The sequence below is a fragment of the Triticum aestivum genome, chromosome 3D (assembly GCF_018294505.1).
Source record: "Triticum aestivum cultivar Chinese Spring chromosome 3D, IWGSC CS RefSeq v2.1, whole genome shotgun sequence".
NCBI lineage: Eukaryota > Viridiplantae > Streptophyta > Magnoliopsida > Poales > Poaceae > Triticum > Triticum aestivum.
In genome coordinates this window covers 453,339,396-453,411,484 of record NC_057802.1, presented here as the reverse complement: position 1 = coordinate 453,411,484, position 72,089 = coordinate 453,339,396, and positions in this window count along the sequence as shown.

Below are 72,089 nucleotides of genomic sequence, written 5' to 3'. Positions count from 1 at the left end.
TGCCGCCTCTCCCTCTTCTCCATTGCAAAACCACCTCCTCTCCTCTCCATCATCTCCATTCCAAAACCACCGTCTCGCCTCTCCCTCTTCTTTATTGCAAGACCACCGTCTCTCCTCCCATCTTCCAAAGCTAGCACCAGACCACTCAGAAGGACATTTATGGAGAGGATGCAACAGCGAATCAGGAAGATCGCCGGCGGCGACCAGGAAAAGTTAGCCAGGTTGAAGGAGATCCTTACTTGTTTTGACAATGAGTGGGAGACTTCGAAGACGGTGAGGGCCATGTGGCAATGTATGCAAAAGAGCGAGACGACGGCGATGAGGGCGGCGATGTACATGCACTCCTCGGCGGCAGTCACGCCGCAGTCCTTCGAGTTCATCGAGTATCTCCTCTGGGCGATGGAGCAGACAGATTCGCCCGAGGTGAAAGTCAGGCGGAGGTGGTGGGCGTACAGGTCGAAGGTCGAGCACCCAGAGGATAACGAATCGATCGAGTACGGTGTGCCGTTCATGAGGGTGCAGAGCCAGCCGGAGCCACAGGAGTATTCGTTCTCCCACCGCAAGAGGAGGCCGGATGGCGCGACGTCGCTTCCCCGCCGTTCTCCACGGTTCCCTCGACGCTCGCCTCGTTTCAACGGCGGCGGTAGGGTTTAAGGTAAGCTTCGCACTAACCTAATCTTCCACCTGCTCATGCTTACAATCAGTGTGACAGCTAATGAAAATCATGCTTACAATCAGTCTCCGAGTACTACGCCAATCACCCTTAAATAGCTCTGGACCTTTGGGTCAAAGTTGTGACACTGTGTACAAATAAAGAAAAATAGATTGGTGCTTCTTTCAGAAAAGAGTACTCCCTAGAAAACTGCCAATATAAGCTACTAGTATTTGGTTAGAGGATTTGCTGCCGAGAAAGATCCGTCCACAGAGAGCGCCACACATCCCACTGGTGGTGGTGGATGCCAATGCGTGCATGGAGCATGGTTGGTGTCGGTAATTTTTACTTGGCACACCTCGCACTCTGCATATATGCCGGTTCCATCCGTACATTTGTGCAGTTCCACCAAAATGCAGCTGAATAACCCTGTTTGCACAGATAATGAAAAAGCATGATTACATTATAGTGGCACTAGTTGATGAAACACGCAAAATAAATAGAAGAAAATATTGCGATAGTATCATAGTATGCCATGCTGCGAGGGCGAGATGGGCCCTGCGACGCCTCATACGGTACGCCACGCCTCATACTGGAAATCGTCCCAAGTCTCCCCGATACACCTTCTGCCAGTGATGAACATCAGTGTACAACGGTAGTACAAGGAGGGGCCTTGAGACATTCAAATCTCTATTTTTGTGCAGATCAACTAAAATTAAGCACCCCAGTTTGCAGAAACGCTTAAACATTAACAATGGGACTAGTTGATGAAACATACATTAACAAAGAGAAGCACTTTCTTTATCTACATTGGAAATGAAATGATAGAGAGGACACTCGCTCTATTTTAACTGTATTATTACTTCATTTTATCAGTGACACTAGGGTCGAGCAGGTGGCAAACGAGGTGTACTGTGCGTCGCAAGGATGAAGGCCGGGGGTGCTTAGACTGGGATGCTGAAGCTGGCTCTTTCAGTCCCTATCTTCCCCCTGTTGTTTCTGTGGTAGCATTTGGGTTGTAATCCAAACTTGGTCGAGCTGGTGCTGCGTCCCCCTACCTGCCTAGCTTATGTGGCGAACTTGTCTCCTGCTAGTACTCAGTCCGTTCTAGTAGTAGTTGCATAACTGCCCGTTTACACTGAGATGTTGTCGGATAATGGTTCTCTATGGTTGGGTTTCTTTAATGAAATCGGAGGGAACCCCCTCTTTCGATATATAAAAAAACAGTGGCACTAGCGGTGCCAAAACATTGCCTCAAATTAATAGTGCCACTAGATTAAGGTGCAAAATAATAACATTACTGCTTTATCATGGCAGTGCCAAAACAGTAGCACAAGAGCAGGATCAACATGCAGGATCTTTGGCAAACGGTCAGACCAAAAAGGAACATACCTCGTGATGGGAACCATATCTGCAGTCAACGCCATCATAGAAGGGATGACACCAGTCACCAACATGGATGATTCAATTCATGGGACCTTTTGGTGCAGTTCACCTAAAATGAAGCAATGTCCCATGAGCTAGCAGCTTCTTCTTCTTTTTTTAAGAAAAGGGCTCCAGCCCCGGTTCCATTTCCATCAGAAAACGAAACCCACAGAGCTTCTTCTTCATTAGTTGCAATAAAATTGAGCAACATCAAGGTTGGTCGTGAAGCTCCTGGAATGTTCAACTATAATTTGGATATCATTTGTGCAGTTCAACTAAGATCAAGCGTGAAATGTATATCTTTGTTTGCACAAAAAAGGTGGAAAGGAGGGTGACTAACAAGTGATGAAACATGCATCAAATGAAAAAAGCATGTTCCTTATCTGAATGGCAATCGTACAAGGACAGTAGCAATTTCTAGCAGCATTGCTAGATATTAGTGTGGGCATTAGGATTAACTATGACAACCGTTAAATACGACATTACTTTAATGGTGCCATTGCTTCATTTTACCAGCAACATTACATTAACAGCTGCTACAGAGTCAGTATTTGGGCACGGGAGAGTAGGCGGACCAGGACAGTTGCATCTCTAACGAAAAGAAGCAACTTATCTTAATGGGAAATTTAGCAGGACATGAAAAAAGTGCCATTGATTCATATTACTGGAGGCATTACATTGAAAACAACATTGGTTTAACGTGTCCTTACTTTTAACAGTGCGACTGCTACATTTTACCAGTGGCATTACATAAGAGCGGCTCGGGGCAACAAACATCAGAAGAGGATATCTGGGTTGGTCCCATTTTTGTTCGGTACATAGCCACCTTATACTGTGTGAGGCTAGCAAATCTAGTGTTGTACTTACTCTGTTGACTTGTCCCCCAGTCCCGACTTTCTTTCCTTTTTCAACCAATAGATCAGGTTTATATTGAGTTTGTACTGCGTTCCCTTTATTTCCCTATTAGACCTAGAGACCAGTTGGATAGCCAGTCTCTGCTACTTGTCGCCCCCATTATGTCCTCTTTCGACCAAGTCCTAGATTTAGGTAACAAATCTTCCCCCACCCCCACCCCCTTTCTTCCTTGTTTGAACCAAGTAGTACTAGATTCGAGTGCATGAACTAGTTTTACCTCTTAACAGTAAAAAATTAGGTGGTTTTCGAACAGCCGATCGATCCTATCTACGAGGGGGCCTGAGAAATAGTAAAAGATACAAATGCAGCGACGTCAGGAGCTCAGGAAGTAGAACAAGGCCGGTTTCGAAGTAATTTATACCTGAGGGTCGCCGGGATGTCGCTAGGTGGGCGGCGGGAGGCCGGATCTGCCCACACTACAGCAGCGAGGAAGAAGGGGTGGGAGGCCCTCCCTCGCCAGCGATGCTTGGGAGAGAACGGCAAGACACGCTGATCAGGACGTGCCAGCAGTGGGTAAGAGCCGTCACCGAGGACGACCGCGTGAATGTTGCACCTTCTCACCTTCCCCGGCGGAGAGGATCCTACTGGATCTGTGACCAGCGGTGAGCAGAGAGAGAGAGTGTGTGGCCACCGCTGTCGTGTTTAGATCTGGAGAGGACGAGACAGTGTGAAGAGAGCAACACTAGCAAGCAAGCGCGGAGGCTCCTGCCTATATAGTGGAGTACTAGTTTTCTTTTGTCTACCGGAGCCGGCTTGACCTCGGCAATGACTGTCGAGAAGTGTTCATGCACGTGCCCCAGAGGCGCAGTTGTCGTCATTTTGATCTGAAGCACAGGATTATAACATATAACACGAAAAAAATGCCGCATGACAAGAAATCATAACCTCAATGCCCAAAGGAGACAAGATGAATCCCGACGGACAAACTAGACGAGGATCAAAGCTCAAATTAAAGATAAACTCGTAGAAAAGGGGTCCGTCGATAGATGTCCTAATTAACATAGCCGGCTTGACCTAGATGGCAGCCGAGTAGTCTTCGTGCATGTGCCCCCAATGACTAGCCCAACTCAGTTGTCGCTGTTTAACCCTCGCAGTGATCCGAAGCACATGACACCTAATTTTGCGAGATGACAAGAAACCTTTGTTTAGATTTCTCACCAGAACTACAGCCCTGTACAACACAGCCTGCACGATATGTAGACGATAGCCAATCCAGGCGTGTCTGCTGGAGTCTGGTCACATGCATGGACGAACTGATCTTCTGTGTCTTGCAGGGATCGTCCAGGTACCAACGTATGTACTCCTACAACACTTCTCTAGTAGTACTATCGCTCGTCTCTCTCTTCTATTAACTCACCCGACTTGCGGGGCCGGGGAGTGTGCCTATGGTCGGTTCTCAATTGCGGTCCCACATGTGTGTGCAAACGCAATATGACGCGCGTTCCATTCGGAGAGCGGCGTGCCAGACCGACCGACCGTCTGGGGTGCAACGCGAACGCGACGGGCGTGTTTTATACTCCGTACATGTGTACCGCCGTTTTCTTGAGGATTTGCTCCATGGCGCAATCCATGGATAAAAATTAGTATACTGTACTATTTAAAAGTAGAGGGCGGGGCTTTTCCTGCGCAGTAGGCGGGGCAGTTCCGGCTAGTCGGTTCGACAGAGACGCGAGAAGATGAGGGAGTAGGCTGCTGCAAACGTAGGGCTGTGTGATTTGACAATGAGTTACTGCTGGACAGGTGGGGCCCCGTGTGTCTTGGTTCTAAGTCTGACAGTAGAATGGGGGGTAGGAATGTAGAGGCAAGATCTTAGTTATGGAGAAGTTGTACGCACGAGTTTTACAAGTTCAGGCCCTTCTCGGAGGAAGTAACAGCCCTACGTCTCGGTGCCCGGAAGCAGTCGATTGGATTATATGCGTGTGTGTTACGGGGGTGCGAACCCTTGTCACTGAGGAGGGGGGTGGCTTATATAGAGTTCGCCAGACCCCTCCGGCCTTCAATTACACAGGGTTTAAGGTACATTAAGACAGGGCGTTACTGGTAACGCTAGTAATAAAGTGACATAATGACCATTAAAGCTATGACGTAATGACCGACCGTTGCAGTATGGGGTGGTTTTAGACCTTCTAGCGGTCGAGTGACAGTCTCCATGGTCGAGTGACTTCAAGTCTTCCGAGTGGAACGCTTCATGGTCGAGTGGATGATGATTCTTCTTCGAATGCTTCTGGTTTTAGGGTGATGGCCTTGGGGAGGGTATCTTGGACAGGTCCATGACCCTACCCTAGGTACATAGCTTCATCACCGTGATTTGACTTGCCATTATCATTTTAACTGCGGCGCTACGACCGACGTGAGTCTCCCGATTCCTGACCACCTCCATACAGGTACCTCTCCCAATGCTCCACCATGTAGAGGCTGGCTCTTGCATGAGAGCCCACTCCTCCACTTTTTCCTTGCCTATTTCCTCCACATATGCAAAAATGCCATGTAAAGCGGGCTTATAGCCCACTATTGTACTCCCTCCATTCCAAAATAGATGACCCAATTTTGTACTCCCTCCGTTCCAAAATAGATGACCCAACTTACTTGCTCCTACAGGTGCTAAGCTTGCCACATAGGCATAAAGTCTGATGTGGCAAGTTAATTAAGAAGAGAGAGACTAGTTTGGTGACCCAAGGAAGAAATGGTGCTAAGCGCGTTTACCTAGGTGAAAAGACAATTTTGAGTCTATAGTTAATTAAATGAAGCAAACTTAGCAACAAAAAACTAAGCACCTATGCATTGGGGACTTGATTACTAAGCCATTTAATGCCCTTAGCACCTCATCTAAGCACCATTTCATTGAAAGAGGTCACTCCTTGGCAAATGCAATAAATACTACGAAGAAAGAGATAGAGAGAAGTAAAAAAATACTTTTATAGCCAACCTTATAGCTAACCTTGTTGTAGTACGAGTGACTAAGTGATGACTATGTAAGTCATGCCAACATCACATGCCTAACGCGCCGTGTTAAATCTCCAAGGGCGCGACCGCGTGAGCGAGGCGACGGTCGTGGTAGACGGCGCGACCATGATACGGGCTGCTGGCAGCCCTTGGATCTGAGATCGAACGGTCGCATGCTAAGTTGCTGAAAATTTGTAGAATAACCCTCTAGGATAGGATATTCACCCATAGGTCTAGAATCACGCCATGCAACCGTTCGATCTCAGATCCAAGGGCTCTCGAAAGCCCGTATCATGGGAGAATGGAAAGCTTCGTATCACCTGTAATTTTCCCGACGCTTGACATGACATCGAAAGCCATTTAATTGGGCGTCGAGTAGACATGACATCTAATTGGGCCCCCATAGCACTGTGCATGAATCCATTTATCCAGCAGGCAAGCCACTACCCTGCCGTTCGCACGCCCCACTTAGCATTTTTACAATCGAAAAACCACTGGAAGTTTGCTCCTACTCGTCCCCGGACATCCTTTAACATTACGACAGTTCGCTCGTAGTCATCCCGTCCTTTCACATTACGGCAGTTCCACTAATCCTAACCCTCCTCCCAAATTCATGGCGTCCCAAATCTCCAGGATCGGCGGTGAGTACAAGGTTAGAACCATCACCGGCGATGAGTTCGACGTCATCTACACCCGTTCTTTCGCGACGGTGAAAGGATGCCTTGCTCGCTTCAGACGCATGTTCGAAAACTCAAATGATGAGTGGGTCGCTGGGCTAGATGTTGAGTACACCACAGTCCTGGGACAAGAGAAGGATCTAAAGGAGGAAGAGAAGAAGAAGCCCGCCATGATCCAGGTTTGCGTGCATGACTTATGCTTGGTTTACCACATATGCCATGCCGACGTTGAGTGCGAGGAATTTAAGAACTTCCTCAAGGGCGGCCTAGTCAAATTCATTACTATAGACTTTACGAACGACAAAAGAGTCCTGGGTTGGATAGGCCTCGTTGTAGGCAACCCCTTCGACCTCCAGAAGAATCAGCTGCTGCCCTCCCATGGCCAACCTTCAATGCTGACCCTGGCAGGAGCCATGGTTCATCCTTCGTACGGTAAACTAGAGAAACCTCCGTACACGTTTCATCGTCATGCATGGCAGTGGAATGTACTAGATATAGACCACATCCACTACGCTGCAATGGATGGCTACCTTTGTTTCAATATCTACAAGGGTTGGATGAAGAGCAAGAGCCAAGTGTGTGGTTCAAGCAAAGAAGTATCGGCCAAGAGGAAGAGGGACAAGGACGAAGTCGAGGACGTGGATGAGGACTCCGAGTAAGGTGTAGTGTCGTTGCTCATGGTGGTTCTAATGCAGTGTCTACCGGATTAGTTGCATAGTTTAATTTCATGTGTGCTTAGTTTAATTTGAGGGGTGTGTTGTGCTGAGCCCCCCGCAGAACTATGTTATGTTTCTTCTTGTTATATTTCGTACTGCTGAGTTTCTGGTCATTTAATGTGCATAATTCAAATTTGAACTACAAGCACATGCTCCCGTGCACCAAAGTTGATTGAAAAATCACATGTGTGTCCTCGGGTGAATTTCTAGGTCCCATGCAAGAAATGGGAATGAAATTCAAACATCTGGGCATCATGGCTCGGCCGAGAACATTGAGAAGCTTGGTTTTAAAATTCTTGTAAATCCAAAACACGCCTAAAAATCATGAAACTTGGCATGGTGTCATGTCATGGTACTACCATGCTGTGGTAAAAAAAATTGCAGAATAGGAACAAGTTTTGGTATAAGTTTCTTGCAAACCGGAGCTTCTCTCAAGAAGGCTTGTGGTTCTGAGAGGGAACGTGTCACCTTTGTGTGCATAATTCAAAATTTAAATACAAGCACATGCTCCGGTGCACCAAAGCTGGTTGAAAAATCACATGTGTGTCCTCGGGTAAATTTCTAGGTCCCATGCCAGAAATGGGAATGAAATTCAAACATCTGGGTGTCATGGCTCGGCTGGAAACATTGAGAAATTTGGTTTTTTAATTCCTGTAAATCCGAAACACGCATGAAAATCATGAAACTTGGCTTGGTGTCATGACATGGCACCAACATGATGTGGTAATTTTGCTGTCCGATTTGCGAGGGCGCACACATTAACAATCAACAAAGTCATTTTGGAACAAGTGATGTCACGTTACAATCGGAAACACAAGTATTATTGAAACCGTGGGTGTTCTATTTACCATTTAAGTGCCGCCACGTGTCCCCTTTTTTATTAGCTAGGAGGCACCGTGCAGGGTAGCTATTTGAGTACGGGAGGCGTGCGATCAGACCCCTGCGCGTGCTTATCGGGAGGAGAGCCTTTTGACCTCCATCTGCCGTCCACCTCTGTCCCAAGGTCTCCATTAATGGCGCCCGAGCCTCTATTTAATGGCATGGCAATGTCTCACTCGACTGATATTTAAGAGAGAGAAAAGAAAATCTGAAAAGAAAATTTTGCACGGATCTTGATGTAAGATCTGACGGACCTATATAGCATCTACTGCGACTTATAGCAAGACTGATGAATATATATAAGGACGACGAGAGTGGATAATAATTGTCTTACATAATTAGGAAGATAATTAAAAAAGCCACATGTGGCTACGCCTGAAATACAAAAGGGCAAAAGAAGAAGGAAGACACATACAACAATCTGGCTCGCTGATCTCTACTTTCTTTATGCGCTGCAGGTCGCGGAGACTAGTTCTCGCGGCGGGCGATGATCTCTTTCATCAGTTTCATGTCCTTAATACGCTCCTTGGCAGCATCCATGGATTCCTCCACCAGCCTGTTGCGCTCGATGCGGAGCATGGCATTCTCGTCCATAAGTTTCTTGATGAATACGCCCGTCCTCTGCAACAAGGCAGCGGTCTCCTCCTCCTCCTTTGCCCTTTCGGCGATCTTCACCCTCAGCAGGTCGCGCTCGCCCCGGAGCTTCGCATTGCCCTCCCCTAGTTGCCGGATTACGCCGGTAGCCTCGTCCTGCAACCTCGCCCAGCTGGAGATTTGATCCATCTGGCTATGGACCATCGCATGCATGCGCCTGTAAGAGTCCTCGCCTGCCCGCGAGAAATTTTCCTAGGCCGCCGCGGCGCGACGGGACCCCCCGTGCTGCTTCAGCGGCGCGGCGGGACATCTCTGCTGCTTCCGCGGCGTGGCCGGACTTGTCTGCTACATCGACGGCGCAGCGGGACCTCCGTGCTGCTTCGGCGGTGCGGCGAGACCTCTGTGCTGCTACTGCTGCGCGGCTGGACATGTTGGCTGCTTTCGCGGCGAGGCGGGACATCTCTCGTGCTTCCTCTTCCATGCTCACCTCTCCCTGGTGCAAATCTCTCGACCCAGAACTCACGCTGGCCATGGCTTGATTGACTTGATTGTTTTTTGTGGATGAGGAGTTGAGGAGGAATGTGCAGTCATCTTAGCATAGTAGTATTTATAACTGAGTACTACTAATACGATCCTAAGTGGGAAACCGTTTAGGTTGTGATCGGTGTGAATAGGTTTGCAATTAAATATAGCGTGGTAGTAGTAGTAATTTGGAATGTGACGAGACACGCTCAAAATTTATTGACGGTTCTAGTTTTGAAGTGCGGCACTATTCCCGGATGGCGTAACGTCGGCACGTTTTCTCGGCCGTGGTGTAGCATATGCCATGGTACTAGTTCTTTTTCTACTGCTGTGTACGTGCAAAAACTGGCACCGTCGGATACATATCTTACGCTTGGCGTTCGACAGGAATAGCCTCGTGGCGAGCTATAGACTAGTCTGTTTTTCAGACGCATTACACCTATCTCTCGGGACTTCTCGCACGCACCATCACTGCTCCCTAGGTCGATGCCACCCACATACACTTGTACTCTGAGACGAGGTGCATGCATGCACTCGTCCTCTCTCACACACGCATTTGTAGCTATGAATTATAGTGTTCTCAACCATCCGATTGGCTCTATCATAGGTTTCACGTTGCTCCTTGGCCTTGAGATTGAGAAGTTTAAAACGCGGAGGCTAAGATGGAGGAACGAGGTTTTGGTTAATGTGCGGGCCGCACACGGCACCAACACGACACGAGCTTCGTCTGCCTGGTGCGCATGCAGTCGGGTGAGTTGTCCAAGTATAGACACAACCAAGCCCTCGTTGGTATCCGCGCCTCGACTTTGGCTGGTCATAGTGGAGAGTAACATAGACTAGTTACTAGTCTATGTTACTAGTACCTTCATAGTGGGTAGTGTCATATAGTATATGCATAATTTGGCGACGAGCGCTCTCTATATGTACCACCTTTTTTCTTTAATTTCATCTTGTTAGTTTTGCTCCATGGCGCAATCCATCGATACTACTACTATACAAATGTATATATTTTTTAAAAGGTTAGAGGGCGGGGCAGTCTAGCTTGGTCCTTTTCACGAGAGGCGAGGGCTTTGTGATTTGACGGCTCATTACTGCTGGAAGGCGGGGCCTTGTTATTTGACTGCTCGTATAAATGTGTCGACGACCTGAGGAGGAGCAAAGAACCGTGCGGTATACTGAAGTTTCCCACTGGAGTAGTACTACGACGAAGGAGCACAAAACACGGCAGCCCAGTGCCCTATGGCGATAAAAAATGATCTAATTTGCTAGTCATCTCATTGTTAGCATTGTTCTATTCATGCCTCGCAGAGAACGTGACACGTGCGGCGAAACACCCGAAGCAAAAGAAGAATCATAGGAGCAAAAGAAGAAGGAAGATTATCACCCCAAATGATCTAATTCGCCGCGGAGTCGTAACCGCTTCTTCATCGCCTCCACGACCTCCATCTCCTTGTGCGTCTCCTCCGCCATCTTCTTCATTCTGTCCATGACGCGGGATTTCACGACGCAAGCCTTCATCATCTGTTCCACGACCGCATTACGTACCTTGACAGCAGCCGAGTGCTCAATGCGGAGCTTCGCCAACTCCTCCTTCTGTTCCATGACGAGGGCCTGCAGCATCTTCATCGAGGAACTACTACTCTCATGCAGCTTCTTCCAGCCGGCGTTCTTCTCCTTCAGCAGGTCGAGCTCGTGGTAGAGCTTCACCTTGTCCTCCTGAAGTTGCAGGATTTCGCTGGTCGCCTTCTTCTCCGAGGCAATGCTCTTCTTCAGCAGCATCACCAAGCCGACGGTCAACTCCCCCTGCTTATTGAGCTCAGCGGGCATGTCGTCGAGGCTCTCCTTCAGCAGCTCCACCAAGCCGTGGATGAACTCCTTCTGCTTATTGAGGTGCTTATTGAGCTGATCGGGCATGCCGTCGAGGGATAACGACTCCAGCGCCGCCAGCTCGGCATGTTTGCCTCCGCGGCTAGGGCGCTCCTGGGAGCCATCGCCAGCCCGTGAGAGATCTTTCGAGGTCTCTGCGTGGTGGCGAGCCCTCTTTTTTTCCCACAGCCTTGGTTGCCGCTCCCTTGTTACGAGTAGTTCTCGACCTAGAGCTCTGCGCACCGGACATGGCAAGGACGGATGAAGAAGAAGCACTTATGAGGAGGAAAGGTAGAGTAATTTTCGGTTAGGTAGTTCCCCTTTTTATAACCTAAGTACTAGCACTAGTACTAATACCTGCATAGTGGGAACACGTTCAGGTTTGGTACGTACTAGTAGGTGTGAGCAGGCTTGCACTTAATTGTAGCACTAGTACTTTCGAATGTGATGGGATCAACGTAAAGATAAATTGATGGGTTTTGGTTTCGAGGCCCGAAACAGCTCCCGATGAGTTTGGTGGAACATAAATTTCAAGTAGACTACACTGCTCAGATGCATAAATATTATGTTACTGTCAAAATTTGGCACAAAATACGAAGGAGACCAATGGAAGTACTACTAGCAACCCATGATTTAACTACTCGCATGCACGCAGTGGAGTAGTAATGTCTTCCTTCCGCCCTCACGTCCACTCAATTTGCATGCGCTGTATTAATTGACCATCAATGAAGTGAAGGACTTTACACGCGTAAAATTATCACATGGGGTGGATCTTGGTACAAAATTGCGTCCGCCCGTGTACCCGCGTGTGCGTGCGAGGGAATGAGTGCGTGCGTGGCCTGCGTGCACATCTTCGCTTCGTGCATGTATCGCCAGTGTGGCTCAGGGAGGACGAGTACATTCTTCTGGAACCAGCAGCATGTCACTGTGATCAATCCACACAAGGATGTCGCGACAACGCCTCCACATGTGCCATGTGGCTTCATGAACTGTAAGAGAGACACTGTGTAGTGTGCCATTGTGTTTTGCACATACTCGAAGTACTAGTAAGGTACACGTGCATTGCACGCGTCAGATTTTGCAACCAAATTATGAATAAATACCACACTATAGCATGTAAGCTCTGATTCATATATGCCTGATGTAGACCTTCATTTAATTCTTATAGTTCATCTCATTCAAAATAAATTAGTTTTTATAAAAAACCTAGGGCCTCTTTGATTCGTAGGATTTCCAAAACGCGGGAATAGGAAAAACATGGGATTAGAGTGGAATGTCGTCTTGAATCCTACATGATTGTACGGGTGTTTGATTGTGCATAGAAAAAACGCAGAATTCTTTCAAAGAGGTTTGAGTGGATGGGATGTTTCGTATGAAATCTAGTGCAAATGAATCATATGGAAAAATTCCTATGGTTTACAATCCTACGAATCAAACAACCAAGATAGGAAAAATTCCTAAGGATTAGAATCCTCCAAAATTCCTTTGAGAATCCTTTGAATCAAAGAAGCCCTTAATCTATTTTATGATTCATGGAATTGTGTGTTGTAAAGCATAAAGTTGTAAAGCATGAATATAACGGAGATCTGCGCGGTGTGGTTTGGAAACGAGCATGTTGTAATGTATACACATTGAACAAGGTCAGAATGGTTTGAATTTGAGATACCGATGGCAGACATCGTTTGGCCACATTGCATCTGTGCATGGACACACTATTCTAATTGGAGATGATGGGTGGCTTTCGCATCACATATCTATATCTATACCCCTATATATATATATTATATTTTATACTTTTTATATAGTGTGCGGATAACTTTAACTTTGAAAGATGGTCGTTGGATGAGGCCAATCCGATGGTGCGGAGCTGGCAAATTTGAGCACTACTGGCCGTTGGATATCATCTAGATTCCACCAGATTTTGCCACATGTACAATCTAGAAGACTCTATGGTTGAGCTTGAGCATAATGCACAAACCTCAAAACACAAGCACTTCTTCTTTGTACTAGAATCTTCCATATCAGAATTGCCCAAATGTTTTTCTACATGATTTGTTTTTACTTTATGCCTTACAACGCACAATTCCATGAATCTTAAAATAGATTAGCTTTCTTATAAAAACTAGATGATTTTGAATGAAATGAACTATAAGAATTAAACAAACATCTACATCATGCATATATGACTCAAAGCTTACATTCTATAATGTGGTATTTATTCATAATTTGGTTGCCAAATCTCATGTGTGCAATTTACGTGTACCTTACTAGTCTAAATGGTGTCTGTGTGTGTTGTGCGTGTTAAACACATTGTATGTAGTATATCATACTAGTCTAAATTGTCTTTTTGGGTACACGTTAAGCTTGTTCTCCCGAAATTTCAAGCCGCGCCTTGTTATGCCGAAATTTCAAGCTAGCGTCTCTGTCTATCGTGCTGCAAAACTCCCGCCTCTTCAACCCGCGCCTTGTTACCCCGAAATATTTAAGATAAATCTTTGTCTCGTTGTGCTCCGACAACTCCCTCCATCTCAACCCGCGCCTTGCTATTCCAAAATTACAACACGCGCAAAAACTCCCACCTCCTGTGAAATCCCGGCACGCGAAAATGCCCGTGATACCCCTGAACCGAAAGAACCGCCTCAAATCGGTGGGGGTACTTTCGTAACTTACCCCACATTTCGGACAAGCACGTCCCTAAGCCATGGTTCCCACTCCCATCCCATCCGCCCACCAATTCGTACACCGAGGCCGCGAAAACCCGCGGAGCCCCACACCCTCCTCCGTCCGCCACCCAGCCAGAGCCTCTTCCCCGACGACGTCGTCCATAGCAACACCTCGACGTCCCTCATCCACCGTACCGGATGAGGATCCGTCATCGATCTGGTCGTCCCGCCGGTTCAGCCACCCCGTCCTCCACCTCCAAGGAGCTGCCCCGACGTTCCCCTCGTCTTTCGCGCCACCTCCATTCCCACACCGCCATCTTCACCTGCACCACCGGAAGAGCATCACCATCACCGTTTCCTCAGATGAAGCTGCGGCCTAATCGGCGCCACCAAAGAGGTTGTACACTAATCGCCGCATTTTCTTCTTGATTCGATCTCACGGTGCTCGCCGGCCACTTCCTCCACGGTGTCGCTCCCTCGGCGGCAACGTACACATCAGTAGGAGCTGCTGCTGCTTTAGCTCTCGCTCGCGCTGCTGCTCTGCTCTTGCTCTCGGTCCCCTGCCTGGTCTTCTCTTGCTCTTGCTCTTGCTCGCGCTGCTGCTCTCGCTCTTGCTCTTGCTTGCGATGCTGCTCCGATTTAGCTACACTTCAGTCGACTGAATCGACTTTTGGGTCAGTCGATTTTCAGGGGGTGGGGGGGGCTCGCCGGAGTTAAGGAAGAACCAGCCGCAGCGAGGAGGGGGGCTCGCCGGAGAGGTACCCCACTATCTATCTTAGGGTTCAGGGTGGGGGCGATGGTCGCCGGCGGTGGCGTGGGGATCGCCGGAGAAAAGGCTCGGGACGGGGGGGGGGGGGCTAGAAGGACGGCCGGGGCGGCGGCGGACCGACGGTGGGGAGTGTTTTCGGGGCGGGCGGGGCGGCGCACCATCGGCCGCGGGCGGCGGGGGGCGGCTGTTTGGCCGGTGGTGGCTGGCGGCTCAGGGGGGTGGAGGTTGAAGATGAACTGCAGGCCCTTGATTTCGTATCCAACGGCTGCAAAATCGACTGACCAGAGATGAAAAAGTCAGTCGACTGGCGTGTAGCCTCACCTCTAGTGCGTTTAGTTTCGACAGTAAAATTCAGTTTTGACAACGAAATTCAGTTTCGACAATTAAGTTCAGTTTCGACAGTTAAATTCAGTTTCGACAGTTAAGTTCAGAGATTATCGGCTGATGTATTTTACATCTAGCACTTTGTGGTAATGTATTTTACGTCATCTATTGGAGATGCTATTAGAATTCCACTCAGGTTAACGTTGTCTCTCTTGTCCTGCTTCAGCCTCGGCGTCGTACAACTCACCGGAGCTGCTCCAACGATGAAACCCTCCATCACAGCGGAGCAGTACCTCGGGCTCCATCTCCATACGCCTAAGATCTTCTTCCCCTCCTCCGACAGCCAAGTCAGCCGGAGCATCCTCATCGGCCAACCCAATCACGCTGGGATCGACATGGCTTGACCAAAGAGGTTGTACACTTGTTGCATCTCTTTTTTACTCTACATGTTATATATATTGTCCACTGAGCACACAGAGAAACGGGAAATATGATTATTTTATCCTACTATATGACAAGCAGTGAGGTACCAGGCAACTTAGCTATCCGTGATGGACTCTCTTGAACGCCATCATTATTTATCTCTGCGCGTTTGAGCTGTGCATTTGTCGATGGCCCTGGGAGTTGAGCTAGTAGGGTAGTGGCCTGGGTCCAAAGTAATAGAAGTAGCACAAAAACATTTTTTTAGTGTAGGCTTTTCCTTGCTCAAGCCTGCCTACTAGAGTCGCCAGTGCTTGAAAGGAAAAGTGAATGAAAAACATAGGAATTGGAAAGTTTCATATGGTACTACTTTTCATGAATTTGGTGCAAAGGAATGGAGCAAAGGAAAACTGTAGGATTTGTTCCTTTAGTGTCTCCTTGAAAGAAAAACCGTAGGAATTTTAATTTCCACTTGTCCTCCTTTTCAAATTCCTATTCATGAAGCACAAGACTAAGAGATAGTAGCATAATAGCATTATAACCATACATTTTCTTGTGGTTTGACTTAATCTCACCATGCTTCTTTGCATCCTGTGATCTTCCAATTCTTGTGAACCAAACACCCAGATTGGCAGAAATCCTGATTTTTAAATTCTCTGTTTTGCACGTGCATTCCTATCCTATTCATGTCTATTTCCTATCCCTGCATTGTTAGAATCCTCAAATTCAAACAAGCCCTTACACGATTACTTCTATTACAGATATGTGTCAAAGAAAACCTTGTGTGGTTTGTCCTGCTCCTGCGGTGCTGTGTTCCACCCCAGCTCAGCTGCTCCAACGACGGAAGGGTTCACCACAGCAGGGATCCGCTCTCCAGACTGTCTTTCGCCGCCTCAGATCTTCTTCCCCGCCGCCAGCAGCCACGACAACTGCATTACCATCATCAACTGAGCAGATGACCTTGAGGACTACACGGGTCCGCAAGAGAGGTCACACTCTTCTGTCTCTGCTACGTTATGCATCGCTTAATATGATGACATGCTACTTTATCGTTGTGTTCACCTATTAGACTTCGAGTCAGGTCCAAACTTATGCTGAAACTTGAGTTTTTAAATGGTTGTGGGGTACATATTGGGCAGTAATCAGTACTATCTGTCTACTATCTGGTTAATCTCGGGTGTCTACTATGAGTTTCATGTTGGGTGCAAACAAACATTAAAGGAGCCATTATCTGTATTTTTTAACTAAAGCTATTATCTACCTGCTATCATTGGTTTTGGGTCTATCCACAGTTTGCTACCATCACTCTGGATTTGTGCATGCACTCCTTACATAATCTCACTATGTTTTATTCCTATGCATGTCAGTTATTGTACACAATGGCAGGCCCCTTGATGAGGGAGGCCAAATTGGCCGACCGCACAGGGCCCCAAAATTTTGGGGGCCCCCAGTCCAGGAAGTTATATGTGTACATATATGTGAAAAGTAGAAGGCCCGGTAAAAACACACTCCAGCCAACCCATTCTAGCAGCCATGCACGCAGCCCCCTGCAGCACGCCAGTTCATTTCCCTAACTCTCGTCTCCCAATTACGATTATAGCATCAGAAATCCAGATAATTTCTAAACAAAATCAAAATCCCGATCGCACGTACATGAAAAGGCAACAAGGCGGCGATGGCTGGGTGCCTGGCCGACGGCGATAGTATCGAGCAAGGCGACGATGGCAGAAGGAAGACACAAGGTCAAACTAGGAGTGCGTACGCGGCAGCCGATCGGCCAGGCGGCCACGCCCCACGGCGCATCATCCTGCCACAAGTAAGTCCTTGTAGAGAAAGCCCTAATTTATTTTGCTAGTGTAGGCTACTTTTTTGTTAAATGAAAATTTCAAAATCTTACATGTAGGTGAAGTCTTTTTACAGTTTCTTAGCTATAAAGTGGCTATAGTTCATATAGTTTGAATTGATTCAGATTAAGTTTTGATTTATTAAACAGAAACACTCGTGCATCCCGGAAGGAAGTATGATTCCGGTGCTTCAAAGGCAGTACCATACCTTACTATTTTATACCACTAGTATTTGATATATTTCCTATATATTGTACCAAATAAGTCATATTTGAAGTTATATAATTAATGAGACTATGCTTTGCTTACGTTAGTTCTTCAATTATATGATTTATTACAAAAAATTAGGCCCCTATTTTGGTATCCACCCCGGGCCCCAAAATTTCTGGAGATGGCCCTGCACAATGGAACTGAACATGTAGAGGAAAAGAGACGAGCCTTGCGTGGCAATAAAATTTCATGCAGACGTCGCTCCATGGTGGATAACTGTTCTGAGGGGGATTCAGAAGCAGAATACCACTCCTATTTACCCCATGAGGTCTTCGCTCTAACTTGGCATGCTGATGTTGGTAATATCATGCATATGGTGCCTTGCATTGCTTACTGTATACATCAAAGATGTCATCTGCTTAGTTTAGACATGCTTTGTGTCAATGCCATCTGTTTACTTTCTTTATCGTATATGTGAATCATGCAATGCCATCTTGTTTAGCCAGGCCTCATATATGTGAATTTTGCAATGCCACCCTGGTTAGCCAGTCATCTTATATGTGAATTATATTATGACATCATTTTTTTATTATGTGTTAAATTTGTCAACAATTTTAGTACATTCAATTACTCTTCCTGTGCATCAGCCATTCGGCACGGTCATGGAAAAAATCTGGAGTGGAAACAAGGTCTTCAGAGCAGACAATGCTATCCGACGAAGCGCATGTCTTGCTGGTTACAGATAGCTCCTCAGAGGAGGATTCAGAGACAGATGACCAGTCCTATTCCCCCCCGAGGTGCATGCTCTAACTTGGTAGGGTTATGTTGCTGATATCATGCGTATGGTATCTTGCATTGCTATGTCATTTGCTTAGTTTAGACATGCTTTGTGTGAATGCCACCTGTTTAGTGTCTAATTACCATATATGTGAATTATGCAATGCCATCTTGTTGCAAGACATTATATATGTGAATTATGCAATGCTATCTTGTTGCAAGGCATTATATATGTGAATTATGCAATGCCATGCTGTTTAGCCAAGCGTCATATATGTGAATTATATCTTGCCGTCCTTTTTTGTATTTCTCATTGCTTTTGTCGACAATGTTTGTATATTCAACTACTCTTCCTGTGCATCGGCCATTTTAATTGGTGATGGAGAAATCTGGAGTGAAAACAAGGTCTTCAGAGCAGACAATGCTACCTGCTGAAGCAGATATCTTGCTGGTTACAAATAGCTCTTCAGAGGAGGATTCAGAGGCAGATGACCAGTCCTATTATCCCCTGAGGTGTATGCTCAAACTTGGCAGGGTTATATTACTCATATCATGCATATGTTGTATTGCAATGCTTAGTTTTTACATCATATACACGATATTGAATACCATCTCCTTAGTAGACACATCATATATGCGATTGCCCTCTGCTCACTTCCTTAGTATATAAATCATATATTTGAATTATATCATGCCATGATGTTTACATAGACAACATGTATCTGAATTATGGCATGCCAACCCATTTTCTAAAGACATAATATAGTTATATCATCTCATCCTGTTTACATAGTCATCATATTTTGAATTATGTCATTCTATCCGTGAATTATATCATGCCATCATGTTTCCATCGACGGCATGTTTGTGATTTATGGCATGCCAACCAATTTAATAAACACATTGTATAGTTATATCATGTCATCCTGTTTACATAGTCATCATATTTTGAAGTATGTCATTCTATCCTGTTTAGTTAGCCATCATACAAGTGAAATTGTGTCATGCTATCCTGTTTAATTAGCCATCATATATGTGAAAGTATGTCCTGCTATTGTGTTTGATTAGACAACATAAATGTGAATCATTTCATGCCCTGTTTTCTTCCCTACTATCCATTGCACCTGTCTATCTTACAATGTCTGTACATTCAATTACTTTTCTTGATTATCAGCCATTTCAATTGGAGGGGGTGATGGCAGTATCTGTGGGAGTAAAAACACGGGCTTCAGAAAAGATCGTGCTACTTGTCGATGGAGATAGAACCACGGTTGTACTTGCCCAAGAACCAGCCCCACCACACATAACCCAGACTCACACAGATTGTACCCCTACCCAGTTGGATAAAGAACCAGCTACACCCCTTCTAACCCCAACCCCAGCAGATAGTAACCCAGTTCCAGTTGACACAGCACCGTCTCCACCACAGAGCACCCAAACACGAGCAGTTAGTAAGGCAACTGCAGTGCCCAAAGCACGAGGACCACCACTCCGAACCCCAAGTCAATGCTTAAAGCAGAAGAAGAATTGTTCTTAGGTCACGTTCCGTAGCTATGGTTCATACTACTTTGCTCTTGCATCACTGTATTTACTCATACCAACTAATTTCAAATTTGAAGGATGCAATTGAAACTCCAATGGCGCAACAGGTATGTTTTAAACCTGTTTCTTTAACGTGTTTGCTGTTGTAACTTGCTCTATGTTGATTTCAGTTTCAATTGAATAAACAGTTATGTTCTCATGCCATGCACATTACAAGTGTTGTTATTGCTGTCTAGTTTCTCACACTTATATTCTGTCTATGCTGCTTTGTCTTAAATAGATATGATTCAAACTGTATCTATCTTGATTTGGCAACATAAACTAGAATGATATAGAACATACAGTGACCACACTACATAGATATATGTTTGTTTCATGCTGTTATCCTGTCCACCTTACTACTGAACTGGTTTACCAAAATGAGTTTCATATACTACATTGTAAACCTGTGATGTGTTTGTTTGTTTCTCTTTTAGAACGCGGATAAAATATTGGAGAAGAGTACCCCGTTATGTAATGGTAAAGGAAGTAATGCAGATAAGGTTCAAGATAGTGAGACATCCCTGTTGGTCTCCAAGAAAGCTAATAAAAACTATATTGAAGACACTGAGACAACCCCAAAGTCATGTCTTGATGTAGTGTTCGAGTTACTGGCTACTACTGCTGGCACCAGCTCTTCGAACTCGCTGCCTGAATCAGTTCGGCTTCTTGAGTATCAACTTCAAGTTGAAATACATCGATCAGATGTTATGCGACAGGAAGCCGAAGGACTGAGGAAGTCCCTGCAGAATTCAGATGCATACTTTCTGGTGCAACAGCAAGTGCTGGAGGATTTAAGCCAAACAAGAGAAAGTTAATAAGCTTGCTAAGCATCTTGCCAGCATTATGGGTACCCAGGATATTGCTTCTTGAGCTCTTCTGAAGTGGTTTCAGTTCTGGACTTGTTTTGCTGCGGCGTTTATATGTTGCTTTGTTCCCTATATTTGCACTGGTGGCGAACTTTGATGCCCAGTGGATGTAATATGTGTAATAGCCGTGATAGCCTAGCGTAAGTTGCTTGCTAATTTATTTCCTTATTGTCTTGTTTATTTGTTTTCTTGTAGTCAGTGCAGTTCTTTTTCCGCGGTTTGCTAGTGGCCGCAATAACCTATTTTTTAAAACTAGGCCACAATAACCATGGGCTACATATTTACTGTAGTTAACATGGGCCTCCTACGGGCCGTAGAAACAATGGGCCTTCTACGGGGCGTAGAAACAATGGGCCTTATACGAGCCGTAGACATAACGGGCCTTCTACGGGCCGTATCATCAATGGGCCTTCTACGGGCCGTATGATCGGTTGGCCAAACATGGGCCAATAACATACCACATTATGGCCGTAAACGGGCTAGAGTTGAAATCGTCCGTTCATGGGCTGACCATAACGGGCCGTCATTAATCGGCCGTATTTGATGACGTTATGAAAATGGCCCAACGTATTAACGGGCCACAAACGGGCCAACTATAACCATGGGCTGAATTTGGCCCACAAGCAGAAAATGACAGTAACGGGCCGTAAGTAAACGAATGCTGGAAATGAGCCCAAGAATAAATGGGCCCTGAGAAGGCCGAAAGATAACATGGGCTGGAAACGGCCCAATGGAATAATGGGTCGTTAATGGATATAAAGTGATACACTGTTCATTACGGGCCAGTTTCACCACGTGCCGTTAATGGGTATAAAGTGATACACTGTTCATTACGGGCCAGTTTTACCACGGGCCATTAATGGGCCGAGAGTTACAAAGGGCCTCATATGGGCCAAAATACATCATGGGCCATACATGGGCCAGAAGTTAAAACGGGCTGGAATTATATTGGACGGCCTAGATGACGCTACTGGGCGTAATTCGGATAGGCCGTAAACGGGCCCTGGGTTAGTGGGCTGTAAATGGGCTATATGCGAACATGTCGTTAACAGGCTTGCCGTGGGCCGGCCCGCCACCTTTTCACCAAGTCAAACGGGCCGGCCTTTTCATAGGAATGGGCCTCTGTTGGGCCGTGCCATGTGTCGATGTATCATAGGCGCTTTGGGTCCAATGAGTGGATGACATCTGTCCCAACGGTGACCCGACACGTGTTTCCTCCAGCCAATGATGATTTTACACGTGGAAAATCCCCATTGGTCGGGGCTGTTAACGGGTTATCGGATCCAAACCGGGCCTGATAGCTTAACGGCGTTCCGTTACGGTGGATGCCACGTGTTGGTCACCCTTGACGAAAGCACTTCTGTGACGCGCGATTTATCGTCATGGAAGCGGACACTTCCGTGATGATAATTTTGGTAATGTCATGGAACACTTCTACGACAGCACACGTATGACTATCTTGATTCTGTCATAAAATCGTCATCGATGTACATGCATGACAGAAAACGTGACCTACTGTGACAAACACGTATCATCACGGAAGTGTGTTTTTTGTAGTGAAAGGGGGGCCGCGCCCCCCACCCCTTGTCCAATTCGGATTGGGCTTGGGTGAGGGGGGTGCCACCTCCTGTGGCTGCCTCCTCCTCTCCACTATGGCCCATGAGGCCCATTAACTTTCCCGGGGGGTTCCGGTACCCTCTCGGTACTCCGAAAAGTCCCCGATCTTCTTCGGAGTCATTCCGGTGTCCGTATATAACCTTCCAATATATCAATCTTCACCTCTCGACCATTTCGAGACTCCTCGTCATGTCCGTGATCTCATCTGGGACTCTGAACAAACTGCGGTCACCAAAGCACATAACTCATAATACAAATCGTCATCGAATGTTAAGCGTGCAGACCCTACGAGTTCGAGAACTATGTAGACATGACTGAGACACATCTCCGGTGAATAACCAATAGCAGAACCTGGATGCTCATATTGGCTCCTACATATTCTATGAAGATCTTTATCGGTCAAACCGCATAACAATATACGTCATTCTGTTTGTCATCGGTATGTTACTTGCCCGAGATTCGATCGTCAGTATCATCATACCTAGTTCAATCTCGTTACCGGCAAGTCTCTTCACTCATTCCCTAATGCATCATCCCGCAACTAACTCATTAGTCACATTGCTTGCAAGGCTTATAGTGATGTGCATTACCGAGAGGGCCCAGAGATACCTCTCTGATACACGGAGTGACAAATCCTAATCTTGATCTATGCCAACCCAACAAACACCTTCGGAGACACCTGTAGAGCATCTTTATAATCACCCAGTTACGTTGTGACGTTTGATAGCACACAAGGTGTTCCTCTGGTATTCGGGAGTTGCATAATCTCATAGTCAAAGGAACATGTATAAGTCATGAAGAAAGCAATAGCAATAAAACTAAATGATCATTATGCTTAGCTAACGGATGGGTCTTGTCCATCACATCATTCTCTAATGTTGTGATCTCGTTCATCAAATGACAACACATGTCTATGGTTGATACGTCTCCAACATATCTATAATTTTTGATTGTTCCATGCTATATTATATTCTGTTTTGGATGTTTAATGGGCTTTATTATACACTTTTATATTATTTTTGGGACTAGCCTATTAACCGGAGGCCCAGCCCAAATTGCTGTTTTTTTGCCTATTTCAGTGTTTCGCAGAAACGGAATATCAAACGGAGTCCAAACGGAATGAAACCTTCGGGAACGTGATTTTCGGAATGAACATGATCCAGAGGACTTGGACTCTACGTCAAGAAAGCTACCAGGAAACCACGAGGCAGGGGGGCGCGCCAACCCCCCGGGCACGCCCTCCACCCTCGTGGGCCCCTCGCAGCTCCACCGACCTACTTCTTCTTCCTATATATACCTACGTACCCCGAAAACATCAGAGACGGAGCCAAAACCCTATTTCCACCACGGCAACCTTTTGTACCCGTGAGATCCCATCTTGGGGCCTTTTCCGGCGCTCCGCCGGAGGGGGCATTGATCACGAAGGGCTTCTACATCAACACCATAGCCTCTCCGATGATGTGTGAGTAGTTTACCTCAGACCTTCGGGTCCATAGTTATTAGCTAGATGGCTTCTTCTCTCTCTTTGGATCTCAATACAAAGTTCTCCTCGATTCTCTTGGAGATCTATTCGACGTAATCTTCTTTTGCGGCGTGTTTGTCGAGATCTGATGAATTGTGCGTTTATGATCAAGATTATCTATGAACAATATTTGAATCTCCTCTGAATTCTTTTATGTATGATTGGTTATCTTTGCAAGTCTCTTCGAATTATCAGTTTGGTTTGGTCTACTAGATTGATCTTTCTTGCAATGGGAGAAGTGCTTAGCTTTGGGTTCAATCTTGCGGTGCTCGATCCCAGTGACAGCAGGGGAAATGACACGTATTGTATTGTTGCCATCGAGGATAAAAAGATGGGGTTTATATCATATTGCATGAGTTTATCCCTCTACATCATGTCATCTTGCTTAAAGCGTTACTCCGTTCTTATGAACTTAATACTCTAGATGCATGCTAGATAGCGGTCGATGTGTGGAGTAATAGTAGTAGATGCAGGCAGGAGTCGGTCTACTTGTCACGGACGTGATGCCTATATACATGATCATAACTAGATCTTCTCATAACTATGCTCAGTTTATCAATTGCTCGACAGTAATTCGTTTACCCACCATAATACTTATGCTCTTGAGAGAAGCCACTAGTGAAACCTATGGCCCCCGGGTCTATTCTCCATCATATTAATCTCCCGTCAACTAGCTATTTCTTGCGCTGTTTATTTTTGCTTTCTTTAGTTTTAGTATTTATTATAAAAATACCAAAAATATTATCTTATCTTCTCTATCAGATCTCACTTTTGCAAGTGGCCGTGAAGGGATTGACAACCCATTTATCGCGTTTGTTGCAAGGTTCTTATTTGTTTGTGTAGGTGCGTGGGACTTGAGCGTGGTCTCCTACTGGATTGATACCTTGGTTCTCAAAAACTGAGGGAAATACTTATGCTACTTTGCTGCATCACCCTTTCCTCTTCAAGGGAAAACCAACGCAGTGCTCAAGAGGTAGCAAGAAGGATTTCTGGCGCCGTTGCCGGGGAGATCTACGCCAAGTCAAGACATACCAAGTACCCATCACAAACTCTTATCCCTTGCATTACATTATTTGCCATTTGCCTCTCGTTTTCCTCTCCCCCAATTCACCTTTGCCATTTTATTCGCCCTTCTTTTGTTCGTCTTTTCGTTTGCTTTGATGTCTTACTTGGCTCGTTTGCTCGTTTGGTTGGAATAGTTATTTATTTATTGCTAAATAGAGAACCTAAGATCTATGGATCCTCATCCGCTTGCTAATCTTTTTAAGAGATCCAATTGTGATGAACCAATTGCTAGTGAGTTTTGTGCACTAGATTATCTTTATGAAGTTTTGCTTGAAATTCGTGAATCTGAAAATTGTGATGAAGAAATTTATGAAGAGATTCACGGTAGCTCCTTGAATAAAAAGCATGATTGCAATAATTTTACTATAAATTCTCTTGATGTCAATTGTGCTAATAAATATGCAAAACCCTAAGCTTGGGGATGCCAGTTTTGCTATGTCTACTACTTGTTGCAATGATCATGATTGGGGTGATTCTTCTTATAATCTTGAAAATTTAGTTAAGCCCCATGATGAATATGAGATTGATAATAGTGTTTGCAATAATATTGAAACTTGGTTTGGAAGAGTGTCAACTTTAGATCCCACATATTTGGAGAATGTTCAATCTTATGAAATTTTTGATAAAAGTGGATTTGGAGAGGTCATGACTTTAGCTAATGTTAATCCCACTATTTTGGAAGAGTGTCAACTTTGCATACATGTGGATCGTGTTAAGCATATGTTTTGTGATAGCTATATTGTTGAATTTGCTTATGATCCTACATGTAATTATTATGAGAGAGGAAAATATGGTTGTAGAAATTTTCATGTTACTAAATTACCTCTCGTTATGTTGAGATTGCTATTGTTTCTTTCCGCTTCCTTGCATATGCTAGTTTTTGCTTGCCTTGATAATTTGTTTGCCTATAAGATTCCTATGCATAGGAAGTATTTTAGACTTAGATGTGTTTGTCACGTGTTTTATGATGCTCTCTTTGTGCTTCAATTCTTGTCTTTCTTGTGAGCATCATTGAAATCTCAATGCCTAGCTAAAAAGGCTTTAAAGAAAAGCACTTGTTGGGAGACAACCCCATATTTTTCATTTATGTTTTATATTAAATAATTGATCTAGCTTCTGGTTGGGCTTTGCACTTCGGCCCCATTGTGTGAATACCACATCAAGGTGACAGGATTCGAACCTATGGCCCTCTGTACCCAAAACAGATGCGCCGGGATTTTTCCCTTCTCGACTAGACGAAGGAGATATTCATTCCATTCAGGCAGGTGAGGAAGGGCGGCGTCGGCTTGACCCTGTCTTCTCTCTTGGTCGGGTCGGAGGCTAAGTTTCTCATTCAGTGGTGAGGTGTTCATAGAAAGCAAGGCCTCGCCCAACGAGTGGCGGATTTGGTTTGGATGGGGTCTCGCTTGGACGCTGGGGAGATCCATAGATCTGGATAGAGTCTTTCTCGAGTACTCGACCAATCCTCGGAGCGAAGGGATGAACGAATTCTCGAGGTCTGGTTCATTGAGGTCAGCATCACATGAAACCTTTAGCACTTCCGTTCGATATTGGATGGAGTATGGCTGGAAGGTCAGCCTAGCTAGTCTTGTCAATCGGTTGTTTAAAGCCGGCCGATAGGCGAAAGAGAATCCAAAAGTTTTGTTCTGATCTGAGTAGGCTCAACATAGGGAATACCCTAACCCTGGGAACCGGGGCGAGCTCCCTTCTGGTAAAAAGGATTTGAGTGGAAGGTTGAGCGCCCCTTAACGTTTGTGGTTTTATGTTTTAATTAGTGTTTGTGCCAAGTTAAACCTATAGGATCTTCTTGGATGATGGTTATTTGATCTTGCTGAAAATTCCAGAAACTTTCTGTTGACAAAAACAATTGTTTAAAATCACCAGAACGTGATAAAATACTGATTCCAATTGAAGTAGATCAATAAACAAATTATCTAGGTCTTCCTATTTTGGTAGAATTTTTTGAGTTCCAGAAGTTTGCGTTAGTTACAGATTACTACAGACTGTTCTGTTTTTGACAGATTCTGTTTTTCGTGTGTTGTTTGCTCATTTTGATGAATCTATGGCTAGTAAAATAGTTTATAAACCATAGAGAAGTTGGAATACAGTAGGTTTAACACCAGTACAAATAAAGAATGAGTTCATTACAGTACCTTGAAGTGGTTTTTTGTTTTCTTTCGTTAACGGAGCTCACGAGATTTTCTGTTAAGTTTTGTGTTTTGAAGTTTTCAAGTTTTGGGTAAAGATTTGATGGATTATGGAACAAGGAGTGTCAAGAGCCTAAGCTTGGGGATGCCCAAGGCACTCCAAGGTAAATCCAAGGACACCAAAAATCCAAAGCTTGGGGATGCCCCGGAAGGCATCCCCTCTTTCGTCTTCGTCCATCGATAACTTTACTTGGAGCTATATTTTTATTCACCACATGATATGTGTTTAGCTTGGAGCGTCTTGTATGATTTGAGTCTTTGCTTTTAGTTTACCACAATCATCCTTGCTGTACAAACCTTTTGGGAGAGACACACATGAATCGGAATTTATTAGAATACTCTATGTGCTTCACTTATATCTTTTGAGCAATATAGTTTTTGCTCTAGTGCTTCAGTTATATCTTTTAGAGCACGGTGGTGGTTTTGTTTTATAGAAACTATTGTTCTCTCATGCTTCACTTATATTATTTTGAGAGTCCTACAAAACAGCATGGTAATTTGCTTAAGTTGTGAAATTAGTCCTAATATGATATGCATCCAAGATTAGTAAAAACTTTCTTATAAGTGCGTTGAATACTAAGAGAAGTTTGATGCTTGATAATTGTTTTGAGATATGAAGATGGTGATATTAGAGTCATGCTAGTTGAGTGGTTATGAATTTGAGAAATACTTGTGTTAAAGTTTGTGATTCCCGTAGCATGCACGTATGGTGAACCGTTATGTGATGAAGTCGGAACATGATTTATTTATTGATTGTCTTCCTTATGAGTGGCGGTAGGGGACGAGTGATGGTCTTTTCCTACCAATCTATCCCCCTAGGAGCATGCGCGTAATACTTTGTTTCGATAACTAATAGATTTTTGCAACAAGTATATGCGTTCTTTATGACTAATGTTGAGTCCATGGATTATACGCACTCTCATCCTTCCACCATTGCTAGCCTCTCTAATACCACGCACTTTTCGCCGGTATCATACAACCACCATATACCTTCCTCAAAACAGCCACCATATCTACCTATCATGGCATTTCCATAGCCATTCCGAGATATATTGCCATGCAACTTACCACTGTTCCGTTTACTATGACACGCTCCATCATTGTCATCTTGCTTTGCATGATCATGTAGTTGACATCGTATTTGTGGCAAAGCCACCGTTCCTTATCTTCATACATGTCACTCCTGGTTCATTGCATATCCCGGTACACCGCTGGAGGCATTCATATAGAGTCATATTTTGTTCTAAGTATTGAGTTGTAATACTTGAGTTGTAAGTAAATAAAAGTGTGATGATCATCATTATTAGAGCATAGTCCCAAGTGAGGATAGGATGATGGAGACTATGATTCCCCCACAAGTCGGGATGAGACTCCAGACAAAAAAAAGAGGCCATAAAAAAGAAGGAGAAGGCCCAACAAAAAAATGAGAGAAAAGAGAGAAGGGACAATGCTACTATCCTTTTTCCACACTTGTGCTTCAAAGTAGCACCATGATCTTCATTGATAGAGAGTCTCGTATGATGTCACTTTCATATACTAGTGGGAATTTTACATTATAGAACTTGGCTTGTATATTCCAATGATGAGCTTCCTTAAATTGCCCTAGGTCTTCATGAGCAAGCGAGTTGGATGCACACCCACTTAGTTTCTTTTGTTGAGCTTTCATACACTTATAGCTCTAGTGCATCCGTTGCATGGCAATCCCTACTCACTCACATTGATATCTATTAATGGGCATCTCCATAGCCCGTTGATACGCCTAGTTGATGTGAGACTATCTTCTCCTTTTTGTCTTCTCCACAACCACCATTCTACTCCACCTATAGCGCTATATCCATGGCACACACTCATGTATTGCGTGAAGATTGAAAAAGTTTGAGAACATAAAAAGTATGAAACAATTGCTTGGCTTGTCATCGGGGTTGTGCATGATTTAAATACTTTGTGTGGGGAAGATAGAGCATAGCTGTGACGCCCGGATAATTAAGCTACAGTAACCCTCTGCTAATGATGCCACGTCACCTCGGTTATTGTTGTTAATCTCGCGTTAGTTCGAAACCGATTCAAATTCAAATTTGAATTAAAGTCAAACGATAAAAAATTTCAAACATAAAAACTAAAATGTGCTAAATGTTACAAATAAATCCTTAGTAATAATGGGGAGAACCCACATTTTTATAAAATAATTAAAGGCACTAAAATAATTAAAACAGTGGCTTAATCAATTAGATAATGCCTTTTTAGAATTAATAAAATGTTAAACTATTTTACTTGGGTGCCATAATTAAATGTGGCAGTGGTATATTAAGCTATACTGATTTAGGAGTTGTTTTTGTATTTTTGAAACTAAAATAAATTGAAAACTATAGGGAAAGTAAATGAACAGAAACAAAATTTTAAAAGAAAGTAAACACAAAAATAAAAGAGAGAAGCCCCCCCCCCCCACTGGGCCATTCGGCCCAGCTGTTAGCCAGGCCGGCCCAACCGGCCCAACCGGCCTCGCCCACTCCCATTATCCCCTGGACCCCGTAACCCTAACCCCACCCAGACCGCACACTCCCCCCCACGATCTGGATCGAGATCGAGGGCTTGACCCCATCGCCCCCGACGCCCGTCGCCACCACCACGTCGCCGCCCGCGACGCCGTCGCTTCGTCGCCCCCGTCGCCATCGCCCCGCCACCAACGCTGGACGACGTCGCCGCCGCCCGGAAGCGCCTCCGCCTCGACCACCACCGTCGCCAACCACCGCCACCTCACCGACGCCGCCCGGCGCTGCCCCGTCGTCGCCCGCCTCCTCAACCCCCTTTTGCGTGGATCCGGTCGGGGGCAATCGACGCCCCCGACGACCTGCGCCGACGCCGGACGACCCCCGCTGGAGCCACCCCGCCATCCGCCGTCGTTGGCGCTGCCTCCCCGTCTACGTCGCTCGTCCCCATCCTCCTCCTCGCCGGACACCATCGAGCGACGCCGCCCTCTTCCCTACAACGAACGTGAGCACGCCTCGTGCTCCCTCTCTGCCCTCCTGTGGTGGCCGCATCCCGCTCCTACCGCTGGCCGCCCCTGTCCCGCTCGCCGTCACCTTCGGTCACCGCCCGCCTCCCCCTGCGGCTTCGGCCTAGCCTCCCGGCGGCCACTGCCGCAGCTCCCGCTGGGCCGCAGCCGAGCGCCACCTCCGGCTGCCACCCGCACGGCCTCCGGCGGCCGCCCGCGCACCACCACGGCCTCGCCCCGCTTCGAGCCTCGCCAGCGCCCCCTCCCCAGGCGCCCTGTCGGGCACCAGCGCCCGAACCGCCCCCTTTGGCCCTAGGGCCACTGACAGTGGCCCCCCCTGGAAACTTGTTTTTTTTAAAGGAAAAATAAAGTTATAAAAATAATAATAATAAAATTTAGTTAATTAACTTAATTAATCTGTTTAATTAAATAATTAAAACTAATTATTCAATTAATAAAAACTAACTACTGTTGACCCACGGGACCCACCTGAGACTATGACAAACGGGACCCACGCGTCTGTTGACCCAGTCAACACATGGTTGACTGATGACATCATGCTGACCTCACGCTGACGTCATAATTACTTTTCTAATTAAATTAATTCTAGAAATAAATTAAATCTTTATAAATTAATATAAAATAATCCGTAGCTCGGATGAAAAAACTTTGTACATGAAAGTTGCTCAGAACGACGAGACAATTCCGGATACGCAGCCCGTTCGTCCGCCACACATCCCTAGCATAGCAAACTCGCAACTTTTCCCCTCCGATTCATCTGTCCGAAAACGCGAAACGCCGGGGATATTTTCCCGGATGTTTCCCCCTTCGTCGGTATCACCTTCCACCGCGTTAGAGCATACCTAGCACCGCGTATTGCCATGTTATGTTTTGTGATGCTTTGTTTGCTCTGTATTTACTGTTTCTTCCCCCTCTTCTTCTCCGGTAGACCCCGAGACCGGCGCTGATGCCGCTGAGCACGACTACGTCACCGACGACCCTTCTTCATGTACAACAAAGCTTCCAGGCAAGCCCCCCCTTGATCACCAGATATCGCCTATTCCTTCTATATACTGCTTGCATTAGAGTAGTGTAGCATGTTACTGCTTTCGGTTAATCCTATACTGATGCATAGCCTGTCATTGTTGCTACAGTTGTTACCCTTACCTGCTATCCTACTGCTTAGTATAGGATGCTAGTGTTCCATCAGTGTCCCTACACTCTTGTCCGTCTGCCATGCTATACTACTGGGCCGTGATCACTTCGGGAGGTGATCACGGGTATATACTATGTACTTTATACATGATACATGTGGTGACTAAAGTCGGGTCGGCTCGAGGAGTACCCGCAAGTGATTCTGATGAGGGGGCTGAAAGGACAGGTGGCTCCATCCCGGTAGAGGTGGGCCTGGGTTCCTGACGGCCCCCGACTGTTACTTTGTGGCGGAGCGACAGGGCAGGTTGAGACCACCTAGGAGAGAGGTGGGCCTGGCCCTGGTCGGCGTTCGCGCATACTTAACACGCTTAACGGGATCTTGGTATTTGATCTGAGTCTGGCCATTTGGTCTATACGCACTAACCAACTACGCGGGAATAGTTATGGGCACTCGACGTCGTGGTATCAGTCGAAGCTCTTTTTGACGTCAGCGACTGAGTGGCGCGCGCCGCATTGGACCGTAAGCTCGCGCTTGTATTAAGGGGGCTAGGTCTGCTTCCGGCCGCGTACGCAACGTGCAGGTGTACAATGGGCGATGGGCCCAGACCCCTGCGCGCATAGGGTTTAGACCGGCGTGCTGACCTCTCTGTTGAGCCTAGGTGGGGTTGCGACGTGTTGATCTTCCGAGGCCGGGCATGACCCAGGAAAGTGTGTCCGGCCAAATGGGATCGAGCGTGTTGGGTTATGTGGTGCACCCCTGCAGGGAAGTTTATCTATTCGAATAGCCGTGTCCCTCGGTAAAAGGACGACCCGGAGTTGTACCTTGACCTTATGACAACTAGAACTGGATACTTAATAAAACACACCCTTCCAAGTGCCAGATATAACCCGGTGATCGCTCTCTAACAGGGCGACGAGGAGGGGATCGCTGGGTAGGTTTATGCTATACGATGCTACTTGGAGGACTTCAATCTACTCTCTTCTACATGCTGCAAGATGGAGGCTGCCAGAAGCGTAGTCTTCGACAGGATTAGCTATCCCCCTCTTATTCTGGCATTCTGCAGTTCAGTCCACTGATATGGCCCTTTACACATATACCCATGCATATGTAGTGTAGCTCCTTGCTTGCGAGTACTTTGGATGACTACTCACGGTTGCTTTTCTCCCTCTTTTCCCCTTTCTATACCGGATTGTCGCAACCAGATGCTGGAGTCCAGGAGCTAGAGATCCCGAGGATGATTCTACGTGGAGTTCGGCTTCGAGGAGTAGTTAGGAGGTCCCAGGCAGGAGGCCTTGCCTTTTCGATCGTTGCTACTTTTGTGCTAGCCTTCTTAACGCAAACTTGTTTAACTTATCTCTGTACTCAGATATTGTTGCTTCTGCTGACTCGTCTATGATCGAGCACTTGTATTCGAGCCCTCGAGGGCCCTGGCTTGTATTATGATGCTTGTATGACTTATTTATGTTTTAGAGTTGTGTTGTGGTATCTTCTCGTGAGTCCCTGATCTTGGTCGCACACATTTGCGTGCATGATTAGTGTACGGTCAAATCGGGGGCGTCACAAGTTGGTATCAGAGCCGACTGCCTGTAGGAATCCCCCTTCCACACTCCTTGGCCGAAGTCGAGTCTAGACATTGCAAAACTTTTACTAACATGGCTGTGTGTCTTACGTGCCCACGTCGCCATTGGGTGGTACTAGGATCTTTTACTCCTCGACCTTTACTCTGGGACTCTCATCTCTCTCCTATTTGGGTTAAATGAATTTTGCTAAATCTAACATTAGGATCTCGTTATCACTTTCACCCGGAGAGCCCCTTATTACTGATGATCGTCTGCTGCACGTGAAGACCCTGAAGATACTCTCCGCTCATAACCCGAGAACTTGTGTTCATCGCTTTTGCAATTCCCTTTCATCGATAAACTCCTATGGATAACCACGTATACTCGCCATTCATACAATGTTTCCCAGTTGATCTTGTTATTACAAGATACCCCGAAATTCTCTCTGTTGTTCCGAGAATCCTTTGAGCTTACTACCTTGCTGTTCTTTGTCACCTGAATACCCCTACGGATAATTCTCGCACTTACCGAGTATCCGCTCATCCCAGTTGATTCAAGTATTTCACAAAAGTGTTCAAAATACCATTCGATCTTCCGAAAATCCTCAGGAGCCTTTTGCTCTTGAAATTCTTGCTTACTTGCATTATGATTAATCTTAAGTCTCGTAATCCTATTGGCATCTCTTGTCATTATCATTTTGAGTCCGTTGATTCAATCTGTTGCGAATGCTCACAATCCTCAATCAGATCCTAGAATTCTTCCTTCTGGCTCAAACGTCATTTTAAACATGAGCTGGTATCGACCAATCAAATTGCCATCGATTGTACCCCTAAGGCTATTCATCTTATCCATCCTTAATCAGAGCGTTTGCTTTTGATCCCTTGATTTGGAAATCATAAATTCCTTTGCATTTGAGCTTTGAGTTAGCCAGTTGTTTCTATAATCTGATCCCCTTGCATTCTTTCTTCCTCTAGTTGAGTACCGATGCTCACATCTGATCCCTTGTGGACCACCAAATCCTTTGTTAGATTATTATCCGACAGTGCCCTCATATTTAATCACCTTGTGAGTTCTTTCCCTGATACATAATGCCTTTAGTAAATTGTATCCTCTCGTTTTGACACCCATGCTCTACTATCGAGCTTGAGTTATTTACCCCTGAAGCTTGTGGTATATGTTTCCACGATGCCCCGATGGGTTGAACCTATGCCTTTCATAATATGTGTGAACTCGAAAGTTTTCATGAGTCATACTCTTCTGGTATTTTGCCAGATAAAAATTTTCAACACTGCAACTTCATCAAACACGAGAAGTGAATGAAAGGTTATGCATTGAAGAAGTGGGAGTCGACCTTGGACTTTGTGTTCATGCCCATGGACCCGATGTGGAATCTATCATGGAAGCTTCTTGTATTAATAATGGTCCCCTTGTTATAAGTTCATCTTGTATCTATGTTGGTCCTTTGCAACCGTGGTTCCGACCATGATTGGTCATCTTTGATCCTTTTCTCGGACAAGTTGAACCACTTGTCCTCTGCAGATCAATGCACCCGTCCAACCTCTATTATGATCTACCTTCGAGTATTACCCCATGGTATCTCGATAATAGCACAGAACCATATTACTTCTTATGAGTTCTTCAAGTATTATTTCTCACCGATTCCAATTTTCCCCGGGTTCTGAGTTGTTAGACACTCGAGAACACAAAATAGTGAATCGAGTCCGCACTCTGATTCAATAACTCTAAGTAATTTTCGTTGCTTACGAGTTTAATAATCCTTCAAGTCATCCCAAGCCTGATCGGCTATATCATTACCATGTTAAATTTTAACTGTGCTATCCGGTCCTTCTTCCCACAGCACAATTTTTGACAATGAGTTAAGCTTACGCCGCTCTTCCTTGTCATATCCTTTCGCCTTGAACAACGAGCTTGGTTTCGAGTTTGTGTCGTACCCATGGTTTCAATAACCTTTTGCTTCATAATTCCTTTCACTTGATGTCATCGCCGATCGATTACATCTTCATGAAATCTCTCGACAAATGTGTCGTGATCATCATCAGCATTCTAAGCTCTTCCAGGATATCAATTGAATTCATGATGAGAAATACCATCCTTGCCCTTGATGATTTGTGTTATCATCGACCACTCGATTGCCTTCCGTTCAACACCAACTTGTTCGTGTTTTGTGTTATACCTTGAGATCCTTGCTATCCAGCATTTGTTCTTCTTTACCTTGGAGTATTACCATCTTTTATGTCAAGAATGTCGTGAGAATTTCACCACCTCTTAAGAATTCTTGATGCAGGTGATACCTTTTGCCATATCCGTTCATTCCTTGGTCCCCGTGTTATTTTTAACCGAAAAACCGACAATCGAACTATGATGTGTGACTTCAAAACTTCTAGCAACCCTATTGCTTTGAAGTTATTGTTGACATTTCATTCTTAGACCATTGGTTATCGAATCACCATTCTAACATTTATCATGCTACCTATGCCCATATTTCGGGCGCACATTTCAACCAATGTTTGATTGTGTATGTTTCCCTCTAGCATAAGTCATTATATCATTTGATCTGACGAATGTTATCTCCTTGTTCACGTAATTGTGTAAATCCATCTTTTGGAAATCTCGATGAATTGTCCTTAGCCCATCAGCCACCTCATCATCCTCTCCTTGGTTTAATGATGAACCCTTGTTTCAGAGCCTTGCTTCTGGACACCATTTCCCGAGAATCTTGCAACGTTAATTCGTCAATTGGTGTTGCACCTTTTCTTTTCAAGCATCCAGAGTCTGAGGTATCCTGACACCAATCAGATCTGAATCTTGGTCAGATATGATGGTTGGAACATATATCCAAGAGTTATAACATTTGCCTTTATATAACCCGGTAAGATGATGTCATGGCATGCACACCTGGCTGGAGGACCTATTGTTATAGCTTCCTTTTTAGCAAGGTTAATCATTCTTCCATGAAAAAATCGTAAGACTTATTCTATAAGTTGATTCTGATGGATCCTTTGTGTATCCAAAGTCCGACCTTTACATGATGACCATGTCAATGCTATCTCGAAGCATGTCTATGGTACTTCGATTTTCAACAAGAACATTTGAAGCCTAATGCTAAATGTTTCTTGCTCAATTATCCAAACACCGTTGTATGGGTAATGTCATGAAATTTCTCTCCCCTTTCCTAAGGGGTTTTCTACATTATATCCTCTCATGGATATCATGCTCTGCTTGTCCTTGGGAAGGATATACCCCTGAAATATGTGTTTTAACACATTTTCCTTTCCATTGTTCTGTTTAATCTGATAATCACATTTTCCTTTCCATTGTTTGGATTAACGTCTCTTGTAATCTGACTTAGCTGAGCAGTGATAATTCCCTGCTTAGGGAAGCACCTTGTTGTACCACTATGTCAGTAAGACCCTGTTACTATTGTTGATGACATTCCGGTAATCACCGATGGACGAGAACCTTGCCTATTGGTCCGCCTCGTTTCAACGAGCAAGAAAATGGTTCTCTTCGTCCCTCGCCCTTGGTACCAACATTGTTTCCAACAAAACTGACAGGCTATCCTCTGACATACTTTGCTATCTTGACCGTGCAAATGTTAGCGCCTTCCTGCTTTTAACAATAGTAGTTAGGAGGTCCCAGGCAGGAGGCCTTGCCTTTTCGATCGTTGCTACTTTTGTGCTAGCCTTCTTAAGGAAAACTTGTTTAACTTATGTCTGTACTCAGATATTGTTGCTTCTGCTGACTCGTCTATGATCGAGCACTTGTATTCGAGCCCTCGAGGGCCCTGGCTTGTATTATGATGCTTGTATGACTTATTTATGTTTTAGAGTTGTGTTGTGATATCTTCTCGTGAGTCCCTAATCTTGATCGTACACATTTGCGTGCATGATTAGTGTACGGTCAAATTGGGGGCGTCACAATAGCCAGACTATATGATTTTGTAGGGATAACTTTCTTTGGCCATGTTATTTTGAGAAGACATGATTGCTTTGTTAGTATGCTTGAAGTATTATTACTTTTATGTCAATATTAAACTTTTATCTTGAATCTTTCGGATCTGAACATTCATACCACAAATAAGAGGAAAATTATGCTAAGTAGCATTCCACATCAAAAATTCTGTTTTTATCATTTACCTACTCGAGGACGAGCAGGAATTAAGCTTGGGGATGCTTGATACGTCTCCAACGTATCTATAATTTTTTATTGTTCCATGCTATATTATATTCTATTTTGGATGTTTAATGGGCTTTATTATACACTTTTATATTATTTTTGGGACTAACCTATTAACCGGAGGCCCAGCCCAAATTGCTGTTTTTTGCCTATTTCAGTGTTTCACAGAAAAGGAATATCAAACGGAGTCCAAACGGAATGAAACCTTCGGGAACGTGATTTTCTGAACAAACGTGATCCAGAGGACTTGGAGTGGACATCAAGCAACCGACGAGGAAGCCACGAGGCAGGGGGGCGCACCCTCCACCCTCGTGGGCCCCTCACAGCTCCACCGACCTACTTCTTCCTCCTATATATACCTACGTACCCCGAAAACATCATAGACGGAGCCAAAACCCTATTTCCACCGCCGCAACCTTCTGTACCCATGAGATCCCATCTTGGGGCCTTTTCCGGCGCTCCGCCGGAGGGGGCATTGATCACGGAGGGCTTCTACATCAACACCATAGCCACTCCGATGATGTGTGAGTAGTTTACCTCAGACCTTCGGGTCCATAGTTCTTAGCTAGATGGCTTCTTCTCTCTCTTTGGATCTCAATACAAAGTTCTCCTCGATTCTCTTGGGGATCTATTCGATGTAATCTTATTTTGCGGTGTGTTTGTCGAGATCTAATGAATTGTGGGTTTATGATCAAGATTATCTATGAACAATATTTGAATCTCCTCTGAATTCTTTTATGTATGATTGGTTATCTTTGCAAGTCTCTTCGAATTATCAGTTTGGTTTGGCCTACTAGATTGACCTATCTTGCAATGGGAGAAGTGCTTAGCTTTGGGTTCAATCTTGAGGTGCTCGATCCCAGTGACAGCAGGGGAAACGACACGTATTGTATTGTTTCCATCGAGGATAAAAAGATGGGGTTTATATCATATTGCATGAGTTTATCCCTCTACATCATGTCATCTTGCTTAAAGCGTTACTCCGTTCTTATGAACTTAATACTCTAGATGCATGCTGGATAGCGGTCGATGTGTGGAGTAATAGTAGTAGATGTAGGCAGGAGTCGGTCTACTTTTCACGGACGTGATGCCTATATACATGATCATACCTAGATATTCTCATAACTATGCTCAATTCTATCAATTGCTCGATAGTAATTCGTTTACCCACCGTAATACTTATGCTCTTGAGAGAAGCCACTAGTGAAACCTATGGCCCCCGGGTCTATTCTCCATCATATTAATCTCCCGTCAACTAGCTATTTCTTGCGCCGTTTATTTTTTGCTTTCTTTACTTTTAGTCTTTATTATAAAAGTACCAAAAATATCATCTTATCTTCTCTATCAGATCTCACTTTTGCAAGTGGCCGTGAAGGGATTGACAACCCCTTTATCGCGTTGGTTGCAAGGTTCATATTTGTTTGTGTAGGTGCGTGGGACTTGAGCGTGGTCTCGTACTGGATTGATACCTTGGTTCTCAAAAACTGAGGGAAATACTTACGCTACTTTGCTGCATCACCCTTTCCTCTTCAAGGGAAAACCAACGTAGTGCTCAAGAGGTAGCAATGGTCAGGAAACTTAACCATCTTTGATTAACGAGCTAGTCAAGTCGAGGCATACTAGGGACACTCTATTTTGTCTGTGTATTCACACATGTACTAAGTTTTTGGTTAATACAATTCTAGCATGAATAATAAACATTTATCATGATATAAGGAAATATAAATAACAACTTTATTATTGCCTCTAGGGCATATTTTCTTCAGTCTCCCACTTGCACTAGAGTCAATAATCTAGATTACATAGTAATGATTCTAACACCCATGGAGTCTTGGTGCTGATCATGTTTTGCTCATGGAAGAGGCTTAGTCAACGGTTCTGCAACATTCAGATCCGTATGTATTTTGCAAATCTCTATGTCTCCCTCCTTGACTTGATCGTGGATGGAATTGAAGCGTCTCTTGATGTGTTTGGTTCTCTTGTGAAATCTGGATTCCTTCGCCATGGCAATTGCTCCAGTATTGTCACAAAAGATTTACATTGGACCCGATGCACTAGTATTACACCTAGAACAGATATTAACTCCTTCATCCAGACTCCTTCATTTGCTGCTTCCGAAGCAGTTATGTACTCCACTTCACACGTAGATCCCGCCACGACGCTCTTCTTGGAACTGCACCAACTGACAGCTCCACCATTCAATATAAATACGTATCCGGTTTGTGACTTAGAGTCATCTGGATCAGTGTCACCGTTTACGACGAGCTCTTTGTCACCTCCATAAACGAGAAACATATCCTTAGTCCTTTTCAGGTATTTCAGGATGTTCTTGACCGTTGTCCAGTGATCCACTCCTGGATTACTTTGGTACCTCCCTGCTAAACTTATAGCAAGGCACACATCAGGTCTGGTACATATCATTGCATACATGATAGAACCTATGGCTGAGGCATAGGGAATGACTTTTATTTTCTCTCTATCTTCTACAGTGGTCGGGCATTGAGTCTGACTCAATTTCACACCTTGTAATACAGGCAAGAATCCTTTCTTTGACTGATCCATTTTGAACTTCTTCAAAACTTTATCAAGGTATGTGCTTTGTGAAAGTCCAATTAAGTGTCTTGATCTATCTCTATAGATCTTGATGCCCAATATATAAGCAGCTTCACCGAGGTCTTTTATTGAAAAATTCTTATTCAAATATCCTTTTATGCTATCCAGAAATTCTGTATCATTTCCAATTAAAAATATGTCATCTACATATAATATTAGAAATGCTACGGAGCTCCCACTCACTTTCTTGTAAATACAGGCTTCACCGCAAGTCTGTATAAAATTATATGCTTTGATCAACTCATCAAAGCGTATATTCCAACTCCGAGATGCTTGCACCAGTCCATAGATGGATCGCTGGAGCTTGCGCATTTTGTTAGCACTTTTAGGATTGACAAAACCTTCTTGTTGCATCATATACAACTCTTATTTAAGAAATCCATTAAGGAATGCAGTTTTGACATCCATTTGTCAGATTTCATAAAATGTGACAATTGCTAACATGATTCGGACAGACTTAAGCATCGCTACGAGTGAGAAAATCTCATAGTAGGCAACACCTTGAACTTGTCGAAAACCTTTTGCGACAAGTCGAGCTTTGTAGACAGTAATATTACCTTCAGCGTCAGTCTTCTTCTTGAAGATCCATTTATTCTCTATTGCTTGCCAATCATCGGGCAAGTCAACCAAAGTCCACACTTTGTTCTCATACATGGATCCCATCTCAGATTTCATGGCCTCAAGCCATTTCGCAGAATCTGGGCTCATCATCGCTTCCTCATAGTTGGTAGGTTCGTCATGGTCTAGTAACATGACTTCCAGAACAGGATTACCGTACCACTCTGGTGCGGAACGTACTCTGTTTGACCTACGAGGTTTGGTAGTAACTTGATATGAAGTTTCATGATCATCAGCATTAACTTCCTCGCTAATTGGTGTAGGCATCACTGGAACTGATTTCTGTGATGAACTACTTTCCAACTCGAGAGAAGGTACAACTACCTCATCAAGTTCTACTTTCCTCCCACTCACTTCTTTCGAGAGAAACTCCTGCTCTAGAAAGGATCCATTCTTAGCAAAAAATCTTGCCTTCGGATCTGTGATAGAAGGTGTACCCAACAGTTTCTTTTGGGTATCCTATGAAGACGCAGTTCTCCGATTTGGATTCGAGCTTATCAGGTTGAAGCTTTTTCACATAAGCATCGCAGCCCCAAACTTTAAGAAACGACAACTTAGGTTTCTTGCCAAACCACAGTTCATACGGTGTCGTCTCAACGGATTTAGATGGTGCCCTATTTAACGTGAATGCAGCTGTCTCTAATGCATAACCCCAAAATGATAGTGGTAAATCGGTAAGAGACATCATAGATCGCACCATATCTAATAAAGTGCGGTTACGACGTTCGGACACACCATTACGCTGTGGTGTTCCAAGTGGCATGAGTTGCGAAACTATTCCACATTGTTTCAAATGAAGACCAATCTCATAACTCAAATATTCACCTCCACGATCAGATCGTAGAAACTTTATTTTCTTGTTACGATGATTTTCTACTTCACTCTGAAATTCTTTTCAAATGTTTCAGACTTATGTTTCATTAAGTAGATATACCCATATCTGCTCAAATCATCTGTGAAGGTCAGAAAATAACGATACCCGCCGCGAGCCTCAACACTCATTGGACCACATACACCAGTATGTATTATTTCCAATAAGTCAGTTGCTCGCTCCATTGTTCCGGAGAATGGAGTCTTAGTCATCTTGCCCACGAGGCATGGTTCGCAAGCATCAAGTCATTTATAGTCAAGTGATTCCAAAAGCCCATCAACATGGAGTTTCTTCATCCGCTTTACACCAATATGACCTAAACGGCAGTGCCACAAATATGTTGCACTATCATTATAAACTTTGCATCTTTTGGCATCAATATTATCAATATGTGTATCACTACGATCGAGATTCAATAAAACATTCACATTGGGTGTATGACCATAGAAGGTCTTATTCATATAAACAGAAAAACAATTATTCTCTGACTTAAATGAATAACCTTATTGCAATAAACATGATCTAATCATATTAATGCTCAACACAAACACCAAATAACATTTATTTAGGTTCAATTCTAATCCCGAAGGTATAGGGAGTGTGCGATGGTGATCGTATCAACCTTGGAATTACTGCCAACACACATCGTCACCTCGTCCTTAACTACTATCTATTTATCTTGCAACTCCTATTTCAAGTTACTACTCGTAGCAACTGAACCAGTATCAAATACCGAGGGGTTGCTATAAACACTAGTAAAGTACACATCAATAATATGTATATCAAATATACCTTTGTTCACTTTGCCATCCTTCTTATCGGCCAAGTATCTAGGGCAGTTCACTTCCAGTGACCATTGCTTTTGCAGTAGAAGCACTCAGTTTCAGGCTTGGGTCTGGCTTTGGGCTTCTTCATGGGAGTGGCAACTTTCTTGCCATTCGTTTGAAGTTTTCCCTTTCTTTCCCTTGCCCTTTTCTTGAAACTAGTGGTCTTGTTAACCATCAACACTTGATGATTTTTCTTGATTTCTACCTTTGCTAATTTCAGCATTGTGAAGAGCTTGGGAATCGTTTTCGTCATCCCTCGACTATTATAGTTCATCACGAAGTTCTAGTAACTTGGTGATAGTGACTAGAGAACTTTGTCAATCACTATCTTATTTGGAAGATTAACTCCCACTTGATTCAAGCGATTGTAGTACCCAGACATTCTGAGCATATGCTCACTAGCTTAGCTATTCTCCTCCATCTTGTAGGCAAAGTACTTTGTCAGAGGTCTCATACCTCTTAACACGGGCATGAGTCTGAAATACCAATTTCAACTCTTGGAACATCTCATATGCTCCATGTTGTTCAAAACATTTTTTGAAGTCCCGGTTCTAAGCCGTAAAGCATGGTGCACTAAACTATCAAGTAGTCATCATACCGAGCTTGTCAAACGTTCATAACGTCTGCATTTGCTCCTACAATAGTTATGTCACCTAGCGGTGCATCAAGGACATAATTCTTCTATGCAGCAATGAGGATAATCCTCAGATCACGGACCTAGTCCGCATCACAGCTACTATCATCTTTCAACTTTGTTTTCTCTAGGAACGCATTAAAATTTAAGGGAACGGTAGCACAGGCCATTGATCTACAACAACATAGATCTGCAAAAAACTATCAGGTACTAAGTTCATGATAAATTAAAGTTCAATTAATAATACTACTTAAGAACTCCCACTTAGATAGACATCCCTCTAGTCTTCTAAATGATCACGTGATCCATATCAACTAAACCATGTCCGATCATCACGTGAGATGGAGTAGTTTTCAATGGTGAACATCTCTATGTTGATCATATCTACTATATGATTCACGTTCGACCTTACAGTCTCAGTGTTCCGAGGCCATATCTGCATATGCTAGGCTCGTCAAGTTTAACCCGAGTATTTTTCACGTGCAAAACTGGCTTGCACCCGTTGTATGTGAACGTAGAGCTTATAACACCCGATCATCACGTGGTGTCTCGGCATGACGAACTGTAGCAACGGTGCATACTTGTAGCGACCAGACCTCAAATGGTCTGTGCTGCTGTGCACCAGTGTCATCCCTGGATCAGTAATGCTGACATGCACAGTACAAATGGAGGATTTATAAAAGAGTAGCAATCACACACTTATTACATCGAATATCTCCAAAGAGAACAAGTATGATAAATATGGCTTAAGGCCATCTAAATACGATAACAGCGGAAGACTTGGAAGATAAGTGAGTCCATCAACTCCAGCGGCATCACTGAGTATAAGACCACGACCTAAGGCACCTTACTCATCGTCTGAAAAGTCTGCAACATGAAACGTTGCAGCCCGAAAAACGGGTCAGCACATAGAATATGCTGGCAAAGTAACACATAGAGAATAATGAACAATGATAATGCTATACTACATGCATGTATGGCTGGTGGAAAGCTCTACAGTTAAGTTTTTGCGAAAAGCCAATTTTTTCCTACTTCAAAGGTTTATTTAACTATCATGGTGGTTGTGAAACATTGAGATGGTTGACAGCATCTCAATCCCAATTAAGTGTCATCAATAACCCAACAAAATTAATTAAAAGTAACATGGTGACAAGATTCAAATGATAATCCAAGTACTAGATACTCAAGTTGTCCATAACCGGGGACACGGCTAACCATGATTAGTTTGTACACTCTGCAGAGGTTTGCGCACTTTTCCCCACAAGACTCGATCGCCTCCGCTTGATTCTCGCACTGCATGATGTTTGAGAAACGGATGACCGAGACACAGTCTTTCAGGAACAATCACTCTTTACTCCGGGTGGACCGGTACACCTACTTTCCCCTACATCTGCTAGCCCACCTCTTCAAGAGATCATGTAACCTACTCAACTATGCTGGAGCCCATAATAGCTTGTGGCTGCACATGGAAGTTTCTAGCATGAATAATCTTATGATCCCTTTGAGCCTGGGTGGCGGTCCTTATACAAACAGACAACACTGGATTCTCCAGGTGCCTCAATCCACCCAGATGTGAGTTTTAGTTGCCACCTTAGGTAAACCATTATTAACAATCTCACATCTGTCATGAATATCTCTCAAACCCAATCCACGTCTACGAGCATAGCATGGCAATATAATAGCAACGTAGAAGTAACTCCCAAGGGTTTGATAAGAGAACAGGTAATAGGTACTACCTCAACTACTTCCCAATTCCCACAATTTAATTAGATCCTAATCATGCAAGCGTTTGAGGAATAGATCTAATGCAATAAAACTGGGTATGGAAAGTATGATCAAAGTGTTACTTGCCTTGCCGATGATCCGCGAAACCTAGCGATTCGAAGTAACAAGCGGCACACTCTGGGTACTCTATCGCAAACAAACAAGCAGACAATCAGTACTCATCTAATGCACAGGTAAAACTCGAATGAAAGATCCAACCAGAAAGTTCAACTTAAGAACTCCGGTTTGCAAAAAGAATCAACTCGATCGAAGCAACGAAAGTCAAACGGCGAAAGAAACAAGATTCATTTACTAATCTGGATCTAGGTCAAATTTTATAGTAGCAAAAACTTGTTTGAGTAGGTTACACGGAAAGAGAATTTCGAGACGAAACTCTAGGCGCTTGAATCGCCTGATTCCGATAAACGAGCGAAAAGTTAAACAGAAACGAAGATTCGATCAGAAATCGAGATCTGAGATAATCGCGGAAAAATCCGACGAAAAAGAAAAACGGACGAACGGTTAAAGAACGGACGTTCGTTAACAGAGAAAATCCGACGAACGCGTTCGTTAAAACGAACGAGTCGGTGAACGCTCACAAAATAACAAAACCGAAAAAAACAGATCTAGGGTTTTTTTTAAACGAACGGTTTTTTTTAAAACAAAACCGGCAAGACAACGGCGAGGTATACCTCGTCGGGGGCGGGGCTCCGGCGGGCTCCGGCGGGGGGGGGGGTGTGGCGAGGGCGGCGGGGTGCGGGGCTTCGGGGGTTCTCGGGGCGGCGAGGGGGCGGCGAACGGCGAGCGGCGGCGGCCTCGAGCTTCGGCTCCGGCGGCGGGGTGCGGGGCAGGTGCGGGGCGGCGGCGGGGTGGGAGAGAGGGGGCGGGGCGGCGGCTATATATGAGAGGGGGGGCTGTCTTGGGGGAGGGGCTGTCTTGGGGGAGGGGCAAGGCGGCGGTGCGGGGCGTGTCCGAGCCGGACTCCGGCGGCGGCGGCGTCGTGCTGGGGAAGGAGACGGCGCGGGCTGGCCGGCCTGGCTCGGCTGGGCCTCGGCCCAGTCGGGCGCGGTGCATTTTTTTTTAAAACGTTCCGCTGAAAAATTCGTAGAAAAATAAATAAAAATCCAAAAAAACAAATTTTCCCCGTCTAGTTAGAAAATCTAGAATAGGGTGAACATTTTTTTCACACAAAAATAATTTTTGAAAACATGCAATATTTTTAATGCAATCAAAATTGCAAATAAAATCCAAATAAATTCCAATAAATGATTTTAACACTTTTCCTCCAATATTTCAATTGTTTTGGAGAAGTCATATTTTCTCCTCTCGTTTATTTTTAAAATGAAATATTTTTCCGGAGAAAAAATAATTAAAACCAAAATCCTCGTTTTATTATTTGATGGAAATCAAATATGAAAATTCGAGAAAATCCCCAACTCTCTTCGAGGGTCCTTGAGTTGCTTAGGATTTATCGAGGATTTGTCAAAATGCAATAAAATATGATATGCAATGATGATCTATGTATAACATACCAAATTGAAAATTTGGGATGTTACAATACTCAGGGAGAACACTTATACCTTGAAATTTAGTGAGGGGTCATCTTATAATGCTACCGCCGTACTAAGCAAAATAAGATGCATAAAGGATAAACATCACATGCAATCAAAATATGTGACATGATATGGACATCATCATCTTGTGCCTTTGATCCCCATCTCCAAAGCACCGTCATGATCTCCATCGTCACCGGCTTGACACCTTGATCTGCATTGTAGCGTCGTTGTCGTCTCGCCAACTATTGCTTCCACGACTATCGCTCCCGCTTAGTGATAAAGTAAAGCAATAACATGGCGATTGCATTTCATACAATAAAGCGACAACCATAAGGATCCTGCCAGTTGCCGATAACTTATACAAAACATGATCATCTCATACAACAATTTATATTTCATCACGTCTTGACCATATCACATCACAACATGCCCTGCAAAAACAAGTTAGACGACCTCTACTTTATTGTTGCAAGTTTTATGTGGCTGCTACGGGCTTCTAGCAAGAACCGTTCTTACCTATGCATCAAAACCACAACGATTTTTCGCCAAGTGTGTTGTTTTAACCTTCAACAAGGACCGGCCGTAGTCAAACTCGATTCAACTAAAGTTGGAGAAACAGACACCCGCCAGCCACCTGTGTGCGAAGCACGTCGGTAGAACCAGTCTCATGAACGTGGTCATGTAATATCGGTCCAAGCCGCTTCATCCAACAATACCGCCAAATCAAAGTAAGACGTTGGTGGTAAGCAGTATGACTATTATCTCCCACAACTCTTTGTGTTCTACTCGTGCATATCATCTACGCATAGACCTGGCTCGGATGCCACTGTTGGGAACATAGCATGCAATTTCAAAAAAATTCCTACACTCACGCAAGATCTACCTAGGAGATGCATAGCAACGATAGGGGGAGAGTGTGTCCACGTCCCTCGTAGACCGAAAGCGGAAGCGTTAGGTTAACGCGGTTGATGTAGTCGAACCTATTCACGATCCAACCGATCCAAGTACCGAACGTATGGCACCTCCGTGTTCAGCACATGTTTAGCTTGATGACGTCCCTCGAGCTCTTGATCCAGTAGAGGGTCCAGGGAGAGTTTTGTCAGCACGACGGCATGGTGACGGTGATGGTGATGTGATCCGCTCAGGGCTTCGCCTAAGCACTACGACGCTATGACCGGAGGAGTAAACTGTGGAGGGGGGGCACCGCACATGGCTAAGACAAATCTTGGTGTGTCTTCGGGGTTCCCCCGCCCCCATATATAAAGGGGGGAGGAGGAGGCCGGCTGAAGGAAATATGCCCTAGAGGCAATAATAAAGCTATTATTTATTTCCTCATATCATGATAAATGTTTATTATTCATGCTAGAATTGTATTAACCGGGAAACATAATACATGTGTGAATACATAGACAAACATAGTGTCACTAGTATGCCTCTACTTGACTAGCTCGTTAATCAAAGATGGTTGAGTTTCCTAACCATAGACATGAGTTGTCATTTGATTAACGGGATCACATCATTAGGAGAATGATGTGATTGACTTGACCCATTCTGTTAGCTTAGCACTTGATCGTTTAGTTTACTGCTATTGCTTTCTTCATGACTTATACATGTTCCTATGACTATGAGATTATGCAACTCCCGATTACCGAAGGAACACTTTGTGTGCTACCAAACGTCACAACGTAACTGGGTGATTATAAAGGTGCTCTACAGGTGTCTCCGATGGTACTTGTTGAGTTGGCATAGATTGACATTAGGATTTGTCACTCCGATTATCGGAGAGGTATCTCTGGGCCCTCTCGGTAATGCACATCACAATAAGCCTTGCAAGCAATGTGACTAATGAGTTAGTTGCGGGATGATGCATTACGTAACGAGTAAAGAGACTTGCCGGTAACGAGATTGAGCTAGGTATTGAGATACCGACGATCGAATCTCGGGCAAGTAACATACCGATGACAAAGGGAACAACGTATGTTGTTATGCGGTTTGACCGATAAAGATCTTCGTAGAATATGTGGGAGCCAATATGAGCATCCAGGTTCCGCTATTGGTTATTGGCCGGAGACGTGTCTCGGTCATGTCTACATAGTTCTCGAACCCGTAGGGTCCGCACGCTTAAAGTTCGGTGACGATCGGTATTATGAGTTTTTGTGTTTTGATGTACCGAAGGTAGTTCGGAGTCCCGGATATGATTACGGACATGACGAGGAGTCTCGAAATGGTCGAGACGTAAAGATCGATATATTGGACGACTATATTCGGACACCGGAAGTGTTCCGGGTGGTTTCGGAGAAAACCGGAGTGCCGGAGGGTTACCGGAACCCCCCCGGGAGAAATAGTGGGCCTTATGGGCCTTAGTGGAGAGAGAGAGGGCTGGCCTAGGGCAGGCCGCGCGCCCCTCCCCCTCTGGTCCGAATTGGACTAGGAGAGGGGGGCGGCGCCCCCTTTCCTTCTCCCTCTCCCCCTTCCTTTCCCCCTCCTAGTAGGAGTAGGAAAGAGGGGAGTCCTACTCCTACTAGGAGGAGGACTCCTCCTCCTGGCGCGCCCTACAGGGGCCGGCCGGCCTCCCCCCTTGCTCCTTTATATACGGGGGCAGGGGGCACCTCTAGACACACAAGTTGATCTGTTGATCTCTCCCAGCCGTGTGCGGTGCCCCCTCCACCATAATCCACCTCGATCATATCGTAGCGGTGCTTAGGCGAAGCCCTGCGTCGGTAGCATCATCATCACCGTCATCACGCCGTCGTGCTGACGAAACTCTCCGGCGAAGCTTTGCTGGATCGGAGCTCGCGGGACGTCATCGAGCTGAACGTGTGCTGAACTCGGAGGTGCCGTGCGTTCGGTACTTGGATCGGTCGGATCGTGAAGACGTACGACTACATCAACCGCGTTGTGCTAACGCTTCCGCTTTCGGTCTACGAGGGTACGTGGACACACTCTCCCCTCTCGTTGCTATGCATCACCATGATCCTGTGTGTGCGTAGGAATTTTTTTGAAATTACTACGTTCCCCAACAGTGGCATCCGAGCCAGGTTTATGCGTAGATGTTATATGCACGAGTAGAACACAAGTGAGTTGTGGGCGATACAAGTCATACTGCTTACCAGCATGTCATACTTTGGTTCGGCGGTATTGTTGGATGAAGCGGCCCGGACCGACATTACGCGTACGCTTACGCGAGACTGGTTCTACCGACGTGCTTTGCACATAGGTGGCTGGCGGGTGTCAGTTTCTCCAACTTTAGTTGAACCGAGTGTGGCTACGCCCGGTCCTTGAGAAGGTTAAAACAGCACTAACTTGACGAACTATCGTTGTGGTTTTGATGCGTAGGTAAGAACGGTTCTTGCTCAGCCCGTAGCAGCCACGTAAAACTTGCAACAACAAAGTAGAGGACGTCTAACTTGTTTTTGCAGGGCATGTTGTGATGTGATATGGTCAAGACATGATGCTATATTTATTGTATGAGATGATCATGTTTTGTAACGGAGTTATCGGCAACTGGCAGGAGCCATATGGTTGTCGCTTTATTGTATGCAATGCAATCGCCCTGTAATTGCTTTACTTTATCACTAAGCGGTAGCGATAGTCGTAGAAGCAATAGTTGGCGAGACGACAACGATGGTGATCAAGGTGTCGCGCCAGTGACGATGGTGATCATGATGGTGCTTTGGAGATGGAGATCAAAGGCACAAGATGATGATGGCCATATCATATCACTTATATTGATTGCATGTGATGTTTATCCTTTATGCATCTTATTCTGCTTTGTTTGATGGTAGCATCATAAGATGATCTCTCACTAAATTTCAAGGTAAAAGTGTTCTCCCTGAGTATGCACCGTTGCCAAAGTTCGTCGTGCCGAGACACCACGTGATGATCGGGTGTGATAAGCTCAACGTTCATCTACAACGGGTGTAAGACAGTTTTACACACGCAGAATACTCGGGTTAAACTTGACGTGCCTAGCATATGCAGATATGGCCTCGGAACACTGAGACCGAAAGGTCGAGCGTGGATCATATAGTAGATATGATCAACATAGTGATGTTCACCATTGAAAACTACTCCATTTCACGTGATGATCGGTTATGGTTTAGTTGATATGGATCACGTGATCACTTAGATGATTAGATGGATGTCTATCTAAGTGGGAGTACTTAAGTAATATGATTAATTGAACTTAAATTTATCATGAACTTAGTACCTGATAGTATTTTGCTTGTCTATGTTGTTGTAGAAAGATGGCCGTGCTGTTGTCCCGTTGAATTTTAATGCATTCCTTGAGAAAGCAAAGTTGAGGATTATTCTCATTGCTGCACAGAAGAATTACGTCCTGGAAGCACCGCTGGGTGCCAGGCCTGCTGCAGATGCAACTGACGACGTTAAGAACGTCTGGCAGAGCAAAGCTGATGACTACTCAAAGTTCAGTGTGCCATGCTTTACGGCTTAGAACCGGGGCTTCAACGACGTTTTGAACGTCATGGAGCATATGAGATGTTCCAGGAGTTGAAGCTAATATTTCAAGCAAATGCCCGGATTGAGAGATATGAAGTCTCCAATAAGTTCTACAGCTGCAAAATGGAGGAGAATAGTTCTGTCAGTGAACATATACTCAAAATGTCTGGGTATAACAATCACTTGATTGAACTGGGAGTTAATCTTCCGGATGATAGTGTCATTGACAGAATTCTTCAATCACTGCCACCAAGCTACAAGAGCTTCGTGATGAACTATAATATGCAAGGGATGGATAAGACAATTCCCGAGCTCTTCGCAATGCTAAAGGCTGCGGAGGTAGAAATCAAGAAGGAGCATCAAGTGTTGATGGTCAACAAGACCACCAGTTTCAAGAAAAAGGGTAAAGGGAAGAAGAAGGGGAACTTCAAGAAGAACAGCAAACAAGTTGCTGCTCAAGAGAAGAAACCCAAGTCTGGACCTAAGCCTGAGACTGAGTGCTTCTACTGCAAACAGACTGGTCACTGGAAGCGGAACTGCCCCAAGTATTTGGCGGATAAGAAGGATGGCAAGGTGAACAAAGGTATATGTGATATACATGTTATTGATGTGTACCTTACTAGAGCTCGCAGTAGCACCTGGGTATTTGATACTGGTTCTGTTGCTAATATTTGCAACTCGAAACAGGGACTACGGATTAAGCGAAGACTGGCTAAGGACGAGGTGACGATGCGCGTGGGAAATGGTTCCAAAGTCGATGTGATCGCCGTCGGCACGCTACCTCTACATCTACCTTCGGGATTAGTTTTAGACCTAAATAATTGTTATTTGGTGCCAGCGTTAAGCATGAACATTATATCTGGATCTTGTTTGATGCGAGACGGTTATTCATTTAAATCTGAGAATAATGGTTGTTCTATTTATATGAGTAATATCTTTTATGGTCATGCACCCTTGAAGAGTGGTCTATTTGTGATGAATCTCGATAGTAGTGATACACATATTCATAATGTTGAAGCCAAAAGATGCAGAGTTGATAATGATAGTGCAACTTATTTGTGGCACTGCCGTTTGGGTCATATTGGTGTAAAGCGCATGAAGAAACTCCATACTGATGGACTTTTGGAATCACTTGATTATGAATCACTTGGTACTTGCGAACCATGCCTCATGGGCAAGATGACTAAAACGCCGTTCTCCGGAACAATGGAGCGAGCAACAGATTTGTTGGAAATCATACATACTGATGTATGTGGTCCGATGAATATTGAGGCTCGCGGCGGGTATCGTTATTTTCTCACCTTCACAGATGATTTAAGCAGATATGGGTATATCTACTTAATGAAACATAAGTCTGAAACATTTGAAAAGTTCAAAGAATTTCAGAGTGAAGTGGAAAATCATCGTAACAAGAAAATAAAATTTCTACGATCTGATCGTGGAGGAGAATATTTGAGTTACGAGTTTGGTCTACATTTGAAACAATGCGGAATAGTTTCGCAACTCACGCCACCCGGAACACCACAACGTAATGGTGTGTCCGAACGTCGTAATCGTACTTTACTAGATATGGTGCGATCTATGATGTCTCTTACTGATTTACCGCTATCGTTTTGGGGTTATGCTTTAGAGACGGCTGCATTCACGTTAAATAGGGCACCATCGAAATCCGTTGAGACGACGCCTTATGAACTGTGGTTTGGCAAGAAACCAAAGTTGTCGTTTCTTAAAGTTTGGGGCTGCGATGCTTATGTGAAAAAGCTTCAACCTGATAAGCTCAAACCCAAATCGGAGAAATGTGTCTTCATATGATACCCAAAGGAAACTGTTGGGTACACCTTCTATTACAGATCCGAAGGCAAGACATTCGTTGCTAAGAATGGATCCTTTCTAGAGAAGGAGTTTCTCTCGAAAGAAGTGAGTGGGAGGAAAGTAGAACTTGATGAGGTAATTGTACCTCCTCCCTTATTGGAAAGTAGTTAATCACAGAAATCTGTTCCTGTGACTCCTACACCAATTAGTGAGAAAGCTAATGATGCTGATCATGTAACTTCATATCAAGTTACTACCGAACCTCGTAGGTCAAGCAGAGTAAGATCCGCACCAGAGTGGTACGGTAATCCTATTCTGAAGGTCATGTTACTTGACCAAGGCGAACCTACGAACTATGAAGAAGCGATGGTGAGCCCAGATTCATGGCTTGAGGCCATGAAATCTGAGATGGGATCCATGTATGAGAACAAAGTGTGGACTTTGGTTGACTTGCCCGATGATCGGCAAGCCATAGAGAATAAATGGATCTTCAAGAAGAAGACTGACGCTGACGGTAATGTTACTGTCTACAAAGCTCGACTTGTGGCGAAAGGTTTTCGACAAGTTCAAGGGGTTGTCTACGATGAGACTTTCCACCCGTAGCGATGCTTAAGTCTGTCCGAATCATGTTAGCAATTGCCGCATTTTATGATTATGAAATTTGGCAAATGGATGTCAAAACTGCATTCCTGAATGGATTTCTAGAAGAAGAGTTGTATATGATGCAACCGGAAGGTTTTGTAGATCCAAAGGGAGCTAACAAAGTGTGCAAGCTCCAGCGATCCATTTATGGACTGGTGCAAGCCTCTCGGAGTTGGAATAAACGTTTTGATAGTGCGATCAAAGCATATGTATTATACATACTTTTGGAGAAGCATGTATTTACAAGAAAGTGAGTGGGAGCTCTGTAGCATTTCTGATATTATATGTGGATGACATATTGCTGATTGGAAATGATATAGAATTTCTGGATAGCATAAAGGGATACTTGAATAAGAGTTTTTCAATGAAAGACCTCGGTGAAGTTGCTTACATATTGGGCATCAAGATCTATAGAGATAGATCTACACAAAGCACATACCTTGACAAAGTTTTGAAAAAGTTCAAAATGGATCAAGCAAAGAAAGGGTTCTTGCCTATGTTACAAGGTGTGAAATTGAGTCAGACTCAATGCCCGACCACTGCAGAAGATAGAGAGAAAATGAAAGATGTTCCCTATGCTTCAGCCATAGGCTCTATGATGTATGCAATGGTGTGTACCAAACCTGATGTGTGCCTTGCTATTAGCTTAGCAGGGAGGTACCAAAGTAATCCAAGAGTGGATCACTGGACAGCGGTCAAGAACATCCTGAAATACCTGAAAAGGACCAAGGATATGTTTCTCGTTTATGGAGGTGACAAAGAGCTAGTCGTAAATGGTTACATTGATGCAAGCTTTGACACTGATCTGGACGATTCTAAATCGCAAACCGGATTACATTGAACGGTGGAGCTGTCAGTTGGTGCAGTTCTAAACAAAGCGTCGTGGCGGGATCTACGTGTGAAGCGGAATACATAGCTGCTTCGGAAGCAGCAAATGAAGGAGTCTGGATGAAGGAGTTCATATCCGATCTAGGTGTCATACCTAGTGCATCGGGACCAATGAAAATCATTTGTGACAATACTAGTGCAATTGCCTTGGCAAAGGAATCCAGATTTCACAAGAGAACCAAGCACATCAAGAGACGCTTCAATTCCATCCGGGATCAAGTCCAGGTGGGAGACATAGAGATTTGCAAGATACATACGGATCTGAATGTTGCAGACCCGTTGACTAAGCCTCTTCCATGAGCAAAACATGATCGGCACCAAAATTCCATGGGTGTTAGAATCATTACTGTGTAATCTAGATTATTGACTCTAGTGCAAGTGGGAGACTGAAGGAAATATGCCCTAGAGGCAATAGTAAAGGTATTATTTATTTCCTCATATCATGATAAATGTTTATTATTCATGCTAGAATTGTATTAACCGGGAAACATAATACATGTGTGAATACATAGACAAACATAGTGTCACTAGTATGCCTCTAGACTAGCTCGTTAATCAAAGATGGTTGAGTTTCCTAAACCATAGACATGAGTTGTCATTTGATTAACGGGATCACATCATTAGGAGAATGATGTGATTGACTTGACCCATTCTGTTAGCTTAGCACTTGATCGTTTAGTTTACTGCTATTGCTTTCTTCATGACTTATCCATGTTCCTATGACTATGAGATTATGCAACTCCCGATTACCGGAGGAACACTTTGTGTGCTACCAAACATCACAACGTAACTGGGTGATTATAAAGGTGCTCTACAGGTGTCTCTGATGGTACTTGTTGAGTTGGCATAGATCGAGATTAGGATTTGTCACTCCGATTGTCAGAGAGGTATCTCTGGGCCCTCTCTGTAATGCACATCACAATAAGCCTTGCAAGCAATGTGACTAATGAGTTAGTTGCGGGATGATGCATTACGTAACGAGTAAAGAGACTTGCCGGTAACAACATTGAGCTAGGTATTGAGATACTGACGATCGAATCTCGGGCAGGTAACATACCGATTACAAAGGGAACAACGTATGTTGTTATGCGGTTTGACCGATAAAGATCTTCATAGAATATGTGGGAGCTAATATGAGCATCCAGGTTCCGCTATTGGTTATTGGCCGGAGACGTGTCACGCTTAAAGTTCGGTGACGATCGGTATTATGAGTTTTTGTATTTTGATGTACCTAAGGTAGTTCGGAGTACCGGATATGATCACGGACATGACGAGGAGTCTCGAAATGGTTGAGACATAAAGATCAATATATTGGACGACTATATTCGGACACCGGAAGTGTTCCGGGTGGTTTCGGAGAAAACCGGAGTGCCGGAACCCCCCCCCCCGAGAGAAATAGTGGGCCTTATGGGCCTTAGTGGAGAGAGAGAGAGAGAGCGCTGGCCTAGGGCAGGTCGCGCGCCCCTCCCCCTCTGGTCCGAATTGGACTAGGAGAGGGGGGCGGCGCCCCCCTTTTCATCTCCCTCTCCCCCTTCCTTTCCCCCTCCTAGTAGGAGTAGGAAAGAGGGGAGTCCTACTCCTACTAGGAGGAGGACTCCTCCTCCTGGCGCGCCCTACAGGGGCCGGCCGGCCTCCCCCTTGCTCCTTCATATACAGGGGCAGGGGGGCACCTCTAGACACACAAGTTGATATGTTGATCTCTCCCAGCCATGTGCGGTGCCTCCCTCCACCATAATCCACCTCGATCATATCATAGCGGTGCTTAGGCGAAGCCCTCCGTTGGTAGCATCATCATCACCGTCATCACGCCGTCGTGCTGACGAAACTCTCCGGCGAAGCTTTGCTGGATTCGGAGCTCGCGGGACGTCATCGAGCTGAATGTGTGTTGAACTCAGAGGTGACGTGCGTTCGGTACTTGGATCGGTCGGATCGTGAAGACGTACGACTACATCAACCGTGTTGTGCTAACGCTTCCGCTCTCGGTCTACGAGGGTACGTGGACACACTCTCCCCTCTCGTTGCTATGCATCACCATGATCCTGTGTGTGCGTAGGATTTTTTTTGAAATTACTACGTTCCCCAACACCGGCGGCCAAGGAGGGGCGCGCCAAGGGGGAGTCCTACTTGGACTCCCAGTCCAAGTAGGATTCGCCCCCCCCCTCCTTCCTTCCAACGGAGGGGGAAAGGGGGAAGAGGTGGAGAGGGAGAGGACAAGGGGGCCGCGCCCCCACCCCTTGTCCAATTCGGATTGGGCTTGGGGGAGCATGCGCCACCTCCTGTGGTTGACTCCTCCTCTCCACTATGGCCCATGAGGCCCATTAACTTTCCCGGGGGGTTCCGGTAACCTCCCGTTACTCCGAAAAATCCCTGATCTTCTTCAGAACCATTTCGGTGTCCATATAACCTTCCAATATATCAATCTTTACCTCTCGACCATTTCGAGACTCCTCGTCATGTCTGTGGTCTCATCCGGGACTCCGAACAAACTTCGGTCACCAAAACACATAACTCATAATACAAATCGTCATCGAGCGTTAAGCATGCGGACCCTACGGGTTCGAGAACTATGTAGACATGACCGAGACACATCTCCGGTCAATAACCAATAGCGGAACCTCGATGCTCATATTGGCTCCTACATATTCTACGAAGATCTTTATTGGTCAAACCGCATAACAATATACGTCATTCCCTTTGTCATCGGTATGTTACTTGCCCGAGATTCGATCGTCGGTATCATCATACCTAGTTCAATCTCGTTACCGGCAAGTCTCTTTAATCGTTCCGTAATGCATCATCCCGCAACTAACTCATTAGTCACATTGCTTGCAAGGCTTATAGTGATGTGCATTACCGAGAGGGCCCAGAGATACCTCTCCGATACACGGAGTGACAAATCTTAATCTTGATCTATGCCAACCCAACAAACACCTTCCGAGACACCTGTAGAGCATCTTTATAATCACCCAATTATGTTGTGACGTTTGATAGCACACAAGGTGTTCCTCCGGTATTCGGGAGTTGCATAATCTTATAGTCAAAGGAACATGTATAAGTCATGAAGAAAGCAATAGCAATAAAACTAAACGATCATTATCCTAAGCTAACGGATGGGTCTTGTCCATCACATCATTCTCTAATGATGTGATCCCGTTCATCAAATGACAACACATGTCTATGGTCTGGAAACTTAACCATCTTTGATTAACGAGCTAGTCAAGTAGAGGCATACTAGGGACACTCTGTTTTGTCTATGTATTCACACATGTACTAAGTTTCCGGTTAATACAATTCTAGCATGAATAATAAACATTTATCATGATATAAGGAAATATAAATAACAACTTTATTATTGCCTCTAGGGCATATTTCCTTCAGTTGCTCCCAACGATCACTCGCGTCGAACGCTACAATAACAGGCCAGCCCAATAGCGGACGGGACACTTAAAAGAAATAGGAAGAGAAAGAAAAGAAATAGCGGACAAGAAGTGACGCGCTCTCAGCCCACCCCAGGTGTCAATTGCAGGGCTTGCGAAGGAGTACTCGTTCGTTAGTTGCTCCCAACAATCTATCGCGTCGAACACTACAGTGACGGGCAGCCCAATACCGGACAGGACACAAACTAAAAGAAATAGGAAGGGAAAGAAAAGAAATAGCTGATACGATACTTGAAAGAAATAGGATCAGAAGTTAGTTGTTCCCAATGATACGTCTCCAACGTATCTATAATTTTTGATTGCTCCATGCTATATTATAATCTGTTTTGGACATTATTGGGCTTTATTATACACTTTTATATTATTTTTGGGACTAACCTATTAACCGGAGGCCCAGCCTAGAATTGCTGTTTTTTTGCCTATTTCAGAGTTTCGCAGAAAAAGAATATCAAACGGAGTCCAAACGGAATGAAACCTTCGGGAACGTGATTTTCGGAACGAACATGATCCAGAGGACTTGGACCCTACGTCAAGAAACAACCAGGAAGCCACGAGGTAGGGGGCGCGCCTACCCCCCCCAGGGCGCGCCCTCCACCCTCGTGGGCCCCCTGTTGCTCCACCGACGTACTCCTTCCTCCTATATATACCTACGTACCCCCAAACGATCAGATACGGAGCCAAAAACCTAATTCCACCGCCGCAACCTTCTGTACCCATGAGATCCCATCTTGGGGCCTATTCCGGAGCTCCGTCGGAGGGGGCATCGATCACGGAGGGCTTCTCCATCAACACCATAGCCTCTCCGATGATGTGTGAGTAGTTTACCTCAGACCTTCGGGTCCATAGTTATTAGCTAGATGGCTTCCTCTCTCTTTTTGGATCTCAATACAATGTTCTCCCCCTCTCTTGTGGAGATCTATTCGATGTAATCTTCTTTTGCGGTGTGTTTGTTGAGACTGATGAATTGTGGGTTTATGATCAAGTTTATCTATGAACAATATTTGAATCTTCTGAATTCTTTTATGTATGATTGGTTATCTTTGCAAGTCTCTTCGAATTATCAGTTTGCTTTGGCCTACTAGATTGATCTTTCTTGCAATGGGAGAAGTGCTTAGCTTTGGGTTCAATCTTGCGGTGTCCTTTCCCAGTGACAGTAGGGGCAGCAAGGCACGTATTGTATTGTTGCCATCGAGGATAACAAGATGGGGTTTATATCATATTGCATGAGTTTATCCCTCTACATCATGTCATCTTGCTTAAAGCGTTACTCTGTTCTTATGAACTTAATACTCTAGATGCATGCTGGATACTCGAGTAATAGTAGTAGATGCAGGCAGGAGTCGGTCTACTTGTCTCGGACGTGATGCCTATATACATGATCATACCTAGATATTCTCATAACTATGCTCAATTCTGTCAATTGCTCAACAGTAATTTGTTCACCCACCGTAAATACTTATGCTCTCGAGAGAAGCCACTAGTGAAACCTATGGCCCCCGGGTCTATCTTCCATCATATTAATCTTCCAACACTTAGCTATTTTTATTGCCTTTTATTTTACTTTGCATCTTTATCATAAAAATACCAAAAATATTATCTTATCATATCTATCAGATCTCACTCTCGTAAGTGACCGTGAAGGGATTGACAACCCCTTTATTGCGTTGGTTGCGAGGATTTATTTGTTTGTGTAGGTGCGAGGGACTCGTGCGTGGCCTCCTACTGGATTGATACCTTGGTTCTCAAAAACTGAGGGAAATACTTACGCTGCTTTACTGCATCACCCTTTCCTCTTCAAGGGAAAACCAACGCAGTGCTCAAGAGGTAGCAAGAAGGATTTCTGGCGCCGTTGCCGGGGAGGCCTACGCAAAAGTCAACATACCAAGTACCCATCACAAACCCTTATCTCCCGCATTACATTATTTGCCATTTGCCTCTCGTTTTCCTCTCCCCCACTTCACCCTTGCCGTTTTATTCGCCCTCTCTTTTCCGTCCGCCTTCTTCTTTCCTGTTTCCCCTCGCTCTTTCTGCCGTTATGTCTGAAATTTGGGAAATTATTGTCGATATGGACAATAATAATATCATGGAAAATTCTGATGCTCCTGCTGAAGAACCCCCTACCTTGCATACAAAAAAAATTCGAATTGGTAGTGGTAATATTATTGGAAAAGGGGTTATTCAAGATTTCTTTACTTGTGCCGGTGCTTTGCCTTCTATGGGCAGTTCTATTCTTCATAGAACTAGTAGTCTTGCGGACGCTATTGCCATGCTTATAGTTGAACTTGAAAGGCAATTTATGCACATGCACCCTTGCATACAAAGGATTTTCCTAGAATTTTCTAATATAGAGCATTCTTCTGTTAAGCGTGCCGCTACTATCTTTTTGGCTCATGAGTTCAGATTTATAATAAAAGAGGCCAAAGAAATCTTTGCGCATTATAGGGTGGACGCTGGCCGTCCTCCCATAGAGGCTATCCTCTTTGATCAAGAAGAAATAATGCGTTTTCAATCTCTAGACTATGTTGCTTTCAATGAAAACCTTAGAAAAAAGGTCCCTACCAATGTTCTAGTTGATAGAATTTCTGAACTTAATGATGATTTGGCTATTCGAAATAATGAGCTAGGATATTCTCTCGAGTATAGGCTCACAAAGTTCTGTCAAAAGAATGCTTATAATGATGAATTGGTTGTGCAATACGAAGGGCCGAAGGAGGAACCTATACCTCCTAAAATTGATCTTGGGGACTTTTGTCCCATTAAATTTAGCCCTTTTGATTACTTTTGCTTGCCTCAAAGGAAACTTGCTGCTGAACGTAGAGAATATGAAATGAGTTTTAATGATCTATCCTATTACCATGGCACTACCTAGATCTATCATTGCTTTTATGACTAGCTAGGGGCGTTAAACGATAGCGCTTGTTGGGAGGCAACCCAATTTTATTTTTAGTTTTTTGCTTTTTGCTTCTGTTTAGGAATAAATATTTGTTCTAGCCTCTGGTTAGATGTGTTTTTATGTTTTAATTAGTGTTTGTGCCAAGTTAAACCTATAGGATCTTCTTGGATGATAGTTATTTGATCTTGCAGAAAATTCCAGAAACTTTCTGTTCACGAAAATAATTGTTAAAAATCACCAGAACGTGATAAAATATTGATTCCAATTGCTGCTGATCAATAAACAAATTTTCTAGGTCGTCCTATTTTGGCTGATTTTTGGAGTTCCAGAAGTTTGCGTTAGTTACAGATTACTACAGACTGTTCTGTTTTTGACAGATTCTGTTTTTCGTGTGTTGTTTGCTTATTTTGATGAATCTATGGCTAGTAAAATAGTTTATAAACCATAGAGAAGTTGGAATACAGTAGGTTTAACACCAATATAAATAAAGAATGAGTTCATTACAGTACCTTGAAGTGGTCTTTTGTTTTCTTTCGCTAACGGAGCTCACGAGATTTTCTGCTGAGTTTTGTGTTGTGAAGTTTTCAAGTTTTGGGTGAAAGATTTGATGGATTATGGAACAAGGAGTGGCAAGAGCCTAAGCTTGGGGATGCCCATGGCACCCCCAAGATAATCTAAGGACACCTAAAAGCCAAAGCTTGGGGATGCCCCGGAAGGCATCCCCTCTTTCGTCTACTTCCATCGGTAACTTTACTTGGAGCTATATTTTTATTCACCACATGATATGTGTTTTGCTTGGAGCGTCTTGTATGATTTGAGTCTTTGCTTTTTAGTTTACCACAATCATCTTTGCTGTACACACCTTTTGAGAGAGACACACATGATTCGGAAATTATTAGAATACTCTATGTGCTTCACTTATATCTTTTGAGTTATATAGTTTTTGCTCTAGTACTTCACTTATATCTTTTAGAGCACGGTGGTGGATTTGTTTTATAGAAACTATTGATCTCTCATGCTTCACTTAGATTATTTTGAGAGTCTTAAATAGCATGGTAATTTGCTTAAATAATCCTAATATGCTAGGTATTCAAGATTAGTAAAAACTTTCTTATGAGTGTGTTGAATACTAAGAGAAGTTTGATGCTTGATGATTGTTTTGAGACATGGAGGTAGTGATATTAAAGTTGTGCTAGTTGAGTAGTTGTGAATTTGAGAAATACTTGTGTTGAAGTTTGCAAGTCCCGTAGCATGCACGTATGGTAAACGTTATGTAACAAATTTGAAACATGAGGTGTTCTTTGATTGTCCTCCTTATGAGTGGCGGTCGGGGACGAGCGATGGTCTTTTCCTACCAATCTATCCCCCTAGGAGCATGCGCGTAGTGCTTGGTTTTTGATGACTTGTAGATTTTTGCAATAAGTATGTGAGTTCTTTATGACTAATGTTGAGTCCATGGATTATACGCACTCTCACCTTTCCATCATTGCTAGCCTCTTCGGTACCGTGCATTGCCCTTTCTCACATTGAGAGTTGGTGCAAACTTCGCCGGTGCATCCAAACCCCGTGATATGATACGCTCTTTCACACATAAACCTCCTTATATCTTCCTCAAAACAGCCACCATACCTACCTATTATGGCATTTCCATAGCCATTCCGAGATATATTGCCATGCAACTTTCCACCATTCCGTTTATCATGACACGTTCATCATTGTCATATTGCTTTGCATGATCATGTAGTTGACATAGTATTTGTGGCAAAGCCACCATTCATAATTCTTTCATACATGTCACTCTTGGTTCATTGCATATCCCGGTACACCGCCGGAGGCATTCATATAGAGTCATACTTTGTTCTAGTATCGAGTTGTAATCATTGAGTTGTAAATAAATAGAAGTGTGATGATCATCATTTTCTAGAGCATTGTCCCAAGTGAGGAATAAAAAAAAGAGAGAAAGGCCATAAAAAAGAGAAGGCCCAAAAAATGAGAGAAAAAGAGAGAAGGGACAATGTTACTATCCTTTACCACACTTGTGCTTCAAAGTAGCACCATAATCTTCATGATAGAGAGTCTCTTGTTTTGTCACTTTCATATACTAGTGGGAATTTTTCATTATAGAACTTGGCTTGTATATTCCAACAATGGGCCTCCTCAAGTGCCCTAGGTCTTCGTGAGCAAGCAAGTTGGATGCACACCCACTTAGTTTCTTTTGTTGAGCTTTCATATATTTATAGCTCTAGTGCATCCGTTGCATGGCAATCCCTACTCCTTGCATTAACATCAATCGATGGGCATCTCCATAGCTCATTGATTAGCCTCGTTGATGTGAGACTTTCTCCTTTTTTGTCTTCTCCACATAACCCCATCATCATATTCTATTCCACCCATAGTGCTATATCCATGGCTCACGCTCATGTATTGCGTGAAGGTTGAAAAAGTTTGAGATTACTAAAGTATGAAACAATTGCTTGGCTTGTCATCGGGGTTGTGCATGATGAGAGCATTCTTGTGTGACGAAAATGGAGCATGACTAAACTATATGATTTTGTAGGGATGAACTTTCTTTGGCCATGTTATTTTGAGAGGACATAATTGCTTAGTTAGTATGCTTGAAGTATTATTATTTTTATGTCAATATTGAACTTTTATCTTGAATCTTTCGGATCTGAATATTCATACCACAATTAAGAAGAATTACATTGAAATTATGCCAAGTAGCATTCCACATCAAAAATTCTGTTTTTATCATTTACCTACTCGAGGACGAGCATGAATTAAGCTTGGGGATGCTTAATACGTCTCCAACGTATCTATAATTTTTGATTGCTCCATGCTATATTATATTCTGTTTTGGACATTATTGGGCTTTATTATACACTTTTATATTATTTTTGGGACTAACCTATTAACCGGAGGCCCAGCCCAGAATTGTTGTTTTTTGCCTATTTCAGAGTTTCGCAGAAAAAGAATATCAAACGGAGTCCAAACGGAATGAAACCTTCGGGAACGTGATTTTCGGAACGAACATGATCCAGAGGACTTGGACCCTACATCAAGAAAGCTACCAGGAAGCCACGAGGTAGGGGGGCGCGCCTACCCCCCTGGGCGCGCCCTCCACCCTCATGGGCCCCACGTTGCTCCACCGACGTACTCCTTCATCCTATATATACCTACGTACCCCCCCAAACTATCAGATACGGAGCCAAAAACCTAATTCCAACGCCGCAACCTTCTGTACCCGCGAGATCCCATCTTGGGGCCTGTTTCGGAGCTCCGCCGGAGGGGGCATCGATCACGGAGGGCTTCTACATCAACACCATAGCCTCTCCGATGATGTGTGAGTAGTTTACCTCAGACCTTCGGGTCCATAGTTATTAGCTAGATGGCTTCCTCTCTCTTTTTGGATCTCAATACAATGTTCTCCCCCTCTCTTGTGGAGATCTATTCGATGTAATCTTCTTTTGCGGTGTGTTTGTTGAGACCGATGAATTGTGGGTTTATGATCAAGTTTATCTATGAACAATATTTGAATCTTCTGAATTCTTTTATGTATGATTGGTTATCTTTGCAAGTCTCTTCGAATTATCAGTTTGGTTTGGCCTACTAGATTGATCTTTCTTGCAATGGGAGAAGTGCTTAGCTTTGGGTTCAATCTTGCAGTGTCCTTTCCCAGTGACAGTAGGGGCAGCAAGGCACGTATAGTATTGTTGCCATCGAGGATAACAAGATGGGGTTTATATCATATTGCATGAGTTTATCCCTCTACATCATGTCATCTTGCTTAAAGCATTACTCTGTTCTTATGAACTTAATACTCTAGATGCATGCTGGATAGCGGTCGATGTGTGGAGTAATAGTAGTAGATGCAGGCAGGAGTCGGTCTACTTGTCTCGGACGTGATGCCTATATACATGATCATACCTAGATATTCTCATAACTATGCTCAATTCTGTCAATTGCTCAACAGTAATTTGTTCACCCACCGTAATACTTATGCTCTCGAGAGAAGCCACTAGTGAAACCTATGGCCCCCGGGTCTATCTTCCATCATATTAATCTTCCAACACTTAGCTATCTTTATTGTCTTTTATTTTACTTTGCATCTTTATCATAAAAATACCAAAAATATTATCTTATCATATGTATCAGATCTCACTCTCGTAAGTGACCGTGAAGGGATTGACAACCCCTTTATTGCGTTGGTTGCGAGGATTTATTTATTTGTGTAGGTGCGAGGGACTCGTGCGTGGCCTCCTACTGGATTGATACCTTGATTCTAAAAAACTGAGGGATATACTTACGCTGCTTTACTGCATCACCCTTTTCTCTTCAAGGGAAAGCCAACGCAGTGCTCAAGAGGTAGCACCCAACAATCTCTCGCGTCGAACACTACAGTAACTGGCAGCCCAAATGCGGACAGGACAAACTAAAAGAAATAGGAACCAATAGCGGACACGACACAAACTAAATAAATAGGAAGAGAAAGAAAAGAAATAGCTGATAAGATACTTCAAAGAAATAGAAAGAGAAAGAAAAGAAAGAGACGCACCAGGAGGATTCGAACCACGGTCTCAAGGAGGATCGTGAGAGTAGCTAGCCACTTCGCGAGATTCATGTACGTGATTAACTAGTAGGCCGGTCCTTCTTAAGTCGAAACTAGCCACGTTTCCAGTGTTTTCTTTTCCTGTTTTTTGTTTTGTTTTTTGACTGTATTCATTGGTCTTTTCTTTCCTTTTTGTTGTTTTTCTTTATTACTTTCTCGGTTTCCATCGTGCTTTTTTTTATTTTCCTTCGGCTTTGCTTCTTTCTTTCTTGTTTTTCATCGTTTTTGTTTTCTTTTTCTGTCTTCTTTGTTTGGTTTTCTTATTTCTTCGCTATATTTTCATTTTCTTTTTGTTTTCTTTTCAGTTTTCTTTGTTTCTTTTGGCATCATTCTACATTTTTCGTATATGTTAGCAACATTTTCCTAATACTTGTTTGACATTTTTCCAATACGGATTTAACATTTTTAATACATGGTCAATATTTTTAACACACGTTTTTAACACTTTCAAATGTTTGATTAAAAGATTTCACATACAATATTATCATTTTTTTCATTCATGGTCAAGATTTTTCCTATACGCACTTTTAAACTTTTTCATAAGTTTGATTCATATTTTGCAAATATAAGATTAACATTTTCTAATAGATGGTCAACATTTTTTATATGCACATTTAATATTTTTGCAAACTCTTGATTAACATTTTCTACATTCAATAGTAATATTTTCGGACAAATTGTCAACACTTTTTCTATACACATTCAACATTTACCAAATCCTTGATTAACATTTTTAAACACTTGTTCAACATTTTTTAAATGCTAGATTAACTTTTTTTATATACGTGATCAACAAAATTCGTCCTTTTCTATACATATTTAACATTTTACAAATACTTGTTAAACATTTTTTCAAATGCTTGATTAATATTTTTATACGCTTGACCAAGAATTTTATCATCTTGTAATACATGATCTACATTTTTTATACACATGTAACATTTTTCAAATGCTTTGTCTAATATTTTTTAAATAGTTGTTGAAAATTTCTGAAAATTTCTTTGATTAACATTTATATACATGATCAAAAGATTTCATCATTTTCTTAATACATAGTCAACTTTTTTCTGTACACGTTCAACATTTTTTAAATGCATGATTAACATTTTTAAAAATATTATGTAAATTATATTTTGGTAATATATGTGTTTAAATATTTTAAAGTGTAAATTAAAGTAAAAAGTGGAATAAAATGAAATAAAAATGTGAAAACTAACAGAAAAGGAAACGAGGCACTGTACTGCCGCGAACTGGGCTGGCCCATTTGCCCGCGCGCTTTAGCGAGTCGGAAGCCTCGAATCGTTGAAGGCCAGAGATAGGTGCTCGCTTCTAACCAGAGTAGGAACTTCCCAATACTACTATTCCTTGGATTTTCGGGCCGGGCCGGGTTTTAAAAAGCCTGACCTCGAAATGCAAAACCCGAGCCCGTCTCAACCCGCCGCCCTTGAAAATGCTTATTTTTCATCTTTTAAAATAACAATATAGCTGTTTTCCTGGGTAAATACTAGTCACTTCATCCCAAAATAATTGTCTCAAGTTTAGCACAACTTTGTACTAAAGTTAGTATAAAGTAGTTAGTACAAAGTTGAGACACTTATTCTGGGACAGAGGGAGTATAACACTATACGAGAAATACCCCTTGGTTCCTGGGTGTATGTACGCCATGTATGATTTTTTAATAATTACATAAAAAGTAAAAAAATTCTAGATTTTTTTTGTGGAATAATCTCGACTTTCTTTTGCACTAGTATAAAAAATTTCACGAAAAAAACCTCAGCGTTGACTTTTGAGTAAAAAACAAAATTTATTTGCTATTATAGGTCACTATTCACACTATTTTGGCTGAAACTTTTGTTTTCTTAAAAGAAGTCAACGGGGTTTTTCTTTTTGTTTATTTGTTTACAAGTACAATGGAAGGTCAAAGCTTATTTAAAAAATATTTTCGATTTTTTGACTTTTTATTTTATTTCTATTTTCTCCATATAGGTTATATATACACCCATAGATCAAACGTCCAGGTGCAACACTATACCTATTTTTCTATCAACTATATACATGTTCGTGCATTGCCACAATGGCAAGATAGTTTTTAACACAATAAGGCAACCATACAGGACAAATCTTGATGCAAAACATATAGATAAAAAATTATGTTTTGGTTATGAAAAGCTTAAATTTTCTGCATTTATTAAATTAGAAAATAGGTATGTGCTAATAATTGATCTGATTTATTTGGTTGCCAAAGATGAAAGATTGATTGATATTTATTGGTCTACAGAAAGGAAATTTATTCGGACCTATTGAGTTACCAAAATGTCTGACCGGTATGAAGTTTTACCATAAGAAAGAATTTTTTATTGATGTCTAAAAAAGAATTTTTATGGACTATGAATTTATTATATATACCATAGATTGATCTGATTTACTATGTTGCTGAAAACCAGCAGGGAATGAAAAAAACAAAAAAACGGTGAGGATGGGAGGTTGGACGAATGGTGATGGAAAAAAATGTGAGTGACTGATGGATCTTACGTTCTTTTTAAGTTAAAAAAATAAAGATAGAAAAGAGAAGTCCTAAAAATCATGATTCACTGGGCTTTTTCTAGGCTTCAAGCCACGCTGCGGGCTGGAAAGTGAGGCCCGAGCCGGCCGATCGTTGGGCTTCAGGCCGGGCCACCTATGCACAATTTACCCAAAATCGAAGCTAATTGATAAATGTCCAGCCCAGTTTTGGTCACTCGGAACATGCGAAAGGCTGACAACTTGATGCAGTATGCGTCTTATAGGATTTGTCATTGAGTCGCCCATGATTTGTTCGTTTGTGTTTGTTGGGCCAGCCATGCTAGCTAGCCATTATAATTTTAGCAGGGTCGGGAATGAGAGATTTATTAGCAAAAAAAGCCCATGCGTTGCATCGGGAAAAAAAAATACCACACTCCCCAAACCAAATAACTATGAGTGAAGACCCCAATAGGTCCTTGTCCTTTATTTCAACACACAATATCTCATGTGTGGTTCCGGTTATCCTCATTCCAACTATCGCCGATGGTGGCCTCAGTGCTCACACAATCACAATGCGTTTGAATGTTGTAAATCCTAAGGCATCTCTCTCTCTCGGCATAACATAAGAATATTTTTTCTGTGAGATTTTGGCGAGGATTGCGTGCGTGGTTATAGATGATTTATTTCGTCTCCAATCCTGGTGGTTTGCTGAGGTGTTCATTTTCAATCCGAATCGACAACGGTATGAAACAAAGACGAGTCTTGCTCTATTGACTAAGGTTGCACCATAAATATTAATATGGTTACTAGGTAAAATAATATCATATTCAAATTCTACACATTTTTTTGATAATTTCATATATAAAATGTTAAATTTGAAGTTAGGGTTTAAAAGATATGGATGCTTTTAAAAATCATTCGATATGTACTTCGGGTTGATTATCCCAAACATCATAGGGTTTTCCCCCAAAACAAAAATCTAACCTAAAACTGGACTATGGGTTGATTACCGGAATCGTCAGGGGGTTTTCTGCAAAATGGCATAACGGCCCATGTCGTAAAGCAGGCTATGGAGCGTCTAAATTGTGAAATTGCTTCGTCGGTTAATTCAGAGGAGCAGGATTAGAAAACCTCGTTGATTTTGAAAAAAAAAAGATAAGAAAAACTCAAGAACACCCCTACAAAAAGGAAAATGCAAGTATAATAAGATACGAATTCCAGTACAAAGCTGACGTCAGATTTTTGACCATGGCAAACCAAACGTTTAATGGCAAATTATGTTCCCATAAAAGGTTTTAAATCACTTTTTTCGCGTCATCGCGATGATGTAGCTATGTAAGATATCACGAGCTAACACGAAAGCTATTTACAGTAGCGTCCTTAAAGAAAAAGGAGAAAATGTGTGTAAAAAAATAAAATACATTGACCAAGAAAGGACTAAACTGAATCCATCATTAACTATTTAACTTATAGATATGGTATATGGTTTATTTTGTTTCTTGGTTGCGACATCGTGAGTGATGGTGGGACTTGCGTTCAAGGAGTTGCCATCCCACCAAAACTTCAAGATAAAATAACTTCATGCGAAGGATTGGATTTTTCATGTTATTTCATTTAATAACTGGCCGTTTGGATTGTCTTCGGTGATGTTTCAAGCATCGTCGAAAGGCGTGTGGAGGTTTGTTTCCGGTGGATCCCGTGGGATCCGGTCGGCGTTTGTCTTCGGTGAATCCGACTGGATTCGGTCTTTGTTCGTCTACGTCTGTGTGTTTGTAGGTTGGATCTTTCTGGTCTATGCTTCTCTTCATCGGCAGCGGTTGCTGTTCTGGTGCGCTGGTCCTATGGGGTCTTAGCACGACGACTTTCCGACTGTCTACTACAACAATGTTTGCCCGGCTCCGACGAGGGAGAGGCGATGACGGCGGCGCGCCTTCGGCTCGCTCCAGTGTTTGTAGTCGTCGCTAGGTGGTCTACGGATCTGAATGTAAATTTTACTTCTAGTGTTCTTTGTACTACCTTAACAGTTGATGAATAGATCGGAAGTTTTCTCGCAAAAAAAACTGGCCGTTTGGATTAAATTTGTAGGTCCAAATGATTACAAGCTATTATTGGTCCATACACACTTACAAAATAATAGCTTTAGCTATAACTACTAGCGAGCTATGCCAAATAGCACAACTATTTGCAAAAATTGCTAGTTGTGCACGAGCACCATGGTGGCCGTTTCAAACAAACCATTTTCTACAGCGCAAAAGAATTGTTTTTTCTGTAAACACGCACACACATTTTACTTCACACGTGGTGTTCAAAGAAAAGACAAATATGTATTTTCAAAATGGGCCACTTTTTTGTTTTATGGGCTGGATTTTTGTTTGTTTTGTGAGGTGCGCACCTCACACACCAAATTATCTACCATGCACAAAAAATTTGGATTTTTTTGATTTTTATTTATTTTTTATGAATTATTTCTTGACCGGGTGCAGACGAGGCGGGGCTCATAATTGAATATTCGACTTTAGTATAAAGTTAGTACAAAGTTGAGTTATCTATTTTGGAACGGAGGGAGTAAATTGGTCATCATCACACCAATATAAATTGTCATGAAAAATGCTAGATTTGGCATGTCTAAAAATCTGATGTCAGATTTTTAGTGTTTCCGTAAGATAATGCTTGTCAGAAAGCACTAAAAAGTAAAAAGTGCTCGTACGTATCCTTGAGTACAAGCAAGCGAACCAACGAAACAAATACAGTATCTTCCTCCCTCCGAATACACAAAACTACTAGTATGTCTTCCTTTGTCAGGAGCAAAATTCCCCAACGCACGCACGCGGATGAGGACACGGCCGTGTACGCGGACTGCAGAAGGACGTACGGCGGCGCAGACCGCACGCACGTACCCGTGCACCGCGCCGCGCCGCGCCGAGGACCTGCGCAGACGGCTCACACGATGGCGTCGACGATGTCCGTCCGCGACAGTACGACGCCGGCCCGGCACAGCGGGCAGATCGGCTTCCGCTGGAGCCACAGGTCGACGCACTCGGCGTGGTAGACGTGGCCGCACGCGCGCAGCCGCCGGCACCTCCCCCCGCCCGCCGCCAGCGGCCCCTTGCATATCGCGCAGAGCGGCTCCTCGCGCTTGGTCTCTACGTCGACGACGACGGCCTCCTTGTCCAGCAGCCCCGCGCCGACGCCGACGCCGACGGCCTCCTTCGCCTCCTCGGCGCGGCGCCGGGCGACGGCGCAGCGCACCGCCCAGGCGATCGCGAGCACCACCACGAGGAACCCGACCACGCCGAGAGCTATGGCCACGCCGGAGTCAACCATCGGTGCGTCCGTGGGATCAAGTCGCCGCGTGTTGTTGTGAGTTGTGACGGCACGTACCTACCTAGTAGTACGTACCAGATCTCCGCATATGAGCGTGAGCAGTAGTCGTACTGGGTGCAGTCCAGGTCCAAGAAGTTTGTTGTTGTAGTTCGTTTCCATATCCTCTGATACGTTTGTTCCGCAGAGGAAACAGATCCGCGCTCGAGGAAAGGAACCCAGCATCGGATAAGTACTGTACGTGTGATCTGATCTTACCCAAACAAACTACCGCAGCGAATCCAGCGCAATCGGCGCTGACCGCAAGAGGAATCCGTTCAGTGACACGACCCAAAATAGAAGATCGATCGTGCTACGTAGTTCACGTACGTTGCCTGCGTGTTGACGGTGGCGCAGAGGGAGGGGGCATCACGTGCAGTCGTGCGATAATTAGCCATATAATTAATTCTGAGATTTTGCGTTGTTAATCACGAGCGCTGGCTGGATTTACACGTAGACCATGCAAAGATGGCAATGCTTTGCCCCCAAATACTGAATTGTTTACAGAAGCTTTAGTTCCGCAAAGTATAAGCACGTTGGTCCCTGGAAAAGAAAGTATAATCACGTTGGGCTTTTGCCCCTTTGGGCTGTTTAAGCACGTATATGCGGAGCTGTTTGGTCGTGGAATTCATTTTCTAGTCTCTAGATCAAAGAGTATGCATGGGTTAAGCACAATAAAACGAGTCGCTAAAGAGATCTTTATTTATCAGTAGATATAAGTAGCGTTCATGTTCAAAAGTATAGACTTTTGAATGACACTGAACCCCAATCTATTATTTTTCTATGTGTACACAAGTAGGGTGCTGCCCTCACAATATAGCACTATGGCATGACCAGCTCCACGGAAACTCGTAGGGACACGCATGAGCCCAGTCGTCCCCGCCGGCTGATTGCCTCGCGTTTCGCAAACTCGTTGGATTTCGCACGGGGCACACAAATTTTGAAGTTTTAGGTTTTGAAGGTTAAGTTTTCTTCGCTCGCTCATACCAAGTTATAAGTATTTATTGTTCACTTGCATCAAGGTTCAACAATTGAAACTTAACGATTTCTTTAAAACTCGTCAAAGCATATTCAAAACGAATCTTATTTGAGTGCCCTGGTCACAAGAAACAGGAATATCCAAATGAAACTTAATTTAGACTTTTGGTTCAAAGATATAAAGATTAAAAATCAAAAGCCAAAAGAAAAATGGGACTGAGTGCCTCTGCCCCTGCGTGCCAGAACTCCCCTGCACTGTCATCGTCTTGTTTCTCCATGCTACCCGTGACTCCTCCATCCTCTCCTATCAACTGCCCACCTCACTCCTCCTTCCTTTCTCCTCTTCGGCCCTTCCTCTTCCGCTTCTCGTCTTCTTAGTCTCCTTTCGCCTCACAACATACATCTCGCCCGACGTAGATTCATTGTCACCCATTAGTGTTGCTAGGTTGGAGCACGACCTTTCTCTAAGTCCTATGGGACATTCTTTACCTGTTGGATGCCCTGTGCTACCTCATCGCCAGCATCTCATCATTGTCATTGGTTAACTTACCCTTATTTTCCCTCTTCTTCTCGTCAGTGTTGCTAGGTTGGAGAACGACCTTTCACATCACCTCTTGCCCGATGTAGAGTCGTTGTCACCCACTAGTGTTGCTAGGTCGGAGC